The sequence below is a fragment of the Solea solea genome, chromosome 1 (genome assembly GCF_958295425.1).
Source record: "Solea solea chromosome 1, fSolSol10.1, whole genome shotgun sequence".
NCBI classification, from domain to species: Eukaryota; Metazoa; Chordata; class Actinopteri; order Pleuronectiformes; family Soleidae; genus Solea; species Solea solea.
Window position 1 is genome coordinate 45176606 of NC_081134.1, and position 54673 is coordinate 45231278.

Here is a 54673-nt window from a genome sequence, read left to right on the forward strand (position 1 = left end):
TCACCTAATGTGCTATTAAGGAAGACCTGAAAATAGAGATTGAGACCATTAACTCCTGAAGATAGCATTCATTAATCAAGTGAGAATCACGCTAATTTCCCCATAGTCTCAAACTAAGTTCTTTTTACAACCACAACAACAAATAACCCCCTAGTGTTTTCATGCTACTTCCAAACTCCTTCCTTGGCTTCACTTTTCCAACCAGAATACTAAGTCTTTGGTTTGATCTGTTAACCCTTTCTATTGTTCAATAATCTGTGCCAAATCTGATGACCTAGTGTCCCCAGAATTGGTTCATGGAGAACCAACTCTCATGGAGAGATATGAACAGCATATTAGAATTCAGGAAAAGAGAGTGGAGGAGAAAAGGAGACATGATGTCAGAGTCTTTGCCATCTGCTGAGGATGAACAAGAAACCATTCAAGGAAAATATCACAATATTACAGAGGGAATGTAATAAAGTCAGGCAGGAAAACCATAGACCAAATTCAAGTGTAACAATCTGGAACATTTGTTGAACATACTTAACAAGATGATGAAACAAGAAGGCAACAATGACTGCATCCCCATATACTACAGTATTCCAAGCTGCACATAGTTTTAACATTTTTGATATCATTTCTTCAGAGTAGTGTAAATCTTCCCCTTTCAAGCAAAAGTAATACAATGTAGGATTTGCTGTCCATGGGTTAGTGTGTATTTGTTGACAAGCCTGTGACACCGCTGAACCCTGAAGAAGGGCTTCTAATGTACAAACAACCATGTCTACAGACCAGGTACAGTAGACTGTTATAGCATTTCATGCAAATATGATTTTTTTCATAATTGTTTTCCAAGATATTAGAGACATATGCCTTAAGTAAAGTTCTTTTTTGTGACATGGACCCAAAACCAGAAGTTACATAGTGCCAATGCTCATATCAGGTATTACATAAATAGTAGTGAACATGGTGATGAATGTTAGATGTCATAATTTGACATTCTTATGAGTTGTGTCACACTTCAGACAACATCTGCCTTTTACAGATTCTGGATTTGCACTCCAGTCTGTATGCATTGTGCAGGAAAGGCAATGATCTGTTGGCATCCTGTGATATATGTAGATGCAATTCATCACTGAAATAGAGCTAAAGCACACATTTGGTTGTTTTCAGCACTTGAACCGTGGGAGCAGTAAAAGTGCTCCCACAGAAGTACGGGGGTTAGTTCCAAGAGATGCAACATTAACAAGACAAACAGAGATGGCAGACTCTGCCCCATTCACGCAACAAGCCTCTGTCGGCCTCTGTTGGTCATATTGGCAAGTGCAAGTGCGGAAACACAAACAGACACACAGAGCCACTAAAAACAATAGTTCTCCGTGGGAGTGAAGTAAAAATCAAGGACTTTGGTTGAACAGTGTTTCCAGGTTACCATATTGTTGTGTTTTTTCATCTGGGTGTGTTTTGAGGTATTTTGAGGATTTAGAACCATTTTAGGAACATATCTGCATGTATTTCAAAAGTCTACTGTGAGTTGAACACAGTCGTCTAATTGATTTTTTTTCTCATGTCATGTAAACATACGGAGTGTCAGGCATGTTGCTCTATAGCCTGATCTTGCTGTAACTCACATGTCATTGAGGACTTTTGGGCATTTAGGTTCCTGTCAGTGGAGAAAATAATTGATTCTATAGCCTTGCAGTTGTTAAATGTTACTTCTGTATGCACAGCTTTTGCCAAGGTTTCTCAATTTCTTTGATGGCGCAGATACTCTCAAATGTCTTAGCTTCCAAAAAAGAGGTCATAAATTATATTGCAGTAGCTTAGAATGCCTGTGTGGTATGGAGAAAAGAAGTTGCATACTGGAGAGAATTACTTTGATTCCAACTGGCTGCCTTTACACCTTCATAGATGGGAATTAACCTGCAACAGCCTGAAACGCTTTACTGAGTGTAGGTCGATAAGTCATTATCCTAAAGCAATTCTTAATTCTATTTGGCCCTCAGCTAAAGATCCCTGTATTGATCACAAAGTAGGGACATCACAACTATTTCTGTCCATAAGATCTCAATGTGTTGTTAGATAAAAAGCTCATGTGGTTCACAGCTGTAAACGTATGTTTAACAGTCATACCTGAAGATCGCTGAGTAGTGTTTCATCAAGGGTTTCAGGGGGAAAAAGCAGCTTTCTTTCATATCCTGTTTTGTGAGATGAGCGATATTGATAGTACCCACTAAGCACTATCAGCATAGAACAGCTTTTCAGAAAAGCAGCAGTGACAAACATCTGAAGTGAAGATCCAGATAAAATGTCTTTGTTGTCAATTGGCTACTGTCGCTGCTGCTGGCTCTCAGTCTGTGTGTGTGTGTGTGTGTGTGACAGGGACAGAGAAAATGATGGGCAATCTTGTTATGTCTGTCCATCTGTCTGTCATTCTCACACACACACACACACAATACTCACTGAGAGCATGGCCACCTGCCACAAACTATACGCCACACACTGTGACAGCAGTTAACAGAACAGGACATGTGTAGCCCCAGGTGACTCAAATCGCAAAGCTAACAACACCATGCTTCATTGCACCAAGAGCACAGTGTGAAACACCAGCCAAAAGGGTGTGTGTCAATTTGCATGTGCTTCTTTGAACAACCATGGGTGTAAACTGTGTCATTAAAGCACTCCAATTATTAATAAGTAGTTCATTTTGATTCATAAAGCTGCCTGAAGCATAAACAAAAAACCTTGCTTACAATTTCCAACTACAGTTTTTTTTCTTATCAATATCTCACGTCCAAAAAGAAAGGCCATGACAAATCTGTTTCTGAATCTTTGGCTACCGGCCTTATTAAACCCTCGTCCTCTCCTCTCGGGGTGGGATTCTTATTCTTTGTTTTCAAGAAGGACAAGACTCTGCGACCCTGTAGACTCTCCCGCTCACTGACCCATCGTACGAGCCCCTGTGCAAAGCCGCCATCTTCTCCAAACTGGACCCAAGAAATGCCTACCACTCTACTTGGCCACTCCGAATACCTGGTGATGCCCTACCCAATTTACCTGGAACCTGGAAGGACCATCATGTACGTCTAGTTTTACAGTGACTGCTTGAAAACAAACTAATGTAAAAGCAGAGAAATGTGAGTTTCATTAACCCTCAGTTACCTTTCTGGGATACATTCTAGCTGAGGGTAGATTAAAACCTGACCCTAAAACATTTAAGCTGTCATTAATTGGCCCCCGTTGGCAGTTGTAGTAGTTTTTTGGGTTCGCCAATTTTTATCGCTGGTTTATCCGGGAATATAGCAAGGAGGCGGAGGCTGCCTTCAACACCCTCAAACATCTCTTCACCACTGCTCCAGTCCTGACCCATCCTGATCCCCCGCTCCAGTTTGTGGTGGAGTTTGACGCCTCAGACAGTGGCATTGGTGCCATGCTGTCGCAGAGGAACCCGGAGGAACCGAAGATTCATCCATGCACCTTCATCTCCCGTAAGTCGACTTCTGCAGAATTAACCTACAGCATTGGTAACCGTGAACTGTTGGCTGTGGGAGCTGCTTTACAGGTGGGAGACATTGTTTGGTGGGAGCTAAACAGCCATTTATAGTTTGGACCGAACATAAGAACCTGTCGTATCTTCATATCTGAGAGAAATATTCTCCCGGGCTGTCTGAGCAGTTTAACCTTAATTCCACACCCTTCCTAATGAAAATTAAAGACGACTATAAACGCTGGACCAAACTCCCGCTCACGCACATCGGAAGAATTGCTGCAGTCAAAATGAACACCTTACCCCCGATTATCTACAATTTTCTAGAAGAACACAATTCTATTGGAAATAAAAAAAATAAAAAAAATACATAGAGGATTCAAGGCACCAAATGGCCTTCATTACTTCCTTGCAAATCAATTACGGCATTTAGTCAAAAGGCTACATAAGCATAACCACAATTACCCCTGGCTGGAATTGGAACAAAATCAATGACATAACACCTCAATTGCAGACCTTCCCTTCCTCCCACAGTCAAGCAACGCATTTCACATCTGTAACATCACTATCGCTAGAGCTCTGACAGCCTCATCATGGGAGTCATCATGGGCACTGAATACGTTCACCCCACTCTGGCACAACCCAACTTTCACTTTGCAAAACAAGGGACTTACACATCTTCACCAATTATTCCACCACCAAATTTCTCAAGGAAGTTCAAGGAAGCTCGATGGCGGAGATGGATGTTTTTTGTCAGAAACGGCCCATTCCACCATTCCAACAACTTAATGTGCTGGAAGAACAAAAAAGCCATCGGAAACAAACGAAGAGAAGGTCCGTGAAAAAAGGGACTCAGACCGAGCACACAACAAAACAAGCGCTGACATTGGAGAAGCTAACTCGATTCCACTTTTCTACTCAACAGGTAAATACTCGTTATGATGTAGTATATCTTTATTTCTCTTTTTTTTTTTACCTTAACCTTTACCTACAGACCTGTTGGTAACAGTAGCATGAGCACCAGGCAGTGTATGTTGTGTTTCTGTGGTGAAGGATTTGGGCTAACGTTAGCTCGTTAGTAATGATAAGTCTAACGTCATTGGTTAGCCTCGTTTGGTTACACAGTTGTGAAATATCCAACTGTCTGGTGTTTCTCCTGATATTTATCTCAGCCTGTGCGGCACAAGTTTGATGTGGTGGTTTATTGTTTAGCGACTTGTAGCTTGTTTGTTATTGACGTTGAAGTAGCAGCATTAGCTGTGGTGTTTGTTATCAGTTTGTCTGCTACGTAATGATAAGACCAGACTTTACTGAAAGTTGGAGGTTGCCAGACTGTGGAAGCTCTTATTTATTCATTTGGATCAGTTTCTTTTATAGCAGCTTCTATGTGTTTATATTGTAATTCTAATACTAATGTAATCTGAGTATTTAAAGGGTCATAGTGTCTTAATTTAGAAAAAGGTCACTGATACCGATATATACAGACTTTTTTCCCACAAAACTAATTTTAGTTAAAGTGCTTAAGCCTCATTACCACCACCTATACAGAGTGTTGATAAATGAACATGTAAAATACTTTGAATAATGCATATATATGTATTGTTATTATTTTCACATTTTCAATGTTAACTTAATTGATGAACTGTAACTTATTTTTATTAAAATATACAGTACCATATGGAAAATAGATATATCAACCATGCTGGTTGAGGTCCTTTTGTGCAGCTCTGACTCCTGCAGTGTCTGGAGTTTTCAAACTAAAATGAACGCAGCTTTGTTTTCAAATGACTTTTCTGGAAGGCCTTTTTTAATTCTGTTTAAAAATCTAAACTGAATACAAATGGATGTAGCCTGGTGTGATGAAAGTGTGTGTAAGTAGGTGATGTTTGTTACAGTTGCTTGATTGTGTTACAGTGTGTTGAAGTCATCTCTTGCCCTTTGATATGTCGCCATGTCAGCTGTGTGTGCCGCTGCTGTTGTTACAGGTCACTCACAGCCGCTGTTCTCATTGGCTGCACTCACAACACACAAGTCCTCGGAATGTGTTGAGCCATACCATTTCGTGCCAAACAGAGGGTACAGGAAGTTCGGGACTACGTGATATCACTTCCCCGCTGCTTTGGAAAGAAAAGATATTGTTTAGTAAAATAAAACAATAAGGCAATACTAGTGTCTTTAATACACGTCCTGCACATACGGCGACAAATGCACAGCTCTGACTGACTTATTTATAGTCCGTGAAAGCTGTGCTCCCCCCGCTGGATCAAAATGACGGTTTGGCTCAAAATGGCTGGAGAGAAGCGATCATGAGGATCGATGGTTTTGCAGGGTGTTTGCGAAAAGCGATCCTTTCTGTAGAGTGAAGGCGCTCCCCCCCACATACCTGGGGATCCAGGTGAGACATGCTTACAATTGATTTCACATTTCCGCCCAGTCAGTCGCTTTTACACCCGGAAAACCGTCGCCACACGGGGCTCGTTTGCAGTGTTATTACGTTAGCCTGTCTGTTGTGTACACAGCATGAATATCAGCGTCAAATGTGTCACAGTGTGTCCACACAGGAGCGAAGAGTGCACATGCAGCACTCAGCCTGATGCAGTGTAGCCAATGCACAGCAAGTGTGTCGCTAACCCCCCGCACTACGTTACTGTAGGCTTTCCCGCGGTCTGTGTGCACACATAAACACGACCTAATATGTGTGCAAACACACACACACACACACACACACTGTAGTGTATGCAACATCTGTCCTCAGCTCTTCTGCTGAACATGTTCACTGCTGGTCGTGCACTTGTGTGGATGTGTTTACTCCTCTTTTTCATAACTGTGTGGTCTTGTCTTTGGTTGGAGCCAGGGTGGCCATTTTCATAGCACCAATAAGGAGAACACATGACTACACTACAATACAATTGTGTCCATGGTGATGATGATACTCTATTCATTGCAAGACTATTTAGTTTAAGATAAGATAGTCCTTTATTTGTCATTTTTACAGCAGCAAGACAGTAAAAATAAAGATAATAAATGATAAACATGCATTACCAAAAAAGACAATTACAATATAAAAAGATAAACACTTAGACTATAAAAAATTAGTTAAAAATAGAATGTAGAATGTACATTATAGACAGTTAGCAGAATATACACAGTATGGACTTGATATTTACAGCAAGTATATTGCACTTGTGTACAGTGTATAAAGTATTGCACGTAGAAGGAAGGAATGAGGAGCCTGGTTATGTGTGGTTATGTTATGTTTATGATATATCACGTAGGGCTGCAATGATTATTTGGATAATTGATCATTAATTGATTTCTAATTAATCTGAGTATTATTTTTTAAAGAATTTAAACAAGTTTCAGAGATTATTTAGCTTCTCAAATGTGAATATTTTCTGGTTTGTTTGCTCCATATGACAAAATAATTCATTTTATGTTGTGTTTACAGAGTTGTTTTTGTCGTCTATGTCCTCATGATGCATGTAGAGATGTGTGAGTCATCTTTCAGATCAAGGGCTGTGGGTTTGATTCTTGTATGAAAGTGTGAGTGAATGGGTAACTGGAACGTAAAGCAGCTTTGAGTGGTCATTAAGACGAGAAAAGCGCTATATAGATACAGACCATTTTTAACCACAACACTGTGTTTTCCCCTCTGTCACAGCTGCAGGGCGTCACACTTGGGGTTTAAACTGCAAATGTTTTTAGCAACACATAGTCAGCCGCCCAGTGTATGAGACTGTGCAGATTTGTCGCCACTTTCAAGTTAGGTGTACTTTGAGCCACCAATGAATTTCCACTCACATTGTTGTGGGTGGAGCGGAGACGCATGCGAGACTCATTGCATTTGCACTTCTTATCAAGGTGGTCACGACGCGTCTCTGACCACCTCCCAAAGTGGTTTGGAAGATTGGATAACAACGTCGATACGTTCTGGCTCCACTAAAATTCTGATTGTTTGTGTTAATTTCATACAGTCTATGAATAATTTAATGAGGAAGAAAGTACCAAGTGCTAACGGGGGTGTTTTCAGAGCACCCCTGTTTTGCAGGTAACAGTGTGTTTAACAGCGTGAACACCCCCCTTGTTTTCACTGTTTTGGATTAGCCCAACCCACTAAAGAACGTCCAGCGGTTTTATTTAATTTTGAGCTTTTCATTGTAGGCTACAGTCAGCCCTCCTCAAAGACGTTGGCGGTGTGGCAGAATTTTACAAAAATAGATGGCGGGAAAAAAGTTGAATATGCATATCCCAATGAGAACAATGACCCTCGATTGTGTCTGCATCTGTTCAACAAATGTGAAGCAATATTTTAAGTGCTGACTTCACAGAGAGCCACTGCCCCCCCCCCCCATCACAGCAGCAGTGAAAAGGGCGCCCCCCCCTTATATAATGGTCGGGGAAACACTGGAATATGAGTAAGGGGCTAGTATGTCTACTACTCTGGCATCCAGTGTAAACACATGCCATGCAAATGAGTTGAGCTTTTTCTCTGGCTGCTGCAGTTCCATTGTGGTTTCACATGTGGTGAGATGTGGAGGGTGAAAGGAGGCAGAGGAAACTTTGATGCTTGTCTAACATTTCCGCTAGATCATAACCAAGATCATGTTACTGTAGCGCATGCACACACGGAAAACCTGGTGAAATCCTGATTTTGGACTGGGCATTACCCATACACCCACAAACACAACACACAAGCATAGCAAGACCATTAGTTATGCCGATGCATTATCTGGGCGTAACCCACACATACACACATTTTTATTATATAAGAAGATATTACTGTTTTAACATTGGCCAAACGCTATTGATTAGTGACTATTTGATTTGGTTAATGAAATATGAAACATTTTCTCGGTCTGACCTGACCTGGTTTGAGAAAATACTCTTGAATAACCATATGCTGTAGTTCTGGGGCTATTTTGACAAGATGTGTTAAAAGATTGTAAATTGCATATATTCTCAATATTGAGCAGTAGAATTCCCTCATGAAACTTGCCATGGGTGATTCTTTGGTGCTGTTTTCATCATGTTTCCATCTGTGCTGACATACAATGAGATATAAACCAGAGATGCACCGAAAATTAAGCAGCCAAAATATATCGGCTGAAAATGGCCAAAAAAGGTGTTTTCGGCTGAAACACCGAAACAAAACAACCAAAACAGGATGTTGTGATGACACATGCAAAGACTGCGGCCAACACACGCCTGTCTATTCCCGCTTATGGCGTATTTCCACCGGCTCTACTTGCCTCACCTCGCCTCGGCACGACACGGCACGATTAGGTTGCATCTCCACTACCAAAAAGTACCTACTTGGCGTGGGCGGAGTCATCACTGCAAGGCTAAGTGAAACTGTGGTGATTTATACGCGACACACACACACAAGTGACTTCAAACCAGACTTCTGTAGTTGTTGGAGATTAGGACTGTAAAGTAGTTTTAACTGATCTACAATTCGGCAATGTTCAGCTTGATTTCCGTCCACACGTCTCCGGTCTGTGATGCCGCTTGCGATCGCCGGCACTGTCCCTAAATACACCACTCCAATTTACAGTAACAGACTCCTCTGTTAAATATAGAGGTTTCCCTGGTAGTTGTTGGAGATTAACCCACATATTAAATCTTGGAAATTCTCTGCGCAAAAGCGAAACTTGGCAGCATACAACGCAGATTATGAACTCCCCGCGACATTCACTTCACACCAGAGAACATTCTCTCTCTTCGTGCCCCCTGTGCAGTTAACTAAAGAGACGTTATTCCCCTAATTGCAGCACTGAAGCATCTTCTACGCAAAGAGGTTGAGATGAATCACGGAGTGAAAACAATGAAAAGTGCGCTCTTAAGAGTCTGTCGACACATTTCACTAAGATCTACTCGGATCCCCTGCACTTCAATGCGACTGTACTCAATCCTCGTCATAAAGATCATTACTTGGATGTTAGATTAGATAGATTCTTAATTGATTTATTCTTTGAAGCATGAATATTAATCTATATAATCTAGCTATAATATAATATACTATAATTGCAGTGCCTTGACTTTAGTGAGATAAATACACACAGTCCCAGCCAGAACAACTCAATTGGATTAAATTGAAATTCTCATTTCGGTGCATCCCTAATTTAAACACTATACTGAGAAATAGATTGGTGTTGATGGCTTTATTCAGCATTGTTTTTGACAATGGTTTGAATGAAGTGGACATTTGTTTGTTGATATTTAAAAGTTATGTACCACAATGTCATATTTTCATTTCAATATTCAACAACCTTATTCCTCGTCCTTACAGCCACACACTGGCTTTGTGCTTAAACTGTGTTTGACACTGTGACACTTTATTTTGAGCAAACTAACTAACTTTGTTCACCTTTTAAAAAAAATTAAATAAATACATTTTGGAATAAGGCTGTAACATAACAAAATGTGGAAAAAGTGAAGCACTGTGTTTTCGAAAGCACGTCCCTTTAACTTAGTTACTAAGTGGCTGCTTTGTTTACTAATGTAAATGATTATCATGGTAAATGTTGGATAAGGCAGATTGTAGGTAAAGAAACCAGCTCATTGTCATTTTTAAACTCCATTATGGACAGAAAATAACAAACATATTGGACGTTTTCCTAATATCAGACAGCACTACCAATCACCAGTCTTTGTACATAAATATACTTTCAATTATTGCTTCATGAGTTTAACAATGGTAGGCTATACAAAACTGAATGAAATTACAACTAAAATAAAGTAACTCACCCTGTTCAATCAACATTTCATTTAATTGAATAAAACCATTGGATGTTTCTAATGTAGAATTTTTCTTTAGTTGTATCAAAATCTTAAGCAGCTAATACACATCCTGTAGTGGAGGTTTGAAGGACAAGGAAAATGCATCTCCAGTCTGAATAATGAATGGAGACCATATTGTGGATGGAAAAAGGAGGATGTGGTTTGGTAATAGTCTGGCCAATATTTCTTTCTCTACTAAATTGTGGTTATTGCGCAGCTTTTGTTTCCAAGAAAGGTTAAAGAAAATTACATGTGAAGCCTAATGACAGAGTTTTACTGGATTTACAGGCGGCAAAGGCATATTATTATTATTATTATTATATAAGGCCATTCCTTTGAGCGTCCATTGTTCCTGGCTGTGTTCCACTTCTAGCGAACCATTTTTTCTTCATGAGGTAACATCACAAGAGCATAGCACAGCATTAGACGTGTGTGGTCACTGTTACTGGCTGGTAGTTGTGAGATTTGACATTTAACCTTATGTGATCATGCTTTTATTAGGGCTGGGCGATACACTGGTAGTAAGAGTTACACTGGTATATTTTTGAAAGAGATATGAAGTTGAGACAACATTGCCATACCGGTATATTATTCTTATGTTGCCTTGCTGAACAAGCCTAGTTCAGCTGCTCAATCACTCATATTACGGATGTCGCTCAACTGGACAATTTTCATTCGTATTTTGCATCAGGAGGCATTGTGCTGCAAGTCGTTAAAAATGGATCACAGTGTTAGTCAACAGATTTACAACAAACGAGTTTGGTTGAGGGGAATATTATTTGTTATGCATGTAGTTTTCTTATGTATACATTTTATTCATTAACAAGGGAGGTGACAACTTTACTTTCTTAATGTTATAAATCTGCTACTGAAGATTTTAGGTGTGTGGAGTCAATTTATTTGTCCAGAATTACTTCCCAGATGTAGGCAGTGGAGTTGAAATAATTTCTATATCTGGGTTTGATTGATGTTAACATGCAAGACTATGATTTTAAGTTCCACATTCCTGACTAAATGTTTTGCGCCATTGTACAATCACTGTGATCAATTGTGATGCCCAATCCACACAAATACATGTTAAACTGAGGCATAGTGTTGCAATTGCACTTACTTTTCTTAAGAAGTCTCAGCTTGGTCATAATATATTTTGTTTAGTTCGTTAAATATAAAGATTTTTACAAAATACCTGTGTTTCTCTGCACTGAAATTTGGACTTATTGTTACTTCTGTGTAATTATGCTATGAGTTTTCTGGTCCGGCCCCCGTGAGATCAAATTAGGTCGTCTACGGCCCCCGGACCAAAATGAGTTTGACATCCCTGACCTACCTCATGACCCGTACTTTAATTTTGCACATTAAGTTTCTTTAGCACGTCTACTTAGGTATGTCAGTTATACTGCCTTTTTTGTGTGTTATTTTATTACTTTTACTATTTATCTATTTCTTTTGACTTCTAACTCTTTGTGTGGACAGCAAGAAAGAATTTCATTACGCACACAAACGTGTTGTCTTACTGTCAATATGACAATAAATCATTTGGTTCTTGAATCTACACTAAGTGGCAGTAAGTTTTTTCCATAAAATAAGTGAAACCATGTAATATATTATTTAGGCCCTGCGACCTGTTCAGGGTGTTCCCCACATCTCGGCCTATCAGCTGGGATTGGCTCCACCTGCTCCCACCACCACCATGTGGAGGATAAAGCAGTGGACACTGAATAAATGAATGAATGAATGAATAAAGTGTTTCCAAAAAGGGAGAGGAGTTTCCTTTTGTAGGCATGCATCTGCTGCCTTTGCCAAAGTCGATTTGTGCAGGTCCCCAAACAGGATCTCTATCGCACCCTGGGCAGCAGCTGCATTTTGTCCCTCGTGTGCACATTCACTGTCATATGATATGGTAGGAAACCTTACAAGCGCCCTCTGCTGGATCCTAGTGGGTACTACTTCTTTTGTGGTGAAATGATTTTGGCCGAGTGGAGAGTGATGCATTTATTTACGTTTACCAGCCAGAAATTCTCAATTAGTCTGAGGGAAAATCATGTTTTCCCTCATGTAGGTCACGTTGGGCCTACGTGTGTTTGTTCTGTCTGAGATGGGCTTGTGGATTTGAAACCTAAACCCACGCTACATCACTCCTCTGAGGTCTCTCCCACCCCAGCGGTGGGTATGGCATGTGCATGAAAGGCAACAGTGAGGCATTCACTTTCATCCCATCATTTGGCTATTTCCCAAATCTCGCTCCTCCCCCACCTGCTGTTATTTTCCCTGCTCGTCCCACCCACCGTCTCTTCAGCCGCTCATTCATCTGCGCGTCTGTCTTTCCTTCAAACACATTTGTGTATCTCCCTCCCACAGCAGTGATTTAGGCGTCAGGGTTGATCCTGCTCCCTCCCAGCTCTGGATCAAGTTACCCAACCATTACTCAGTCATTCCCCCCGTGAGGGTGTTCCATGTCAGGCATAGCGGAGCCTGCCCGCCTGCCTGCCTCCCTCTCTGGAACAGCAGACTAGTACAGTTCAACCACAGACGCCCCTGGTCAGTGGACTTATTCCAGGTATGGCACAGACTCTCTGGAAAATGATGCAGATGAGTGAGCAGCAGGGAGAAGGCTTAGTTGCAGTTCTAGAGCTGCATTTGCAGTTTCCCATGTGGTGAAGAGACCTCCAGTTTTATCGGCGGCTCTCTTCTGACTGAAGAACAAACGGGTTCTGTCAGACCTAGTGTTGTGAGCCATACAACAAACCCCACCCTTCTATTTGTCACATGTCGGATGGTGATTTGTGGACCATGTTGTTTTATGGTTATGTAATGTCGGTTGGCTTGATGAGTAAAAAGTCTTGTTAAAGCCCACGTGCCCCACTCCCATTAAAGTGAGTGATGCCGGTGGCAGTGTGAGGGCCTCGCAATCCCTCCTGCACCACGTCATAGGATGGGATTGGGTAGGAGGTGTGTCGTTGGCTTAGCCAACGGATGACGCTGCAGAAAATTCACTCGCTGGCTTGACTTTATCGCTTGATTAATGCATCGTGAGTGAAACCTCTAAATCTACTGAGGAACTGTGTGCTACTATTGGTCTAATTTATGAGAGTGTGTGTGTACCGGTGTTTCTGACCATGGAGCTTCATGAGATGTCAGGTTTTACGGAAGGTGCAGCTTTGTCCTCCTGTTGTCCACTCATAGTGCAGCCATAACTCTCATTCTTCTATCAGCAAGATTGAAGTTCCTCTTTCATTTTTGTTTTGTCTGACATGGGATGTCACGCCAGTGTATCGTGGCACGAGAACGCTAGGCTAATCCCTCCTAATTGAAAAGAAGGTAGTGTTGTGGGCCAGTGGTTTGTAATGTTGCTCATCTCACTGCTTGTTTTGCAGTAATGAGACATCTGGGGCCTGAGAACGGAGCTGTTTGTAGATGAGACATGGCTCCTGAGCTCCTGAGCTCCAGGGCATGTAGGGCTGTCATAGACAAAACAGCTCAGCTGACAGCTTGTTTGCTTTTTTCTGTAACGTGTGCATTTTGTTCTGCCCTAACTCGGTCTCGTCTTCATTATAATAATGTTGCATTAGTCCTGGGAACGAATAATGAATTTGGGATTTTTAGGCCAAGGGTAAGGGAGGAGAATGCCTGCTAATATTAGGTCAACTGTCCTTACATGTCCTTAAAATTGTGAGCTATGCCTTCACTCAAAGTATTGTGAAACTGTGGGCTGTCTACATCGATATTATCAGTAGTATTATTAATATAGACTGCAGTTCAGCTTCAGTTAATATGATGGTTCAGGTTTTTTTGGATGTATGAGGTACTTATATGGATGGGAACTACATTTACACAGGGAAGCCCTAAAGTGAGACAGATTTTAGCCACTTGGAAATTCAGTGCTCCTCTCAAAAAAGCAGTCCTGCATAAGTCTACGATATCTTCAAATATGTGACTTCTGAAATCTGAATGAAATAATTTAATGAAGTCACAGAATAATACATTTAGACTTACTATTGTAACTCCTGTGTCTCAGATTTTCCATATGGACTTAAGTGTGAGGAATGAATGGTTGAAAAAGGGACAGAAACTTCAGTTTCCAGCCAGAAAAGTCTGTCTAACAGCAATATAAAACATATTCTTAAAGGAATACTTCACCGATTTACATGTGGTTTTGTATTGCTATAATAGCAGTAGTATTTTGAAAAAAAAAAAAAAAATGATGCTTCCCTCCCTCTGTTTTCGACTGAGCTGTAAAAAGATCAGTTTTTCCCTTTCCAATTTGCCCTACGCATAGGGCAAATGTCGGTTCAAGGTTTGAAACTACAACGCCAGTTCTGCACTTTTTAGACTCACCCATAGGGGGACGAGACTTCCCACAATGTAAACACGGTGTCCGCCAACATAATTGGGAATAAATAAATTATGACAATAATAAAGAAAGAAATGTGATAATAAAGGAAACATTGGAATAAAAAAAAGTCAATTATAATACATATGCTTAATAAAAAAAAAAGTTAATAAAAAAAATTGAGATAAAAAGTAAAAAAAAAAAAACCTTTTTTTTTTTTTTTAACCTTTTTTCCGAACCTAATATATTATGTTAACAATTCAATTATTTGTGTATTACCCCATCTTTTGACGAGCAAGTGATTTTAGCCAAAATGCTAACAGACTCTGTGCAGGCATCACGCTCTGACAAAGGGGGGCTGCAGCCCCAGCAGTACCCCAAACGACCCCCCCCCCCCCGTCATAGGTAGGTAACATGGGCACGGGATGTTGGGTACAGGAAGTTGCACCATGCCAACAGTAGATAAGATACATGAATACTCTGTCCACACTGGGAATATGAGCTGGTTTTTAAAATGGATTTACCAGCAACCTCCCAACACATTATGGGAGGTAATCTGCACCACCTGAGATTTGATTTGTATTAATCAACCCCCTAAGCTGGTCAGACCCTCTCGTTCCTCAGTGTATGTGTGTAAAACTGCACAGATACACGGGTGCACCCTCAGTGCTGAAGTAGCAGGACTCATGTCTGCTGCTGTGGTCTTTTTCTGCTCTGCATTAGTAAATGCTTCTCCTGCTGCTTCAGCTGATAATGGACGTGTCTCACACATTAGTGTCGATGTTACATGTCAACTTAAATGTGAAACAGCACATTTCTTTGAGGCTTTTTTCCAACAATGCTTTTCTAACAATGCTGCCAACTGGGAATCATTGCTGCACTTTTTCAGGGGATTCACTGAAGTTTTTTTTTGCATTGTGGTTACTGCATTTTGTACAAAGAATATAGAAGCATGAAAATCATGTCCTAAGGAAATACTGAAAAGTATAAAATTGCATCATGGAAAAAATACAGAAAGCCAATATAGGGCAAAAACAAGACCGAGCCTTTGGTGCAGCGCCCCCTAGGCTCTGGAACAACCTGCCCTGGCACATCCGCTCTGCAGGATCGATTGAGCTTTTTATATCCTCACTAAAGACACACGTCTTCTTCTTGGCTTTTAACCAAGTTTAAGTGGACTTATTATTATATTTTAGTATTTATTTATTCTATTTACTGTAACTGTGGCCACTTTTATCATCTGTATTGCTTTGGTCAACCCTGGTTGTTTTAAATGTGCTCTAGAAATAAAGTTTGAGTTGAGTTGGGGTTGAGACACCCAGAGCGTGGAGCCATATTTATCCCATAGTGAGAGGAGCGTGCAGGATGTTGCGCTGCCTCTCTGTTTTTCATTAGAATAAATCAGTGGAATTCATCCATGTGTTATAGGTATAGAATTGAAGAGCTGGAGCTTCATCAATTTTGCTGACATTTGAGGAAAGAAAGTCTACCTTTGTCAAGGTTGTCCATTTAAAAATGGGAGCGAGGATGTGAGAGCTTCCTCCTCAACAATGCAAAGGGACTTGGAATAAGGATGCTCCTATAGATTTCATAGAGAAAGACTTCTCCCTGCGAATCACAGCTAATTAACTGAGTAATTAAGATCAGAATCTCTGCACAGACAAAGTCAGTACTATGTAAATTGTCTATACAGTCTAATAGTTCATGAAAGGAAATTCCATCCATTCACCGATGAACTAAATGAAAGCATTTCCTCTCTATTATTTCCACCGTGTCACAAGGGACATCTGTTGAAAAGAGCGATAAAGCCCAGCTCTGCTCCATCACAAGCACTGTTCATAACACGTTTGCTTTACATAAAATACTCTGTAAAAGGATCCGGGCACCAGCACCCTTGTTTTTATTTCTGATCATTGGCATTTGGATATTCTCAACATGACAATTCTCAACATTTATTAGGGCTGTCACTTTATGTTTGAAATTCAAATTTATTTTGACTGTGGGATTAAAAGTCTGATTTTGAACTGTTATTACGTGTTCGAACGACTGACTTAATGACAAATAAAGGCTATTCTATTCTATTCTATTCTATTCTACTCTAAAGTAAAGAAAACTGTCACATTGGTGAGTATTGGCACCAGTGATGGCTGTGGGGCGATGGTATGCGCTCGTGGGGGGGTTGGAATTAATGAATTAAAATTAAGTTTGAATGAATTACAGGCCATTATAAATGTAATATTTGGAAAAAGTGACAGCCCTATAAGTGACCCGTCACACTAAACACTTTAACCTGTAGAAGCTGTTTTTTTCTAAGACTTTGGCCCAGTACAGTGTTTAAGGTTGAGTGAATTTATTTCAATAAATAATGTCGCTCCAAGGACATGCTTTGATCTTTCCTTAGGGGCCATTCTGGCTGTAACACATACCATAATGTTATCGCGTTCCTCTTGTGGTGAATGATAGATGAACAAAGCGTTAATAAACAGTGCACCTTGCATGTCCACACTTTTATCACTGCACACTTCCAAAAATAGCCTCTCTTCATGATGAATGTATTTTCCAGTTTATCTCTGCTGCTATAAGCTGTAAGAATATCTATGGGTAAAAGTCCGAGAGGGAATCTCATAGAGTGGGTGCGCAGTGGATGTGATTTGTGGCTTGTATTAAATCCAGTTTGGTGTTGTATTTTGAAATGCCCCATCTTTCCCCTGAACTACATATTTAAATGCAATACTCCAAGGTACATGGGAAGAACAGCAACTTTCCCTCTTTTCATAAACTCTGACTGTTTGTGCCAGGTTGGTTAGCACAAGGCAGACATCGCCGTTATTCTACAGTCGTGCCGTCTTTTGGAGCCCGAACCGGAGCCTCGTTAAATGACTTAATAATGTTGCATCCACTCTACATCAGGGGGTCTGTGTCATATAACTTCATTTTCAAAAATCCGAATCCTATCCCTTTAAGTTTCATCTCGGTCTGTGTACTGTGCACACAAGGGGAAGTCTTGGGGATGGGGAAATTGAAGCAGAGCCTATGTTGGGTTAGAGGGTTTGTTTTTCTTGTATCTCGTTTAAGCCTTATCTTCACACATCAATTTGTTAAAGGCGTCTATAGAAAGAAAGCCAAGAAGGTGTTATTTGTAGTGAAACTGGTTCCATTCTGATTTTTTTTTTAAAAGTCTTAATGTAAACTGGCTAAATTTAGCACTTGAGTGCTCGTCTTGTAACTCTCCCACATTTATTTTACTGTAAAAACTCACCCCATAACCCATATCACTTCTTCTCAGGCAGGAAGGGGTTACTCTCCGTGTTTCCTGTCAAATTCCCACAGGTCCATCCATGTTCTGATTGCTTTCTTGATGTTAAACATTCCCAGGCTCCTATAACCTCCGAGCTTGCCTCCGCCATCCGAAAGCCGACCCAGGTGAACGAGTGGGCGAACCTCTTGTCTTTGAGGATAAAATCTCAACCATTTTTTCTTACATGGGGTGGGAGATAGGGGGACCGGAGGGGCAGGCAGCCATGTAATGGGAAAGCATTCTTTCTTTGTGTTCCATGTAGTTGGTGTAAGGCTGTGAGAAAGCATGTTTTCCACACCACGGTTTTGTTTGAAGCTTGTTTTGTTCTCGTGAATTTCGCGCCGAAGGTCTGAAAAAACAAGGGCGCAGTGTGTGTCGACTCATTTGAGACGTGGAGGAATAAATAAATATGAGTCAGTCAACTTGAGGAACATGCTTCTCCTACACATTTTCTGGTTATCGAGGTTAACATGTGCTTCCCTGTCAAACACCATCCCCTGATTTTTCCCTCCCACACACTTCATTCCCTCATGTGACACCTGATCGACGGCTAACTTATCTCGTCTGAGTCAGCGTTACCATCGCGTCAGTCATCAAACAAATGGAATCCAGATTGAGCTTGCATGCCTGTGTGGAGGCTGTGGTATGGATATGAACCAGGATCAGAGCTGGGCCAAGCTGGACTATATTTAGCCCAGCGATGCTCAAGCTACTTGTTCTCCCAGGCCTAATCATTTCCAGGCGCTGCAGCTCACAAACGACTCGGGGGGGGGCAAACACCCACTAACCTCATGTTAAAGAGATGTAGGCATCAATGGGGCTGTCAGAATGCTTTACAGACAAGACAAATTAGCACATAGTGCTTCCTCTTTATATGCTATTATAAGGAGGAAGTATTGCTGTCTGCTTTAGTGCATTCATTTAATGTTTTCCTACTACTCTGTTAGTAATGTGAAGAGTCTTGGCAACATCACAAGCTTGTTTTCAGTTCATCTCTCCAACACTACAGAGCTTTTTTTTTTTTAAGTGAGTAATCCTTTGTAAATTGTAAATCCGTCCACTACGTCCAGTGAAGCTTGTCTCTGTGCCCTCCCCCCCTCCAAAAATGTGCCAGTGTTGCCTCTGTATATTTATACTTTGCTGTAATGTGGCATTGGTGGTAGAATATAGTTTGTGGTACTTGGTTTTTACCGCCTCTGTGTAAGTTCCTTTTGGTGTCAAGTTGCACCATTTCCTGTGTGGTACTTGCTTGCTCTAGTTAAACAGTCGGACTGTTTTCTTCAGTTAGATGTCGTGATTGTCTTGCAGTATATTGATTATCACAGAATCGTTGTACTGTGATGTGAGTCGCGTCGTGGGCCGTGTATCGCATATCTTATTGTGACGTACCATGTGATTCCCGCCTCAGCTGAATGACAATGTCATCAAATACATCAGCACAAATGTTGTATTAACAGCTAAGTTGTTTAGAAGAGGTAAGAAACTGTGCTTGTTTATGGAGAATACATGGAGCATGTGCAGAAGCTACAAACACTCAAAGAAGAAGCAATTAAGGGTTAGAGAGGAGGGCCTATGACAGTGTTAGGGGAAACAATGTCATTGGTTATGACATTTTTTAATATGAATGATTCATTCATATTTGAATCATTAATTATTCAAAATGTTAAATATTAATAATATATTAACACAATTAAAGTGGGGCACTACTCCTCTCAATCCCAACCTTTCAGATCAGCCTCAAATTGTCAAATAAGTAATGAATATGTAAAAGATTAATCCTTAAATTTGGGGTTGAAGGTGTAAAATCGTACACTGAACAAAGAGACAAAGAGAATAACACTTTGAATTTAACAGGGTCAAAATGTATAATTATTATTACAAATCATTAACTAAATACACAAACTGGCACGTGGGCGTGTACCTGTCAGCTCGTGACAGCGTGGGAAACAGGAAGTTGGGAAAAGCAAGAGGGCAATAGGACGTAGAAGAGGGGTCTGTGGCGTGGTGGTTGTCACGGAGATGATCTGACCGCTGACCGTTAGCTCTTGTCTCTTACTGACCGGGGTGTCAGAGAGAGAGAGAGAGAGAGAGAGAGAGAGAGGAGGGGTGAGGGAGAAATTTAATGTGAGAATGGAGAAGGAGAAAAAGACAGTGTGACTCTAAACAAAGGGGAGAACGTCGCAATCCGTGCCGAGGGCATTGCAGCAATAAGGAAAAGAATAAATGAGGAAACAAAGTCACAGCACAAACAATAATCGATTCCGAGTAGAAGTGGTTTCGATCACCACTTCCTCTTCTGCATGAAAACTTGAAATAACCAATAACGCCACAAAAACAGTGAAGACGAACGACAAAGAAAAATGGGAACAAGAAAGTTAAAATCTTACACTTGGCCTCAGTAGTCCATAATAGTTGGGGCCCATCAACGGCTACATCTTTCCAAAGTTGCGTTTTGGTTGTATGCAGAAAAACAGTTTTCGAAAAATAGTGTTTTATGACATTCTCATACTTTTCTAAACTTCTTTTCCTGTGTACGAATTTTTTTCTTTACCAAATCAGCATTTCATCCACACGGAAAAATGGGGAAAAATTCAAAATGCCACCCTTACATTTGTGTAGTGTATGAAGTTCACAGAGAACATTTCCAAAATGACGCATAAAAAGATTGTTTACATGATTTTCCGTTGCCGCGTGTAGAGATGAAGAACATTATCAAACCAGAGGAAAGGAGTTCAACCCTGTGATGGGAACTCATTTTAAAGTTTGGGATATTTGTTAAGTCAAGGTCACTTAAGTGAAGTGACTCAATTGTGTTCAATTGCAGGAAAAACGGAAAGTACTCACATTCACTCCGTCTTACTGTGTGTGTGTGTGTGGGTGGGTTCCTGTTGGCAATTGGTCAGGTCTGGTGTGCCTGGCAGGCTACAGGGTCTCTGGGTTGCCCTGATAGCGATTCATTTGAAAGCCTAACGTGCTGTGGATCACAGCATGTTAGACCACATCCAGTGTCTAATCTCAGGCCAGCATGAAAGTGTCCAACAGTTGAGCTGCCAGGGCTGGGGCAGGATAAAGATACACACATGGTTGAGCACCTCATGATACGTGTCGCACAGGTTTGATAGCTTATAGCACCAGTCGTCACAGCTCTGGCTCTTTGCTGACACAAATGGCGCTTTTCCACTACCCAGTTCCAGCACGTCGCAGCTCGCCACAGGTCGGTACAGCTCGGCTCTGCACGGTTTGGTATGACTCCATTCAGGGTTTACATTAGCTGGTATATACCGGCTTTTGGTTGTTGTCACGTGAATTGTCAAAGGCCAAAATGTCCGGTGGAAAAAAACGCCAAATAATTAAATCAAGGTATTAAATATTCAGATACCTATGAGGTAAGTTAACAAGCAAACCAAACTATAAAATAATTTCTTTTAAATGTATTATTTATTTTATCTCGTTGAGAGTTTTCCGCGCCACTGACGACAGCTCGTATTATACTTGATAATAGAAATTTGATCAAAATCGCTGTTAAATCTGTTAAAGCCGAAATATGGGTCAAAATATTAATTTAGATTAATTATTGTCCGGATCTATACGCATCTTATTCTACACACTGAAGAGAACACATTTGTTTCTGCACAAATATGAAATAGTAATCGTTTTAAATATGTTGTTCGAATGAAAATGAGAATAATGATGTAAAATGACAATTCTCTCTGATATCGCAAATCATATCGCAATCGCAATTCCTGTCCAAATAATCGCAATTAGATATTTATTTAAAATCGTTTAGCCCTACTTGATAATATTCGGCATTGCATGGTTTGAGGCCGCACTCATGACCCTTCCAGTGACAACACTCTGCCAATCAGTGGCCGGCAGTCTGTCGATGTCACACATAGTATTGGCTCAGCTTGCTTGGTATCACGTCAGAGCACAAAGTACTGTTGCAGATGCAGAGTCGAGCCGTGCTGGAACTGGGTCGTGGAAAAGTGCCTAAAGATGCATGGATGCACCCTCGGAGAACAACCCCACCCATCCTCTCTTCTCCCTTGTCTCCCTCACAGTATCGCTCTGTTCTTTCTGCTTTGCAGTTTGCCCTCCCAGTTCCTTGTCAGGTCCACAGGGCCAGATTAGTATCACTTCTCTCTGAGTCCAGTAAGGAGAACCTTGAGGGTCTCAGTGGGATCAATTTAAAAGGGAAGTGCTTGTCTCTCCTCTTCTCCTTGGCCCTCGTAGCTGATTTGTCTACTTGCAAGAAACTTGCAGGCTTTTCAGCTCAACCACCCTCCCACCACCACCACACTAAGATTTTATTGGAGCTCATCTTAAAAAAGAAAAGAAGAAATAAATCAGTTTCGGTTTCTCATAAACGTTGGCCCCATCCTCTTTTCTTTGTACCTATAGGAAACCTAATAATAGATTTTAAAGCCACAGAATGGGTTCTGTAGTGTGGTTGACTTATCTTTGAAGATGTGTGAGGTCATTGTCTTCAGGTGGAGGAACACCTAACAGGACATGAGGTCCTCAGGCAGCTTGCTTGAACAGCTAGTGAGAAGTTGCTTGGAGCAGAGATGCATAATTCACACAGTGTGGGAGACGGGGTCTTTCTGTTACAAAGAAGAGGTGATGGAGAGATGGAAAAGTCGCTGCCCTCAAGCGCTCCAGTGCTGAGCTGTGTTGACGGTGCTCTCTCCTGTGTACTGCACTGAGTACAGTTCTTTCTTGTTAGCAGAGCTCTTTTAATAGATAATGCCAGTTTATTTCAACTACTACTATAATTCACTGCACTTACAGTAGCTAAGTTGTTTTTAGCAGCGTCGCTCTCTGACTTCTGCTAATAAAAATACGGTTCATGCCTCGCCAGTGTTGTTATCGCACTGTTTTAGCAGCCAACTAAGAAACATACATATCTGAATTTGTTTGTGGTCAATGAGCGTGAGTGTTTTTACATGTGTTGTCGGAAGCTGACCAAGGCTGAGTGGTTGGCTGGCCAATCAGAGCAAAGAAGCTGAAAATGGATTTGAAGTAATAACATAATTTAGAAGTAATGATTGTGTGTTGTAGGCGTTGGTGGCAGATTTTTCAGGATATAAAATCGAAAAATTAAATATTACAACTAAAAGTAGCCTCCTGACTAAAATGGACTATGCATGGATGAAACTGTATTTACTGCAACTGCACTGCAAACTGTTATTTTAAAAAGAAAAGAAACAACAACAACAACAGATGATGGGAATGTGACTACACTAGTGTAAGGACAAGAAATGATAACAGAATAAGCCACACCCCCCTTCCTATATATTTTTCAAGTTAATAACTTGATTAATAACTAATTAATAATAATTAAGAGTTGATTAATTATTATTGTTTAATTTACTGTTGTCAAGGCTGCATCTCCGTCAATTGCAGTTGGCTGGTTGGGCTCCCAGGAGATAGATTATGTGTCATTATCATTTAAAAAGAAAATCATAATTAAAATGATAGACTATAAACTATGACGGGATCTTTACAAAATATTCTGTGTTGTCGAATAAAAACATCAAAAGACTTTTTTTGGGAAAATGGATTTATGCACTAAAAACAGCCCTACCTTTGACACAGCATTTAACTGCCAGATAAAGGATGATTCTGTAAATTAACCCAACCTGTTCAGTCACTGGAGGTCAATGTTGAGGTTTTCTTCTACCTCACTGACCTCTGTACTCTCAGGAAAACTCAAATTTAGACAAACCAGGCTGTGGGTGTTTGTGCTTCAGTTCATTCAGGCTATATTAGAAGAACAGCAGCTAATTGCTCTGCAGTTGGATGGAATCAGCAACGTTACCACACAGTGAGGGACAGGAAAGGTTGAGGTGGCTCAGTTGTCAGTTCCTGTCGCTGTAAAGCAATGAACCCCTTACTTCCAGGACTCTTGGGTCCGTTGGTGATGACATCATTGGTGCAGTTGTGCACTAATTGAGGTTTAATGCTAGAGTAGAGAGAGCAGGGCTGTAATTTTTCCCGCCCTGGCCTGGAATAGAGACGACAGCTTTTCATGTGGTCTAGGCTAATTTGGGTTCCAGTGCTGCTGCTGTGGGATAGCTCACACTTTTGTCCTTCTCTTACTGCTCAGAGATTTAAAAATGGGGGGGAAAATACTTGTTTATGAAGTTAAATAAGGAACATTAGCCATATAACATGATTCGCAGTAGATCTGACGGAATGAAACACAATAAAATCAAGAAAACTTTGAAAACACTTTCCTACCACCAGCCCGTTGTAGAAGTTAGACTTCTGAAAGGTTTTGACTCTGTTGCAAGTCCTTAAATAATTAACTAACTAATTAATTATCTCCACCACCCATGCATTTGATCTCCATGCATTCAGAATTTAAAGTAACATGTGTTACTCCTTTAGTAGGAGGAAACAAATACATCCAGTGTGTTATTATGGCTGTAGTATGTTCACAGGACCTGGGTGTAATGCTATTCATCCTCGCATCCAGGCAACGCCAACACTAATACTGTTTTCCTTAAGTTATTTTCTCTCTCTGTGGAGGTTGTGGAGCCATCTTGAAGTAGTGTTTTATCTTTAAACTTTGTGACGCATTGATAAAGCATCACATGATCGCTTAGTCACTGCCAGCCTCTAATAAATTGTCAAATATTTCAGTCCACTTAAGCATTTCTAGTTGTCGTACACGTCACTCAAAGGCTTGAACAATTAGTTGATGAACTGAGGATAATTTTAGAAATTTAAGACATTTGTCACAAACTGTAATGGCGCAGTCACACTTTTGAGTTTTAACTTAACAGCAGGTTAAAAATAAATGGCTTTTTGCCCCAACATCCTCTTCAGTACATTAATGAAGTGTGTGTATGCGCACAGCTGTAAACCCCCCCCCCTGCTATTTTGTCATAGATTTTATCATTATCAGTGTGTCATGTCTTATGATTTGATGTTGCACTCGTATTGTATTGTGATATGCATTAATTGTGCAGCCCTGTACACCTTCTGAAACACTGTGTTTTTTCTTACCTGTGTCATGAATACAGTATATGCATATTTTGTGCTCTTTTCATTTGTCGTCCAGGTAAATAAGCATTTTCTCTCTGTCCTCATCCTGGCTCATTAGAATCAGCTTATATAGAGAACACTATTGTGTCTGATTTGAGTTCAGCTCATGCATTCCAGCATCGCGGGTACTGCTCTCCTGTTTCTCAATAATTTATCCAGACAACTAGAATGATTATTCTACAAATCCCTTTGTATGTGTATGCGTACATATGTGTGTATGCACGGTCGCCACCCCAGAGCGCTTAGAGGTGTACCGTAGGTTCTGCTGCCTCTTTCCCCACCCTCCATCACTGCACTTACCCCCTCTCTATTCCTGAACTGCCTCTGTCAAGGTTGTTGGAAGAGGATAAATGAATAATTTACACAGAATAGCACTCCTTACTTACTTTCATATGGCTGGATGTGACTGAGTGGGCTGCCTGCATCCCCAACTGTAGAGACACTGAGCGCTTGCTCTGCTACATGGACAGCCAAAGTGACAGGCATTTACAGAGCAAGGAGGGCAGGGAAAGGCTAATTTACTCTCTCTCCCTATTTCACTCTAAAATAAGCAGAGAAAAAAAACACCTTTCCTAGTGGTTGTTTTGTCGGGTTTTTTTTTTGTTTTGTTTTTTTTTGTCACTCGTGCATGAATTGTGATGTCACAAACACAGATTCAAATCAAGTTGGAGGAAAAAATAAACACAGCAATTGCTTTGCCCTCAGTGATAACAGCCCCTTTTCCACCACAGGAACATTTCTCATTTCTCTGAACAATCATCTGAACATTGTTTTTCAATGTATCCTAAAAGGTCAATGTTTTCTGTGTTTTTTACAGGGGGAGTGTAGTGAGGGGGGGCGGGACCACTACGTGGACATCACCCAGGAAGAGGAGGAGTGAGGGCACAACTGAGGAGGAAGCAGTCATCAAGTTGGTAAAAAACCTGTTAGTTGCTTTAAGATATTAAATATACTTTTACATTACATTACATTACATGTCATTTAGCAGACGCTTTTATCCAAAGTGGATTTCAACATTTGGGTACAAACAAGAGATAGAAGTAAGTAAGTGTTACTTAATTGAACTATTTGCAGGATCATTTTTGTGGCACATGAAGAGATAACTTTGCAAAAACGTTAATGAAACAGAATATTCATTTAAAATATCTGTATTAAACATCATACTAAACTGTACAAATAGCAAACAGTATACTGTAACTAGTTACATATACTCACTGTATATTCCAGGCTTTTCACCACAGCCTCTTTCAGTTGTTGCTTGTTTTGGGGGTTAATTCCCTTCAGGAGATTGACTTGGTCAGTCTAAAACCTTCCACTTCTTGCCCCTGTGAACTCCTTTGTATGTTTGGGGTCATTATATTGCTGCATGATGAAGGATCTCCCAGTCCCAATCAGTTTGGTTGCATTTTTCTTTAATTTGGCAGACAAAAGGTTTCTGTAGACTTCTGAGTTCATTTCATCATGTGTTACATCATCAATGAAGATTAATGAGCCCGTCCCAGACGAAGCCATGACATTACCTCCACTGTGTGTTGTTTTGATTATTTTATGTCACTTATTTGTTTAAAAAAAACAAAAAACGAAGTAGTATAATTGTGCAAAAGTCACAAAATAGAGAGTTTTTATTTTACTTTTGTTCATCAAAATGAACTGTGACATATTTCCAAATTCCCCAAATTCAATCCGATTAAAACAAATGTAGTACTTGTTGTTAGCATTCCCGTCTCTCCTCCCTGTTTCACCTCATGAAGATGAAAAGCTTTAAGTAAGTTGTGGTTCACATTCCACAATTTTCTTCTCGCAGCCAATCACTGTGGTCACTAAGTATGATTCCATCATTTGTGGCTGAAATCCATACAGGAATACAAAAGCAGTTCATCAGAGAGATGCAAAAGGAGAAAGTATAATTACACTAATGCAGAGATTACGTCCTGCTTTGTACCAAAATCTGTTGTTGAGCTAAATAAAGTTTATGTTCATCGCTCCCGTGTAATATTACATTCTCACCTGCATACCTAGCAGCTTATTCCCCTGGAAGGGCCATCTTATGTTAAATAAGAACAAGCTGCCTTGGATTGACCTGGTTTCAGAGCCCAGACTCACTGCAACAGGAGAACTCTTGGATTAATCTGCATATCCTTTTGATCTCACACTGGCTCTTCTGGAGCATCCATCATTAAGGAAGTTTACATGTTGTTCCCTCTTGTCTGGTTGAGGCTCTACCATGTGGTCTTCCCTTCGCTAAAGCCTTTCATTTTCAAAGCTCTTTCAAAATCATCCACCTTTCTACCGTCCCTGAACCTGCTCTAATTAACATCCCACAAAGAACTGTTTATTTACTCGGGTTCTGACAGAAGGAGAGGGACGCTAGAATGAAAGAGACAACTGGGAAAATGAGAGGAAGAGATGGAGAACGCCGAGAACAGGAAGAAAGGGCAAAATTATACGGAGAATCAAAGCGCTAGGAGACACTCTCATAGAAGATGCAGGGGGTAATGATAGTTGGAACATGATACAGAAAGTCTAGAAAGTGAGAGATGGAGAACTTTCCCACCTCTCCTCACCCCCTCTCTGCCTCTTCCAGCATTTCATCTGAGATGCACAACTGCCTAATTTTAGCTAACTGGCAGCATCCTTCCTTCCTTCCTTCCCCCATTAAAGTTCTCCCAGTGTGCGACGTGATCATTAGGTGGGGTTGTGAAGGCAAGTGTCCCAAATGAGGTCGCAGTGGTCACTTATCCTCAGCTGTGCCATTCTTTGCAGCCTTCATCTGTGAGGGTTGTCTTGGTTAAATCTACAGGCCGTGAAGGTTTAAAGGTGCAGTCTACGATTCAGGGAAAGCTAGCAGGTGCAGGCTGGAAACCGTCAGCTCCCTCCCCTCCCCCCTCGGTGCTCTGGTGAAAGCCACGCCCCCGACAAACATGGAGGAGGAAGCATACAGACTCCTCTCCAGTTCAGAAGTCGTAATTCAGGCGTGAACCAGGGGATACGGTTTGAGTCTGATCATCCAGGATACTATGCAGTCCCTCATTATAGTGGGAAGCCAGTACATCAGGAGTGGATAAATTATTTTTACTGTGGAGGTTATCAAGTGGATTAGTAAGGGCAGATAAATCAATCTTCTTGATTTTATTGAAGCAGATGGAATGAATTGGTCTCGAGACCCCTTTTACGTGGTCTCGGTCTTGTCTTTGTCTCGAGACCCCTTTTACGTGGTCTCGGTCTTGTCTTGGTCTCGAGACCCCTTTTACGTGGTCTTGTCTTGGTCTCGATACCCTCTGGTCTTGGTGTTGTCATGGTCTCGGATTAGGCAGTCTTGACTACAGGTCACAGGAAGAGACGTCGGACACAAAAATCAAGCCGAACAATGCCAAACTGTAGATCAGCAAAAAAATACTCAACAATCCTAAAAATGTGGGTTAATCTTCCCTGGTCCAACTACCAGGGAAATGTCAAAAATCTCAATATATAACAGAGGAGTCAGTGTATTTGGGGACAGTAGCTGCATAAACCCTGCTGCTGTCCAGTGTCAGGCGGAGTCTGTGCTCCGGAGAGAAAAAGGTCAGGTCATGGGTTTCGGCTGAGTGCTGATGGCTAATTCAGTGGTGATTCTACCTGAGGGTGGAGCATGTGAACACTTCATACGTTGAACACACACCTCTGTGCTTGTAAACCCACTCAGAAACACTGCTGTCACCTCTGCTTCATGTCAACGTCACTCAGCTATGAACTGACAGCCAGGTCATGTGTAGGAATGTATGTGTCTTTGTGTGTGCATGCCCCGTGGTCATTTGGTTAATCTAGGAGCATGGATGACTGAAGGTGTTACAACTTCCAGGGGACGACACATTGCCAGGTCAGAGGTCATTGTCAGCATCCTGACATTAAAGGTGTCTCATTTTTGTGCCCAGTGTCCAGATTATCTGCGGTGACCACTCTTTGAGACTCTTAAAACAACTGCCTTGCTGTGGAACTGTTGTGGCCACAAAAATGTTAAATACTAATAATAGTGATTAGTAGAGTATTGTTCTAGGAGAGGAATGGCAGCCCAGCAGTGGAGCTTCTGTGTCGATTATGCAGGGCAGAGCAGCTGGATCCTTCATTGATTTACTCTGGTGACAGTGGAAGAATAATTGGAAGATGTGCATGCCACTGTCCTTTGCTGACGAGGTAGAATGAGCAGCTTGGCACGACCCAATAGTCAGACATCTTCGTGCTTGCATCTGTCTATGTGTGTACTGGTATTTATTACCTCTTTAGGACCTCTTCCTGCATAAACATTGACCTTGTCAGGACAGGTAGTATTTATAGAATCTCATTTCTGAGGACATGGTAAAGTCTAGGCTCAGACTTGGATTGTTGTTAGGTTAAGATACTGTAAGTGTTAGGCATTAGCTGGTTAGGGTTATGGTTTCAATGCAGTGCCTGGAGAAGAATAGCTGCACAAACCTGTGTGTGTGTGTGTGTGTGTTTGTGCTCATATTCAGGAGAGCTTTGAGACAAAACAAGAACCTCTGAAAATGTCATTTTCCCCATGATCACCATTGCTCTAGACCCTAGCAGCACTCACACACACATGCAAACGCTTGCATGAAGGAAGAATCGAGCACAGATAACTGTTAGGTTCACTCAAAGAAAAGAAACGGTATGATCTAACTTCCCTGGCTCCTTTTTCTTATTTTATTTGTGTGTGTGTGTGTGTATTCATATAAATGTATATAAACATATCTCATTCTCTGTCACGTTCATTAATCCACACCTGTATGAGAGAGAAAGACAGAGGGAGGTTTTTGAAAAATGGCCACTGGACATGGCTTCTCACAGCCTCATTGCTCCGACCCCCTGTGAATTGCCCTCTTATCTAACCCAGATCCTGGCCTTTCATCTGTGCTAAAACCTGGGGGAGCTTGGCCTCCGCTGGGGTTTTGGCCCTCCTTTCCACATCATGGACACACACACACAGTAACCCCCCCTTATCTCCAGGCTCTTTCTTTGAGTCCCAGATGAGCATTGCTCTCACCTTCATGGGAGATAACAAACCTCACAATGTTCTGCTTTCTTTCTAGACTCTAGACGCTGACATTTTAAAACGGGAACAGTTTTTAATAGTTAGCAGTTCTAAAATGATGGAGAAAAAATATTGGACGCCAAACCAGCAAGATGGAGATAACGTGGAATCAGAGAGTAGATCATGGACGCAATCAAACATGCCCGTGTTCTGTGCTGTGACATTTCACAGTGGGATGGTTACCCACAATAGGCAGATTGTTTTGGCTGGTCCTGTGTGTGAGTGTGTTTATGTGCAGTTTACTACATACCACTTCATTTCATCCTGGCCTTGTCCACCCATTGCCCTCTTGCTCAACCCTGACCTGTTTCAAGCAGAAACATCATATCCTCACCTCTCACCTGACCACTCTGGCTTCTGCCTGATAATCTGTCTCTGAAGATCCACCCCCACCTATTCTTTCTTCTTTTTCAACCTCACTCTCTCTCACATTCTCTTCAGAATCCAGGTTCTTGCATCAGCCCAGACCTGACCTCTAACTGCAGATTAGAGTGGTTGGCGTTTCAGACTGAGGACAGCCTCTAACCTCTCTCTACGTTTTCCTTGCTGCATTAACACATTATTCCCCTTCTGACTCGTGACAAGGCTAATTGGATTACTGATAGCTATGCTGTTTTTGTTGAGAATTATTGAGATAGTATGTGTAAGGTACTGTAAGATACAACAATGTGATTAGAAGCAAATCCAGTTAAAACAGAAAGAAAACACCTATATTATGTTCCAGATATGCCTGCTTTCCACACCACTCTGGGGGTTAGGGTTATCATTTTTATCTCAATCTTGTATTGAATGAAAACGTAATATGGTTGTAGCCATAGACTATGTCTCCCTCAAAAGATTGCCTTGGTTTCTTTAATTAGGGTCAGAGCCCACAAACTGAAGGAGTTACTATGTTTCCATAGTAAAGAGAGTGAATTGGCCAAAGTGAGAGTAGCGTGAGTAGAATATCACTGCTCGTGTCACAGTTAAAATACGAGATGCTTCGTTACTGTTTTATTTGGTCTTAGCAGCTTTTTTTTTAAAAACTCACTTGTCATTGGTCCATCACCTTGGTGCAGGCTGAAAAAAATATTATATCAGAAATTATTGTACTGATTTCCATGATCAGATTTCTCTTCCTCCACATTTCATTCATTTGTAATTGAAACATCTAAACATCTACATAGATGGACCAATTCACATTTGTAAATAGGCCTGGAAACTCAGTTCATTTCAGATTTACATTTACAAGGACCAACTTGTCCCTGGATGCAACTGGATAGAACTACAACTAATCAGAACAGCACATGACAGTACATCAATAAACACAGCAGACCACATTAGATCAACTTTCTGAATACGTTAAAATATACTGATCTTCTTTAAATCTTAGATGCTTTTGTGTGCTGTGACTTAGTGTCAGGTGATGTCTGCTAAATAATCTGTGACATAAGGATTGCTTACTAGCTGCTTCTCTTGCTGCACACACATTTTTTTTTGCTCCTTAGTGTCACACATTTTAGTTTCATACGCTTTAACTGGTGATTGCGAAGAATTGTCTCTGCCACTCTTTTCTCTTCCTGGAGCCCCATACAGTAATAAAGTATGTGTTTCACCAGTGCTGTATACAGTATATGTGATCAGAATGTAGCTGAGGAATTTTAACCGGAATCCATAGAAAATTAAACAAATAATAATAAATTAAATAATAGTCACCTTATCTTTTGCTCAGTCTTTATCTAATTTTTATACCAGTGTCTGAAGTATATGTGAGGAAGAGGAGGATGATGAGAGAGCGAATTACCTTAGTGGGAATAAATCTGCCTCTTGTGAAAAGTCTGTAGCTGCCTTTGTATTTTAACGTTGGCTATAATGGTGTTACTTCAAGAGCTCAGTATTTTCTCAGGTGGTACTTTGTATAAAAAGGTTTAAGAACCACTGGCTTAGAGGAACCCACATCCCACAGTTTCATGCTACTACACTTCCAGTCAAAGTTACAGTCAAACTGGAATCAGCTATCCATACAGAGGAGGAATAGCTCCAGTTTTATGTACGGGGTACAGTGTAAACAATCTCTCCCCACAGAAACACTTCCAGCTGTTAAACGATACGCAGTTTTTTCTTTTCTTCTCTTTCTTACTCTGACTGCTTTGAAATTTAATAAGAGCGTTTCGTTATGAGCAATTCTAGTTATTAATATTTTCCTTTTGTGACACCTGCAGATTTTTTCACTTAATGTTGATCCATATAATAGTTGATTTGAAACAATTTTTATTATTATGTGAAATTCAATGCACAGAATCTGTTTACAATTAGACAATTTGAAGCATTCCAGTGCAATCTCTCCCTCCTTTTGATATAAAGATACAGTACTGACATAACTACAGGGAATGTTGCTTTTGTTTTTAAAACCATACCTTGGGTTTTCGATCAATGGATTGAAACTGTTCTGTAGATAAAGATAATAAAGCCCTGTTTAAAACCTCACTCTGAGGTTTGAAACAGTGGTATTTTGTTTCAACAAGGGCAGAATGGCAACACTCGTCCTCTTTGAGGTAACCAGGCTACAATGTTGATCAATGTGTGGGTGAGAGGGACCCTCTCCTGCCATTGGGCTGCTTTCACGCTCCAGTGGCTGAACCTTGCAGGAAGTGAGGGAATGTACAAGAAGCTCCTCACAGAGGGAAGCATGTACTATGACGACATGCTGAGCTCAAATCAAAGGGGGCAGACTGTCCTTTGCCTGGGGGAGAGAGAGTGTCTGCTGTATGTGACTTTACATGAGCAGCAGAACAGCTTGTCACCCTTGTGCAGATGCCTGTGTGGCTGCTTCTCTCATGCTTGATTTGCACACCAATGAGTCTATCAAAGGCTATTTGCAGGGAGGTCACATTTTATTAATGACCTTGGCAGTTTTTACTAAAGACCAGGAAGTCATGAAACCATTAGGTATGTTAGATCAAACGGATATAAAACCGCAATCATGCATGGTATTGTAATGATGGCAGTTAATGTTGATATGGGAACTTGAAGTTTGAGGCTTGAAAGGCTAACTAGTCTCAGTGTAAAAACTAATATAAATATTTCTTTGTCTTTGTGTTTCAGTTGTTGGGTAGTGAGTCTAACCCTTCAGATGAAGAGCCTTCAGTTCCGGAACATCGCCCCCAAGGCTCCGGCCGTAGTGCTCTCCTCCTCCCCCTCCCCTGCGGTCCTGTCTTGCCAGTCTCCCTCTGCCCTCCCTGAAGCTACCACTGCTTCCAGTCCCAAGTCCATCATTGTGCCTACCCAAAACTATGCACTTATGCAAATAGCAGGTCAGGATGGCACATTCTCCCTGGTGGCACTGCCCCCTTCGGTCTCCTCTCAGACCCCACCACAACAACAACAACAACAGCAGCAGCAACAAACCCAGTCAATTCTAAAGAACCTCAAACTGCCTATTCCCAGATACCAGTCAGTGAGGAGCAGGGGAACTACAGATAAGGTCAAATGTCCACCACCAGCTACCAGAATTAAAATGGCTTCCAAAGCTGTTACATTGCCGAGTAAGTTGTTGGTAGGTGGAGCATCAACAGTTAAAGAAAAGAAACAGGAGTCCAAGTATACTCAAACCATAGTGCCCAAAGAAGAACCTTCAGAGCGGTTAATTTTGTTTGACGCAGGCTCCTCTGATATCTCTGTCACAACACTGCTCTCAGACAATGCTGTCCTTTATCCCAACTCTCAACTGGAGCCAATGTCAGATGGCTCAGAACAACCAGCTACAACTGGCCTCATTCAGAATCTCCAATATACCCCTACTGCTGTGAAAAGCTCCCCAGGCAATTCCTCAGAGGAAAGTAAGACCACATTGAGGCTCTGCCAATCCAAACCTGCTTTAGCCCAGCCCCAGAGCAGCATCACTGTCCTTTCTCCTGCCATCTTCAGCAAAGCAGTACAGATTATCCCATCCCCACCTAAAGGTAAACTTCCCATCCTGCCCTACTCCAAAATGAAGAGCACCCTCATCCCAGTTGCCAAGCTCAGCAACTTGTCCCCTGAGACTAAGGGGTTCTCTTGCCAGACAGGGCAAACAAGCCCCACAGATCCTACATCCAACAAGTTGAAGCCAGCTGAAGTCTTGAATCAGAACCTGGTGGCAAAATCTGCTTTGGAAAACCAGCCCAAGACCACAAACATGCCTGTGTTGGGCATCCTCCAGAAGCCACCTGGCAAGAAACGTGGAAGGAAGAGGAAGACAATGGAGGACATCTTAGCATTTGAGGCCCGAAAGAAGAGGTCCCTGTCCTTCCGAAGAAGGGTCCCTGAAAAACTGCCACCAGTAGTTTCAGGCTCCAAGCAAAAGGAAGTTGATATTTCAAAGAAGTACCGGAGCATTCGACCCAAGCCCTTGTTAGTGATGGAAACAGTTCCCCAACTTGTTAGTTTCCCTGCTGTTACCTCAGAAGGCCAGGAACAGGAGCTTGTACTTGGTCACCAGTTTCCCACCTCCCCTACAACCAAGGCCCATGATTGTCCTCCACTAACCTCAGTAGCCCTCCATCTTAGAGGTGCCTCCCATCCCAGAGTCTTCATAGGCAGCCGTCCACTCCACCGTTGTCCCACCTGCAGTCGCTTTTTCCAGTTTAAGCACCACCTCCAGAGCCACATGAATATTCACACTAACAGTCGGCCCTACATCTGTCCAGTATGCCGTAAAGCCTACGCTCAATCAGGCAGCCTGAGCACCCACATGAAGCTTCATCACTCGGAGGTACGCCCCCGTCGGTCTTTAAGCTGTGAATTCTGCCAGAAGGCTTTTGGGTATGTGGGGGTGTACTTCAGTCATCTGAGAGAGGTTCACAAAGTGGTGCTGACTGTGGAGCCGTCCATCAGCCATCATGAGGTTGAAGTTCTTGATGGGTAAGAATATACAATATACACGATTCCAACGTTCCACAGATTAAATAGGTAAATAAACGGATGAGGCAACATTCAGTAGTATCAAACTGATTATAATGATGCATTATTTTTTTGGTTTTTCTCATCAGTGCCAACCCCCCACATGCATCAGATGAGCAGGACAGTGAAGACCCTGTGGAGCTGCAGATCAAATGTGGCCGTTGTCATGCAATCACCCCCACTTTTGCTGACATGAAGATGCATTTACTTTATGTGCACAGTGAGGAGGTCCAGGTCCGACCACATGACGGCCAGCCACTGCAGGCTTGTCGAGATGCAGAGAAGGAACTTGTAAAACATGCTGCCCATTATTGGCGGCAACTTAATGAGAAACGCAACCTGGTGAAGTGTGGAGACTGTGACGAGGAGTTCTTCTCCCTCTCTAAGTTGAAGAGGCACATCAAGTCTCACCATCGTGGAAGAGAGGGCGAGGATAGTTGTACTATCTCATCATCAGAGAGCAGCGGACGACTCGGTATCCTTGCAGCAGGTGCAGCCTTTAACTGTGTACTGTGCAGCGAGGTGTTAGACACTAAAGAGGGGGTTATGGAACACTGGAGGGGTTGCCACCACTGTGAGCAACCAAACCTGCTTTGGGATGCACTGAGCTCCTACTCGGGTCAGGAAGAGTGCGAGGCAGATAGGAATTTGGTCACACATGCTCCAAGCCCACGCTAAGCTGCCTTGCCCTTGGATGGGCATGGGGCCCTTTGCTGAGGCTTGTCCTCACACACACTCAGTCCAATCAACAATCAATAGCACAGGAATAGAGAGTCTATCTTATGTCTTCTAACATTCGTTTTATCTTTCACTAACTGAGCCTGGTCAGAACTTAAAAATAGGTCAAAATAAATCAGGCCAGTAGTGAAAATTGGAAAATTGATCTTCTGTGTATTTTCAGTCAGTCAAATTCATGAACAACTTTATTTTTCATGTTATTTTAAATGCACTGTTCTGTTTATGTCTTAATTTTATTTCAAGTTTTGTATTTAATATCCTGTCTGAAAGTAAATGGTTATTTATTTCTCATGCCTGTTGAAAGAATACTAGGGTAATTTATAACTTAGCTGAAACAGTATAATTGTTACATCACCATTTCATCCAAACACTCCTAGTCATGCATAGACTTTGTTTTAATGTGCTCAGGTTTTGAGAATTATTCTGCCTTCGGTCTAATAAAATATTTAAATTTTTCTTTTTTTTTGTTATTTTATATCTTTGTTTGATGGTGGTTATAGACAAGTGGAAAGAAAATGCAGCAGTTTCAAAAAAGAGATTTGCAAGATAATTGCAATAAATGGTCGGCCATCTAATGGCGCGTTCCCACTACACAGTTCCAGCATGACTCGGCTCAGCATGGCTCAACTCTACTGGGGGTTTTTGCTTTCCTGTTTGTGATAGGACCTGGTACCTGATACTTTTTATTACCTGCTCTTGTGACGACCGTGTTGGCACTGGAAGAGTCATGAGTGTGACGTCTGACAGGAATCAAACCAAACAATGTCGAACCTTAGATCAGTTAAAGAGACTTGAACAATATAGCAGGAAAACTTCGTAAATCTCAATATTTAACAGAAGAATCTGGTGGATTTAGCGATCGTGAGCCACATAATAACCTCTTCACCTGTGTGTCAGACAGAGTCGGCACTCTGGTTATGCAGGAAGTACTGAACTAATCTTTTTATTGAACTGATTCTAATGATTCAGTACACAGAAAATAACTGCTTTACAAGTCACTAGTCACTCGTCTGTGTGTGTCGCGTATAAATCAATATCATGGCAGTTTCATGCAGCTGTGCTATGATGACTCCGCCCACCTTGAGGTACGATAGTAATGGAAAGACCGTACCAAACTGAGTAGAGTTGACTCGTACCGTGCCGATTCATGGCGGAACTGTATAGTGGAGAGCGCCATTAAACTTAAGCCAGTTCTTTTGTTTTTTATTGACATGTTAAATCCTGTCGATTGAATTAACTGATGAAAACTGTTGGAGTGCAGGCAGAAATCACAAAGATGATGTATTTGTTATCTAATACATAAAAAGTACCACACTGATCTGTAAAGCCTAATGCCACTATGGGAAAAAAAAATGACAGTAATTGTTAAATTACTTGTTCACATGGATGATCAAATTCTGAAAGCAAACCCTATCCTCATATCAAGGGCAGACTTTTCACTATCACTGACTGGCCTTGGATCGTTCCTCCGATCATCCGTACGATCCTTTTCTCTAACAGCAGAAGAATCAGTGTTTTCAGTTGTGACTTGTGACTAAGGGCAGTATTAGGGTCCCATGTCAGTTTGGACCCATAGAGGAAAAAGTTTCAAACCAGCACCAAAGTGACATTCTTGTGGCCTTCTGAAGAAAAAGACTCAGCATTAGCGTTCTCTGGTGGCCAAGTTCTATCACCTTGACTTGTTGATTAATGCCTATCTGTGTATTCTGCATATGCCAAGGTTTTATTCACATTAGTGATTGTAGTCATGAGTTTTGCATTTGAGCTTTTTACCACTGACTGTTAATTTAGTTTAATACACAAAGGAAACTAATGAATTGCCTACCTGTTGTTGCCAGCTCATGTGCACACCTGTGGAATTGTGCACACCGAGACCGTTGTTGGAGTTATTATAAACTGTTGTCAAGTCCAGAAAAATATGCTATTTTATACTCAGATCTTTTAGTATATTTATGCTTGAGGTTGGTCCTTAAAGAACCATCACTGAAACATTTGTTATGTTTATTAAGTCTAATTTGGAGATGCTTACTGTCTTGTTTTGTGGTTGGGAGGTCGTTACTAAATGGCAAGTAGCTCTGTCAATATTTGTCTGTGTTTATCTTTCATATACAGAGGACAAGAAATGTCAAATGAATGTACCTATATGTTAAAAAAACTATACCAAAAGTATATACTGTATAGACCTATTCTATAGATAGAATATATATAGATATATTGAGAAAGAAACATATATATTTGCATTAAGTAGTTAGTAGATTGTTGTTTTGTCACAGTAGAGGAGGAAAAACAAGAGGTGAATATACGCATTATAATTGTAGATCTGTCTGTGTGTGTGTGACACAAACACAGGACTATGAATGAAGGACAAAGTATTGATGTGTTCATGTGATGTTGCACTGAGTGCATAAGCTACAGTTCATTGAATACCTGGTTTGAGTGTTCATCAGTGAACTGTCCTTTGTTTTCATGACCTCAACACAAACCTGTAAGTGACAGGAGTAATGTTCAGAAGTCTTTCCTCCATGACTGTCAGCACAAGTGAGACATAATATTTTTGGTTCATGTAATATGTTGATTGTGTTCAAAAGAAAAGTGTTTGTGCTTGTGGATGTTTGTGTAACTGAAGAAAACAGATCTTTATCAGAATAAAAAAATTGCTTTGTTGAGGTGTCTCTAACTTCAAAGTTCTGTTGCACAAAATGGGTATGTGGTTGTGAACTTCCTACTTACAGCGAGTTCCAGTTCGAAACCTCTATTGCCCCCTGGAAAATAACTGAATATGCTAATGAATGTGTAAAGTGATGCTGCTCTCAACAGAACTGCTTTAACAATAGCAGATGTTTGCCCCATTGCCGCAGGAAAATTCAATATTTTCAAATAGATTTATCTGTCGCATTAAAGCTACAAAAAAAACCAATATAATACAATATATAAAAAACAATATACTGTGAAATAGTGTTAACAAATGAAATGAGTAATTATAGTTTGTTTCTTTTGTTTTTATAGATATCCATAAGATCATCAGAGGGGGGAGTTGTACAGTTTAATGGCCACAGGCAGGAATGACTCCCTGTGGCGCTCGGTGGTGCATTGACGAGCAATTGGTGTCTCGCTGAAGGTGCTCACCACAGCCCTGTACTCGGCCTCCTCACCATCAGAAAACTTCTGAAGATGTCAAGTCTCTGTCTGGTAGCTGAAGTCCGTGGTGTTAAAGGTGAAGAGGAAAGGAGCGAGGACACACACAGTGCCGCAAGTGCACGTACTGTGGTCGGCCAGTGGGATAGTCCACAATCCAGGACACAAGGGGGCGATCCACCAGCATCGCCGTCAGCTTGTCACCCAGTAGAGCAGGCCTGATGGTATTGAAAGCCCTGGAGAAGTCAAAGAACGTGACCATCACACGATTCAGCAGGTAGATGAGGGCATCCTCAACTCTAATTCAGGGCTGGTAGCCGGTGGAAATACGCCATAAGTTCTGTTTTTGAGTCTTAAACTTTTGATAAGCCTGTTTGAGTTTAAATGCAGTTTTCAATAAATTGCCTACTACATTTTTTGTTTCTTGCTCCTGTTTATTCTTTTTGAATTTTGAAGCTCATGGTTACGATCCACCAGTGAAAAATACGGTATATGTATGTATTGTATTTATAAACTTAGCATAAAAAGTTTTTTTGTAACAATGTATCTTGGTGCCACATTGGAAAATGCACTTGTGGGTTGAGCAGCAGAGTTGAAACCCATGAAAAACTTGCCAGATGTTCTCTGCCAATGGCAAACAGCTTATTCTGCTACTGACTGATGGTCATTTATTAAATTAACAAACAAGGGCCTTAAGAGCATGTCAAGAGCACACCATACACATTAGCCAAAGGGCTTTTATTGAGTTGAGAAGTAAATCTTTCTTAAAAGTTGCTCAGTTGCAGCTTAAAAAAGAAATAGTCCTAAACTGTAAGTACATACGTATCCATGTATCCAAGAAGTGGCTCAGTTACAGTAAATGCTATGTAAATGTGATTAACAAGGTAATTACCAGTAGGTGTGGGAGCTTTTCACATTACTCGATGACCTAATTAAAGTAGAAAAACCTACACACTTTGCTGTGACGTGGCATCTTTATTTTTGTGAAATTCCCCACCCATGTTTTACAGTTTGTGTGTACGTACAGTATGTGCATTGTGTCTGTTGTTATTATTATTATTATTATTACCGCCACCAAGGAGGTAATGTTTTTAGCCATGTCTGTCTGTCTGTCTGTCTGTCTGTTTGCCTTAGAGCAGTGGAATTCAAAAAGTAAAGAGGAGATTTAGATTATGATCCAAGGAAGAAACTGTTAGATTTTGGTTGAAATCTGGACATGGATTCAGATTCCCTACATGATCGGGGAATGTACTTACACTACTATAAAATGAGTGGCACTAATTTCTACATTGGTCCACGAGGACCGTACTCAGAGTATGCATGTGTGGGCTGCTTGACGAACACAGTCCATGGTTTGAATATGAACGGAACCGTAGGCATGCACCACATCCAAAAAATGTGAACCCACTCTCTGTGGACACAGAAAGCATAAAAAAAAAGTAAAAACTAGGGATGTCCAATAATATCGGCCCGATATTGGCCTATTTATGTAATATCGGTTTGAATTCTTTTTTTCTAGATGCATTCAGGATACGATAAATAACAAAGCAACTCATTAAATTCACAGACAACAGAGAGAATTAGTCGTACACTTGAGAATGCACTTTTCTGTTTGTCTCCATGAAGTAACAACAAAAAGCTCTGTGGTCTGATTCAGGCCCAGCTCTGATTTTCATTGTCAGACCAGTGCGGAATGCAAGTCCTTGATTTAAGTTGATTTGAAGGCACATGGCCTTGCATCTAAGGTTTAAAGGGCACTCCTGCTATTAATCAAATGAGCAACATCCGTACCTACCTGCCTCCTCCTTCTCCGTGACACAAAACAACCTCATCTTACGTCAACTCCACAGACTCTTCCAACTACTTTAGAAGAACTCAAAGGTTTCACACGAGTGACTCAACATCAGGGGGCTCTCAGCTCCCACAGAACACAGATAAAGCTACGACATCAGTACACATCAGGTCCAATCTAGTGTCACCATCATACTACATCACAGCTGCAGATAAAAAGGAAAGCCCTATAAGGTGATGCATATTTCCCTTTAATCAGAGCTAATATGCAGCACAGCCACCACACTGCACTCCCACCTTCCTGTGGCTCTTGGGGGGGGGGGGGGCGCAGGGTTAGATCAAAGCCATCCCCCTGCTTCTGCATGATCAGTGAGAAAGAAGAACTAGGGACTGCTCTCTTTCTTTCTCTGGGTCTTTAAAGTACTCCTCCTTCAACTACCATGGTCTTGGAAGTATACTTACTTCATTCCCACTGGTCAAAAGATAAAAGTTTCATTCTGGGTTGAAACAGTTTTTTCAGTAGGAATGTGTTTGATTGGTGGTGTGACTGATGAACACACTGATGAACACACTGATGAACACACTGATGAACACACTGATGAACACACTGATGAACACACTGATGAACTCAGTGAAAACACAAGACCTTAGTGAACACGACAATTTCTTTACTATAGTGACCATTCATTTTCCATCCAATCATTACTTTGTCACACTTTGGATGGAACTCACGATCATTTATTGCCTCATGATATGAGAGACGTCGTGATCACACACACGGGTGATGCCAAAAAAGGCAGAACAACCAATGGCACTGGGAATGCTATTAAGTGCCTATCATAATGGCTGCAATATGAAAAGTGCTCTATTCTGTAAGAAATGTTGGTTATTAGAAATGTACTTTGTGCCGAGGCAATCGGGAGAACATATTTAATATATATATATACAAAAATATATATATATATATGTAAAAATATATAAATGTATATACATATACACATATATACATACACACACAATAATACAGTATATTCTTCACTTTTGACTATGACTCACCATTTTATTTTTCAAAATCAAGTATAAGTTTTATAAGCAGTGAACCTATTATGCACAGTAGTATTATAATAAATATTCCACATCCATAATAAAAGGGGAATAGGATGACATAAATATACAGTATATACGCTATAATATAAAATAAACTGTATTTTATATCCTATTTGGTTCAAACATGTTTGATTTGCCTTAAAAATTGCTTTTTATAATGAGATTTACTGCAGGTGCAGATGAGTGTCATCGGAGTAAAAGAGGAAGCAGCATGAACTATTAGCTATATATATTAGTCATACAGCCAGAGAACTGACTAAATGTATATTGTTGACATTACTTTGAGTGACCTCTCCATTAAAAGTCTCCTCACTGTGTGATCCAGAGATGCTGCTCATTGCTTTTGGTCCAGATGGTCAAGAGCTTCCAGTGTTCAGTGGGGTATATGCTGCTTGCCCAGGAGAACTCCAGCCATCTGTCCCCCTCCTCTCTTTTCCTTTCATATGAGTCAAAGTCTCTGAGTCTTGGGATCAAGGTGTGATTCTGTCTGATCTTGTGTTTCTTCTCGACTTGCTGAGCAAATAAAAGCACATGAACCTACAGGAGTTGATAAAAAGAAAAACACAACAGAAAAACAACAAACTTGGAACTGTCATTTCAGACATCTGTGTGTGTGTGTGTGTGTGTGTGTGTGTGTGTGTGTGGGTGTACAGCAGAATTCATACAAGACAGAGAGCATCTTTCTGGAGTCATGTTAGCTGTGGGCACTGTGATAAGATAACTGGATGCTAATGCTGTTCTTTGCCTGTGGGCAGTTGCGCCTGTCTGAGCAGTAACCTACATTTACTGAGCTGTCGTACATTAAACATTAATGAACCACATGAACACATGCGGACGCTCACATGAGTTTGTGCCGCTATTCTTCTGAGGACACTGCATTGACTTCTGTTCATTTGGACAGCCTGAACAAAGCAGGATGTCACACACAGCAGTATCGCTCAGCAAGATGTGCATGCCTCTTTGTTAGAAGGTATACGGTAATGCACCACAGGGGATATTTCAGTATGTACCTTGTATTATCAAGTGTGCATCTTCCTGAGGCCTTGTCATCTCCTAACTCTCCTTGATGACCTCTCAGAGCTTTGTGCATTCACCCATTCATACCCATTCACACACACATTCATACAGTGCATCTATGTGCTGGCACATTTTTATATTGAACCCACAATCCTTCCAGTGAAAAGACGACTTTACTATATTGTAATGTATTATGCCGTTAAGTGAAAATTAATTAATGAATTATTCACCTAAACCCGTTTCCGTGTGGATGGCCCCTAAGGTAAAGATATCTAGCCTGTTTCCAGCCAGGACGAGCTGCTTCACCTCTGTCTCACCCTCTGTCCCCTCCCCCACAATGGTGACTCTGGCTGGGATCCAGTCACTGTCTCCCCCAACTCAGATAGTCATCAGTTAAACTCATCCCCCCTTTTTCTTCTGGGCAGTATTTACACAAATATTATTTCACACACACACATCTGCACCCTGAGCCCCCCCCCCCTTATATCCCCTTATACCAGGGGTACTCAAATACAAATCTTAAAGAAAATACCACTTTTTATGCCGGTCGTATCATTTTATTTTGTTGTATTTATCCGCCAAAACCCATAGTGAAAAAATAACAGTTTCGGGGGCCACAAATAGGTGGCCGGTGGGCTGGATGCGGCCTGGGGGCCACCTATTGAGTACCACTGCCTTATACCAACGCATTTGGGAGTAAATGGCGGTGAGTGATGATAAGTCTATAGTGATGTATACTGTATACTGTATACTGTATACCTCATCAATACCACGTTACATGCTGCAGCTGCAGAGCCAAGAAAAGGCTCTTGTGCCCCCAACAGTTTTCACATTTAACGCCTGACTGATTTAACAGAGGAGCTGGTGTTTAGTATCAACCCTTCTGGGCAATTGTCAACACCTCAAAAACATTTGTGTGTGTTTACCTGCCCTCATAAGTCACAGAAAATACAAACAATGCAGAACATAATTGGCAGTGATGCATGCAGCCCTCCTCTCTCCCTTTCTGCAAACACCTGTGGCCTCTGAAGCATGTGCTGGGAAATCACACATTAGCATTTAGCCATTTCATCTGCTGCACTAATCAGAGCCAAACATTTCAATAACACAACACAAGAGCAGTTACACAATCTGAAGAAAGAGGGTGAGTGAGAGGAGAAGAGGTATTTCCACAGGCTGCAAACATTTGGCACTCGTGACATGTCCAGGTGGGACAGGGAGTCAGGCAATGACCTCGGACGATCTCCCGGTTGTTTTTCATGTATCTGCTGAAATCAGTGAGATTGAACAACTCACTCCAGTTCAGGGTTGAATGTGAATCCAATAAATGGATGAATGTTTGCATCCATTTATTGTCTGAACAGTCACTAGAGTGTGTCTTTCATATACACAGCGGGACATTGTCTGGATAATATGGAGCGGAGGAGGCAGGTATGGAGATAGTGAGGACACTATCACTATCACTATCCCATGGACTTTCTTCTGCTGTGTTCCCACATGAGATAACGCCGACATTAACTGCTGATTAGACTCGGGAACTGTCAATCCTGAATCCTGAGCAACTTATACATTAATGTTCAGTGCATGTCTGAATGCAGTCGTGTAAGTGGCTGTGCGTTGTTTTGTTTTAAAGATGCTCACAATTATGATATCAACATGCTGTAATATTTGTCAGGTTTAAAATGGCAAAACGTTCAAAATGCCAGAAGAAATGAAAATAAAGAATCCACCAACAAAAAGACAATCCGCGGGGGCAAGTGTGCACACAAGAGCGCTCTCTCCCACTATCTCACACTTAACAAAATGCATCGGTATCATTGTATGAACAAATACGAAATAAACACAATTAAATATCACAAAACATAACAGGAACACAATGGGAACATTTAAGGTAGATTTATAAGATCAAATAAGAGAAGATGATTATGCCTTAAACTTAAATGCAACTCTGATGCGGATTCTTGGCACAGTAATGAAGTATAAGTGATAATGCAAATAAGTAAATGAAACTGTCAACTGTATGTCATTTCATCATCTGAATATTATTAATGTTTGGACCACAAATATTGACTGAATTTCTTCAATATTAGTTGAAATATTTCTGTGTGGATGAAAGTGGGCTGAGTGACTCTATCACCTTTGTCTCCTGGAGTGTGGTACATGAGTTATGACATGTGATTCTGTTCAGATACCTCAAATACACCTTGTGACTGCTCTTGCTCACACTATACACTGTATTGTTTCAGCTCTGGAACCACCTACCTAACAATTCACTTTCAGGATACTTGGCAGCCCTTGATCAGCATCTGTGACCTGCAGCAAACAGAAAATGACCTGTTGTTCTGAGATAATGTGAAATATAACGTTCCTTTAACACTCTCATCACTGTAGATGCCAAATACATGAGCACCTGCCAAACAGTCAGCGGTGCAGCGATGCCGAGTTACACCAGAGAGGAGAGGTTGGGAATCCCCTGAAGATTTGCAGTATTCCTCTCACACAAGCATGTCACGAAAAAAACTCACCTCCACCCACTCAACACAAGCGATTTTCTATCGTCTTTCGAAGTGCATGATTACAAAAACACCTCATGATGCAGAAAGTCAGAGTGAAACTGAAACTTTGAAGCCGAGCTTCCTCCTCCTCCTCCTCCTCACTGGAAAGAACCTTTGTCAAACACGGACATCAAGGAAGTGTCTCAGCAGCGCACATTCATTTCTTTAAAACTACTTCATCACTTCACACAGCTACAGCGAGCGATGCCTGCAACAATCACAGCTTGTAAATTCACACCCTTGCAGACACATGTAAGAAATTAGAGTTTTGTTTCCGAGGGGCCGAAAGCCTCGTTGATCATGATGGTACACGGCAGAACAACTGTGGAAACAGTCAAAGTCTTTGTTTATTTGAATTCATCGCAAGCCAAAAACTCCTAAATATCACTGGCAACATTACAGATGGAGACGGAGAGAAAAACCTTTCATGTTTTAAGTTTATGTTTAAGGCACAAAAAGCATCTTGTGGTTTTCCTCATAGTATCAACATCCACTACATAAAAACCAAAGCCTGTAAATCCATAAAGTGCACAGTCACCACCAGCCCCTGCACATCCAGATGAGAATACTACGAAAATACTACTACTTACTCACTTTACTACAAATAAAATATGATACATTAGTATAATGTCAGCAAGGCCTTTGCATCGGAGATTTGTGTTTTTTATTCTGAGTAATTAGTTGATGCTATTTGTTCTTTTTTTACCTGTATCTTTCACATCAGCAGCATGTCCCTTTTTGATTGACAATTCACAGGTGTCACCTATTGGATGATAACAGCTGTCAACAATCACATGTCCACTCACATGTGTTATTATATTATATTATATTATATTATATTATATACATGCTTTATTGTCTATTTCCTCTAAATTGGAACATCATTTACACGCTGAAACTAACTGACATAAATCAATATAAAGTCATTCATATTTCTGGTTATGTGCAAAGCCCTCATTATTGATTGTCTCAAATAAAATGTCAGCATAAGTGGCAGAAATGAGAGTGTGTGGGATTAAAGCAGAGCATGCATGAGGTTCCTTTTGCTTTTTTACTCGTCTTACTTTTAAGGCATAATGTTTTTTAGGAGGTACGCACCTAAATGGATTAAAGTCACAATTCACATTTCATACAAAACAGTCAGTAGGCTTAAATCCTCCTCACTGTAGCTTTGTGCATGTGCTTTGATGTTCAACCAGCCGCCCACTGTTACTCTCTTACAGCTCCTGAATTGTCTGTTTACCAGAGCTTAGACATTTAGAGGTGCCTAACACTGCCACCTATTGTTCTTCCCCCGAAAGACTCTTACAGGCTGCGCTTCACTGTTGGAAGTGTAAAGGAGGCTGTCAAAAGGCTTCACGGCACAAACACTGTAAAAGTATTTTTATGCGACTAACTCTCACTTGGGTGTGGAGGACGATAAATGACATCACTATGGATGCTACTTATAAACAAAACAAAAGACACAAACAACTATTTAACACTATGATACAAGCAGTGTGAAGAAATAAAAGAATAAACAATACAGAATAAATACGGTTTTTATTTATTTATTTATTCATTTATTTCCTCATTTATTTTTTTTATTTCTGTTTTGTATGCTAATGAGGTAAAAGGGTCTGGGGCTCAGTCTGAAGCAGGATTGGTCAACTATGCAAGCCAGTTTTGAGCTATACAAAAGCAAAAGATTCCTGATGAATCTTCCTGCCAATGCACCCACTGGAGTTCATGCAAGGAAAAGTTAGGGCAGACTTTTTTGTCGGAGAGGCATTCAGTCCATACTGAAAGGGCATTTAAGCACCTGAAACTGTATTTTTATGACAACCCAGAGTCGGCCTTGCATTTCCGTGTAGATAGCCAACACACTACTTTTGTTTGGAGATTTTTTTCTTGCTATCATATTGCCGAACAGTATGGAATTAAAATCTTTTAAAACAACTAAATGTTTCAATTAAGGTCAAAATTGAAATATAAGCTTGGATTTTGGGTTCATATATTTGCACATCCAACGAGCGCCTCCCTCCCCAGTTATGAACCTCACCGCACGTCACTGGAGGAGTGAAATGACAACATCAAGTCAAGTACAGTACAATCAAACAATACATTTGATGCCAGTGAACTCACCAAGGCAGCCTCTTTGTTTTCCTTAATGTGTATGTCAAGCGATCAAAGGGTTTGTTTTTGCACAGAAACTCTCTATGATTCATATTTCCTCCGCTTTGATGTGCGAGCTGTGCACAGCCACGGGGTAAACCATTTCAGATTGTCTAAACAATTTCCAATCATTGTTTCCATATTTAGGTTCTCACATGGAGTAGAGAAGTGACACACACTTGTTTCTGAGCAGCAGGGAGGAGGAGGGAAGAACCTGATTCTATCCATTAAGACTGAAGTGGACATTGATCAGCACATGCACAAACAAACAGGAGTAGCCTACACCTACACATCTGCACAGCCATATGCCTTGTGAGGTCAGCTTACAGCCCTCTGAAAACACCCCCCTCACTCTTACGTCTTCCTCTCCAAACACCCGTGTCTCTCATTTGCCTCTGCCCACTCCCCTTTAAGCCTGATTAGTAAACCACACCCTTCTTTAATCTCACCTTTGCAATTGCCCAACAACCCGCTCCACAAACATTGTTCACGTCTGCATAGCACAGCAGACCAGAACCATGTTTGAACTCCAAAACTTGACTGGTTGTTGGACAAAAAAAAAAGCTTGTGTGTTGCATGACATCATTCAGCTGTTCCTCTGGGCAAGACTCAATCCAACAAAATAATCCAGGCCAGCTCCATAAAGCAGGGAGTGCCACCACATTCCTCCAGCCACAAAGTATCAAATGGTATTAAGACACTGTATCTGTCCGCCTCCTTTCTTCTTCATGTCTCCTTCTGAGTCCGAACAGAGCATGGACACCCGCTTTATTTCTTTTCTATATAATAAGTGAAAAAACAACAGCATTGTATTCATAATTGTTCCTATTCTTTTATTATGTGTGTGATAGTGTCAGATGTGCAGTGCACATGCAGCAGGTGGCTCCACATTAACCTTTGCCCACAGTCCGAGCAGCACCGCACAGAAAGGCAGGGCAGGGATCTGGTTACAGCAGCTAACTATTACTCTCATCCCTGTGGACTCTGATTGAACATGACATCAGAACCTTTTAACAGCCATGCACAGCTGTGGCTCAAGTGAAGTTGAGCAACACCCATGGTTCTCCCCACACTTCAACATCCACCAAAAGAACAATACAAGCAGCGGGGAGGATTCTTGTTCGGTGCAGACATTGCAACACACTCATTTTCATCTATAAAACATGTAGGAAAATGAAAGAGAAACAAATGCAGATCAAGTGATTCAGACTTCTATGGAGAGAAATGTGTCTTATTGTGAAATCAGAATGAAACAAATGGGTGGGACTAGTGTTATTTTTGACACCCACTTTTTTTATTTAGTCTTAGTTTTGTTGAGCCATCTCAGTCAATAAATAAAAACAGAAATAAATAAATATACTTTGTGTCGTGAGTGATGTCACTGGAACCATTTTTTACTTTTTAAAAGTAAAAAAAAGAGTAAACTTTAAATTCAGAATCATATTGGCATCCATTTCGGCGTCTCGCGCTCGCCATCCACTCAGAATGTACCGGCACGCAAGCGCAAACGAGTGCGTGCAGCGTGCCTGTTGTTTTGTTTCCGGTCGAGCTAGATCAGGTGTGGTGTTGTAGTTTTATGTCTAACGTTACTAGTTGTTGTAACAGCATGTGAAGAAAACTACAAAGTTTGCGTGGCAAAAAAGAACGTTAATCTTGCGAATAAAAAAATTACGCCATTAAAATGAGTTTGCGTTAACGCCGTTGATAACGCGTGAAACTGACAGCACTACTTTTTAATGTAAATGACAGTTTGAAAGTTTGTATATTATTAATGTTTTATTTATTTTGACTTCATATACCGAAGCGGTAAAAAGAAAAATGGATGGATTTCAGATTCAAATTAAAGTCACACTGTCATTGTATATGTACAGTATTTAAATATAATATGGACACTATGTGTGTGTGTGTATATATATATATATTTACACACACACTACTAGACACTGTTGTAATATCTATTTTCCACCTGGTACTGTATATTTTAATAAAAATAAAATGTATTTATTAAAAGTATTTTGGACGACATACTGTAGTATGACTTTTTTTGACCGATTTTGGACGACATACTACAGTATGACTTTTTTGAGTGATTTTGGACGACATACTATACTATGACTTTTTGAGTGATTTTGGACGACATACTATACTATGACTTTTTGAGGGATTTTGGACGACATACTATACTATGACTTTTTGAGGGATTTTGGACGACATACTATACTATGACTTTTTGAGGGATTTTGGACGAAATACTATGCTATGACTTTTTGAGGGATTTTGGACGACATACTATGCTATGAGGGCCACACGGTGGTGTAGTGGTTAGCACTCTCGCCTTGCAGCGAGAAGACCCGGGTTCGAGCCCCGGTTGGAACAAGGGCCTTTCTGCATGGAGTTTGCATGTTCTCCCCGTGTGTGCGTGGGTTCTCTCCGGGTTCTCCGGCTTCCTCCCACAGTCCAAAAACATGCAATGTGGGGATAGGTAAATTGAACACTCTAAATTGACCATAGGAGTGAGTGTGAGAGTGAATGGTTGTTTGTCTCTATCTGTGTGTGGCCCTGCGATGGACTGGCGAACTGTCCAGGGTGTACCCCGCCTATCGCCCGATGTAGCTGAGATTGGCACAGCACCCCCCGCGACCCTCTGGCAGAGGATAAAGCGGTAGATGATGACTGACTGACTGACTATACTATGACTTTTTTGAGTGATTTTGGACGACATACTATACTATGACTTTTTGAGGGATTTTGGACGACATACTATGCTATGACTTTTTGAGTGATTTTGGATGACATACTATACTATGACTTTTTTGTCAAATTTTGGACGACATACTATACTATGACCCGGGTTCGAGCCCCGGTTGGAACAAGGGCCTTTCTGCATGGAGTTTGCATGTTCTCCCCGTGTGTGCGTGGGTTCTCTCCGGGTACTCCGGCTTCCTCCCACAGTCCAAAAACATGCAATGTGAGGATAGGTAAATTGGACACTCTAAATTGACCATAGGAGTGAGTGTGAGAGTGAATGGTTGTTTGTCTCTATCTGTGTGTGGCCCTGCGATGGACTGGCGAACTGTCCAGGGTGTACCCCGCCTATCGCCCGATGTAGCTGAGATTGGCGCAGCACCCACCGCGACCCTCTGGTAGAGGATAAAGCGGTAGATGATGACTGACTGACTGACTATACTATGACTTTTTGAGTGATTTTGGACGACATTACATACTATGACTTTTTGAGGGATTTTGGACGACATACTATACTATGACTTTTTGAGTGATTTTGGACGACATACTATGCTATGACTTTTTTGTCAAATTTTGGACGACATACTATCTATGACTTTTTTGAGTGATTTTGGATGACATACTATAGTATGACTTTTTTGTCTAATTTTGGACGACATACTATACTATGACTTTTTTGTCAAATTTTGGACGACATTACATACTATGACTTTTTTGAGGGATTTTGGACGACATACTATACTATGACTTTTTTGAGATATTTTGGACGACATACTATACTATGACTTTTTGAGGGATTTTGGACGACATACTATACTATGACTTTTTTGTCAAATTTTGGACGACATACTATCCATGACTTTTTTGAGTGATTTTGGACGACATACTATACTATGACTTTTTTGAGTGATTTTGGACGACATACTATACTATGACTTTTTTGTCAAATTTTGGACGACATACTATCCATGACTTTTTTGAGTGATTTTGGACGACATACTATACTATGACTTTTTTGAGTGATTTTGGACGACATACTATACTATGACTTTTTTGTCTCATTTTGGACGACATACTATACTATGACTTTTTTGAGGGATTTTGGACGACATACTATCTATGACTTTTTTGTCAAATTTTGGACGACATTACATACTATGACTTTTTTGAGGGATTTTGGACGACATACTATACTATGACTTTTTTGAGATATTTTGGATGACATACTATACTATGACTTTTTGAGGGATTTTGGACGACATACTATACTATGACTTTTTTGTCAAATTTTGGACGACATACTATCCATGACTTTTTTGAGTGATTTTGGACGACATACTATACTATGACTTTTTTGAGTGATTTTGGACGACATACTATACTATGACTTTTTTGTCTCATTTTGGACGACATACTATCTATGACTTTTTTGAGTGATTTTGGACGACATACTATACTATGACTTTTTGAGGGATTTTGGACAACATACTATACTATGACTTTTTTGAGTGATTTTGGACGACATACTATACTATGACTTTTATGTCTCATTTTGGACGACATACTATAGTATGACTTTTTTGTCTCATTTTGGACGACATACTATAGTATGACTTTTTTTGTGGGATTTTGGACGACATACTTTACTATGACTTTTTTGAGATATTTTGGACGACATACTATACTATGACTTTTATGTCTCATTTTGGACGACATACTATAGTATGACTTTTTTGAGTGATTTTGGACGACATACTATACTATGACTTTTTTGAGTGATTTTGGACGACATACTATACTATGACTTTTATGTCTCATTTTGGACGACATACTATAGTATGACTTTTTTGAGTGATTTTGGACGACATACTATACTATGACTTTTATGTCTCATTTTGGACGACATACTATAGTATGACTTTTTTGAGTGATTTTGGACGACATACTATAGTATGACTTTTTTGTCTCATTTTGGACGACATACTATAGTATGACTTTTTTGTGGGATTTTGGATGACATAATATACTATGACTTTTTTGTCAAATTTTGGACGACATACTATACTATGACTTTTTGAGTGATTTTGGCCGACATACTATACTGTGACTTTTTTTGGTGATTTTGGACGACATACTATACTATGACTTTTTTGTCAAATTTTGGACGACATACTATACTATGACTTTTTTGAGGGATTTTGGGCGACAAACTATACTATGACTTTTTTGTCAAATTTTGGACGACATACTATACTATGACTTTTTTTGGTGATTTTGGACGACATACTATACTATGAGGTTTTTGTCTCATTTTGGACGACATACTATACTATGACTTTTTTGGTGAATTTGGACTACATACTATCTATGACTTTTTGTCTCATTTTGGACGACATACTATAGTATGACTTTTTTGTCTCATTTTGGACGACATACTATACTATGACTTTTTTGAGTGATTTTGGACGACATACTATAGTATGACTTTTTTGTCTAATTTTGGACGACATACTATACTATGACTTTTTTGTAAAATTTTGGACGACATACTATACTATGACTTTTTTGAGTGATTTTGGACGACATACTATAGTATGACTTTTTTGAGTGATTTTGGACGACATACTATAGTATGACTTTTTTGTCTAATTTTGGACGACATACTATACTATGACTTTTTTGAGTGATTTTGGACGACATACTATACTATGACTTTTTTGAGTGATTTTGGACGACATACTATACTATGACTTTTATGTCTCATTTTGGACGACATACTATACTATGACTTTTTTGTCAAATTTTGGACGACATACTATACTATGACTTTTTGAGTGATTTTGGACGACATTACATACTATGACTTTTTGAGGGATTTTGGACGACATACTATACTCTGACTTTTTGAGGGATTTTGGACGACATACTATGCTATGACTTTTTTGTCAAATTTTGGACGACATACTATCTATGACTTTTTTGAGTGATTTTGGACAACATACTATACTATGACTTTTTTGGTGATTTTGGACGACATACTATACTATGACTTTTTTGAGGGATTTTGGACGACATACTATACTATGACTTTTTTGAGATATTTTGGATGACATACTATACTATGACTTTTTGAGGGATTTTGGACGACATACTATACTATGACTTTTTTGTCAAATTTTGGACGACATACTATCCATGACTTTTTTGAGTGATTTTGGACGACATACTATACTATGACTTTTTTGAGTGATTTTGGACGACATACTATACTATGACTTTTTTGTCTCATTTTGGACGACATACTATCTATGACTTTTTTGAGTGATTTTGGACGACATACTATACTATGACTTTTTGAGGGATTTTGGACAACATACTATACTATGACTTTTTTGAGTGATTTTGGACGACATACTATACTATGACTTTTATGTCTCATTTTGGACGACATACTATAGTATGACTTTTTTGTCTCATTTTGGACGACATACTATAGTATGACTTTTTTTGTGGGATTTTGGACGACATACTATACTATGACTTTTTTGAGATATTTTGGACGACATACTATACTATGACTTTTATGTCTCATTTTGGACGACATACTATAGTATGACTTTTTTGAGTGATTTTGGACGACATACTATACTATGACTTTTATGTCTCATTTTCGACGACATACTATAGTATGACTTTTTTGAGTGATTTTGGACGACATACTATAGTATGACTTTTTTGTCTCATTTTGGACGACATACTATAGTATGACTTTTTTGTGGGATTTTGGATGACATAATATACTATGACTTTTTTGTCAAATTTTGGACGACATACTATACTATGACTTTTTGAGTGATTTTGGCCGACATACTATACTGTGACTTTTTTTGGTGATTTTGGACGACATACTATACTATGACTTTTTTGTCAAATTTTGGACGACATACTATACTATGACTTTTTTGAGGGATTTTGGGCGACAAACTATACTATGACTTTTTTGTCAAATTTTGGACGACATACTATACTATGACTTTTTTTGGTGATTTTGGACGACATACTATACTATGAGGTTTTTGTCTCATTTTGGACGACATACTATACTATGACTTTTTTGGTGAATTTGGACTACATACTATCTATGACTTTTTGTCTCATTTTGGACGACATACTATAGTATGACTTTTTTGTCTCATTTTGGACGACATACTATACTATGACTTTTTTGAGTGATTTTGGACGACATACTATAGTATGACTTTTTTGTCTAATTTTGGACGACATACTATACTATGACTTTTTTGTAAAATTTTGGACGACATACTATACTATGACTTTTTTGAGTGATTTTGGACGACATACTATAGTATGACTTTTTTGAGTGATTTTGGACGACATACTATAGTATGACTTTTTTGTCTAATTTTGGACGACATACTATACTATGACTTTTTTGAGTGATTTTGGACGACATACTATACTATGACTTTTTTGAGTGATTTTGGACGACATA

The 54673-nt window shown here is 40.4% G+C and overlaps 1 protein-coding gene across 4 annotated transcripts; it reads left to right on the forward strand.

Moving 5' to 3' along the window:
- The first annotated feature begins 5645 nt into the window (after positions 1-5645).
- Positions 5646-39204, forward strand: znf438 (zinc finger protein 438). 4 transcript variants are annotated; one of them, XM_058640102.1, is made up of 5 exons: positions 5646-5864; positions 25748-25844; positions 33083-34879; positions 35008-35408; positions 38663-39204. In XM_058640102.1, exons 3-5 carry the CDS (start codon positions 33111-33113, stop codon positions 38701-38703), a joined length of 2211 nt encoding a protein of 736 aa, XP_058496085.1. In that variant the 5' UTR covers positions 5646-5864; positions 25748-25844; positions 33083-33110; the 3' UTR covers positions 38704-39204. The 4 variants fall into 4 exon arrangements, with proteins under 4 accessions (XP_058496085.1, XP_058496070.1, XP_058496062.1 ...); XM_058640087.1 differs by lacking the exon at positions 38663-39204 and having other exon boundaries at positions 5647-5864; positions 25748-25855; positions 35008-38320; XM_058640079.1 differs by lacking the exon at positions 38663-39204 and having other exon boundaries at positions 5647-5864; positions 35008-38320.
- The last annotated feature ends 15469 nt before the right edge of the window (positions 39205-54673 follow it).

Coding starts and splice junctions, on each gene's coding strand:
- znf438 (XM_058640087.1), top strand. CDS start 33,111: ATGAAGAGCCTTCAGTTCCGGAACATCGCCCCCAAGGCTCCGGCCGTA. Junction 34,880..35,007: donor GAGGTTGAAGTTCTTGATGG/GTAAGAATATAC, acceptor TTTTCTCATCAG/TGCCAACCCCCCACATGCAT.